The sequence below is a fragment of the Sciurus vulgaris genome, assembly GCF_902686455.1.
Source record: "Sciurus vulgaris genome assembly, chromosome: 3".
NCBI lineage: Eukaryota > Metazoa > Chordata > Mammalia > Rodentia > Sciuridae > Sciurus > Sciurus vulgaris.
In genome coordinates, this window is record NC_136463.1 from 27032631 (window position 1) to 27093578 (window position 60948).

Here is a 60948-nt window from a genome sequence, read left to right on the forward strand (position 1 = left end):
GCCGAGGTAAGCAGTTGCTGTTCCAGTGGTTTCGTGGGAAGGAAGTGAAGAGCGGAGTGATTGGCTGAAAAATGGAGGCGCATGCCAGGCTGGCTGTCCTGATGTCCTGACAAGGCTGGGGTGGGGGGGGGCAGCAAGGGGCCAGTAGCAGGAGCACTCTTGGGTCCCAGATTGGGAGGTTGGACTTGAAGGCTTCAGCGTGGGGACAGCTCCAGGTGAGGGGTTGGCTGGAGGTGGAGTGTGAAGCCACCCACACTTAGGCTTCAGGGCCTGCTGTAGGCCGATAATGGCTTCTAAGGACATCAGGTCCTTATATTCTGTATATTTTTATTTGGGAAAAAGTCTTTGAAGATGATTCAGTTAAGGATTTTAAGATGGGGAGATTATGTTGGGTTTTCCAGTCGGGCCCAAGTGCCATCATGAATGTCCCGAGGAGAGAAGCCGAGGGAGAGTCCCTGTGACCAGGGAGCAGAGAGATTTGGAGATGTCAGCCTTGAAGCCACACGCCAAGGAGTACAGCCACCAAGAGGTACAAGAAGCAGGGACGGATTCTCCCTGGGAGCCCACAGAGGGTGCACGGCCCTGCCCACACCAGGCTGGACCTCGGCAAAGCTGGAATCAGACGACTGATTTCAGAAGGTGAGAGAAGGGGGCTGGGGACGTAGCTCAGTTGGTAGAGGCCCTGGGTTCCATTCCCAGCCCCACCACCAAAAAAAAAAAAAAAAAAAAAAAAAAAAAAAAAAGAATGGCCTCTCGCACCCACAGCCCACTTGTCCTAGGGAGTGGGGTGGCTTGTGCAGAGGATAGAGAAAGAGGGCAAGATGTGATTCACTGGGGAAAGCTGAGATGGGTCACTTCTCCAAGAAGACCCCAGTGGTAACAAGGTGAATAGGCCCTGTGTCCCTGGGGTGCTTCTCCAAGCAGTGCCCCCTTTCCCTTATGGTGTTTTGTCCAGTGATAGTTGCCTGGAGGAGCGAGATGTGTTCTTTCCAGTGTCCTCAGTTCTGCCCTAGCACACTAAGAGAGGCGTTTTATAAGTCAGGCTGCAGAAGCAGTGACATCATCAGCATCAGCTTGCTTAGCTTTCCTTCCTTCCTTCCTTCCTTCCTTCCTTCCTTCCTTCCTTCCTTCCTTCCTTCCTTCCTTCCTTCCTTCCTTCCTTCCTCTCTCTCTCTCTCTCTCTCTCTCTCTCTCTCTCTCTCTCTCTCTCTCTCTCTCTCTCTTTCTTTCTTTCTTTCTTTCTTTCTTTCTGCCAGGGATTGAACTCAGGGTCATTCAACCACTGAACCACATCCCCAGCCCTGTTTTGTATTTTTATTTAGAAACTGGGTCTCACTTAGTGCCTCGCCCTTGCTGAGGCTGGCTTTGAACTGGTGATCCTCCTGCCTCAGCCTCTGGAGCTGCTGGGATTACAGGCATGTGCCACGGTGCTCAGCTATTTTGCTTTCTTAGTATGCTTGTACAACCAGCAGCCCAAGGAACCACTGTCCTACAGAATGTGCAAGAAAGTAGTTTTCTACAGATCAACCCCAATTTACCTTATCTCCCAATGTACATAAGAGATAATATGTATCCAGCTGGATAATATGTATTCAGCCAAGCAAGGACGTTAAACACCTGTAATCCCAGTGACTCGGGAGGCTGAGGCAAGAGGATCACAAGTTTGAGACCCACCTGGGCAACTTAAGTGAGACCCTGTCTCAAAGTGAAATAAAATAATAATAATAAAGGGCTGGGGATAGAGCTCAGAGGAAGAATACTCCTGGGTTCAATCCCCAGTACCTCCAGTCTCACACACACACACACTCACATACAGGGAGAGAGAGAGAGAAGAAAGAAAGAAAATCCAAAAGAATAAACAAAAGCTTTGTGGAATTAACAAGATTATATATCAAATTTGCAGGATACAAGGCTAATATACAAAATTCAATTATTTTGCTGTATAGCAGCCATAAGCAATTGGAATTTGAAATTTATTTATTATTTTTGTTTTTTGTTCTTAAAGACAGTGTCTCACTATATTGTCCGGTCTATTCAGATTGAACCCAGGGATACTTTAACACTGAGCTATATCTCCAGCCCTTTTTATTTTTTAAATTTTGAGACAGGGTCTTACTAAGTTGCTTAGGGTCTTGCTAAGTTGCTGAGGCTGGCCTGCCACTTGTGATCCTCCTGCTTCAGATTCCTGAGTTGCTGGGATTACAGTTCTGCCACCAGTTCCAGACCCTATCTGGTCTTTTTTTTTTTTTTTTTTTTTTTTTAAGATTCTTTGTTTTACACAATACCTTTATTTTTATGTGGTACTGAGAATTGAACACACTACCTCACACATGCCAGGCAAGCACTCTACCCCTGAGCTACAATCCTGGCCCCCTATCTGGGCTTGAACACATGATCCTTCAGTCTTACCGTCCAGAGTAGCTGAAAATACAGGTGTGTGCCACCATAACCAGCTTGGAATTTGAAACCTAAAACACAATACCACTTCCATTAGTACCAAAAAATTTTATGTGTATATCCAGCAAAATATGTAAAATATTTATGAGTCACACTCTGATTAAATATATTTAAAAATCTAAGTCAATGGAAAACTATTCCAAGCTCAAAGAAAGAAAGATTCATCATTACTCAGATATCAATTCTTCCCAACTTGATCTATTGATTCAGTGCAATCCCAATCAAAATCCCAGAAAGTTGTTCTGTGGATATTGGCAAACTGATTCTAAAATTGATATGTGAAGGCAAAAGACCCCAAATAACCAGCAATGGCAAACTAAGAAAATGACTGAAGCCAGACGCTGCCCCATTTCAGGGTTTGCTACAAAGCTTCAATAGTCAAGACAGAGGTGTGGTGAAAGAATAGACAAAGGTATCAAAGGAATTGAATAGGGAATCCAGAAATAGACCCACAGGGTAGTCAACCATCTTTGTAAAGGAACGGAGGCAATTTAACAGAGAAAGGACAGATTTTTGTTTTTCAACAAAGGGTGGTGGAGCAACTGAACATCACACAGAAAAAAATGAATCTGGATCCAGCGCTGACAACTGTCACAAATATCAACTCCAAGTGGATCATAGCGCTCAATACAAAATGCAAAACTATGAAAATTTAGAAGATGGCATGGGAGGGGCTGGGGATATAGCTCAGTGGGTAGAGTGCTTGCCTCGCAAACACACAGTCATGGGTTCAATCCCCAGTGCGACAAAAAGAAAAAAAAAAGGTTGGCATGGGAGAAAATTGAGACGACCTTGAGTTTGACAATAAGTTTTTAGATACAACACCCAAAGCATGGTACATAAACAGGAAAAAAAAAATAGTTGGCTTCTGTATTAGTCAGCTATTTAACTGTTGTGACTAAAGGACCTGACCAGGACAATTTTAGGGGAGGCAGAGAGACTCCACTCTCCAGATACAAAATAAATACCCCATAGCCACGCCCCCAGTGAGCCACTTCCTCCAGCCACACCCACCTGCCTCCAGTTACCACTCAATTAATCCCATCAGGGATTAATTCTCAGATTAGGTTAAGGCTATAACCCAATCATTTCTCCTCCAAACCTTCTTGCATTGTCTCACATGTGCACTTCTGGGGTACACCTACATCCAAACCATAACAACTTCATCAAAATGGAAAATCTGCTCTGTAAGATGCTGTTAAGAGAATGAAGAGACAAGTCACAGATGGGATAAAATATATGTATTCTTTTATTCTCTGAATAAATTATTTGCAAAATACACATTTGATAAAGGACTTGTATCCAAAATTGCAAAAAGTTTTTAACTCAACAATAAGAAAACAAGCAACCTAATTTTAAAAGGGACAGTGATCTTGGTGCAGTGGCTCATGCCTGTAATTCCAGCAGTTTGGGAGGCTGAGGCAGGAGGGTCGTCAGTTCGAAGCCAGCCTCAGCAACCTAGAGAGGCTCTAAGCAACTCAGTGAGACCCTGTCTCTAAATAAAATATGAAAAAAGGCCTGGGGATGTAGCTCAGTGTTTAAGTGCCCCTGGATTCAGTCCCCGGTACCAACAAAATGAAACAACAAATGCGACCCCATTGGAGCGACTAAAATCCAAAACACCAAAGATGCCAAATACTGGAGAAGGTTGTGGAACAACAGGAACAACCATTCATCCTTGCAGGGAGGCAAAACAGGACAGGCATTTTGGAAGACAATTTGGCCATTTGTTGCAAAGGTAAACATAGCCTTCCCATACTCCCTAGCAATCGACATCCTAGGTTTTTACCCAAATAGATGGAAACCTATATCCACACAAAAAACCCACATGAATATTTATAGTCACTTTATCCACAACTGCCATAGCAAGGAGCAAACAAAACATCCCCCAGGGAATGAATGGATGAACGGGGTCACATGCACCCAATGAAATGTGGTTCAGGGATAAAGGAAATGAGCCACCAAGACACGAGAAGGAACAGAAGAACCTGAGACACAGGCCAAGTGAAAGAAACCAGCGTGGAAGTTTCCACTCTGATTCCAATTATCTGACTCTCTGAAAAAGGCAAAACTAGAGAGACAAACAAAACTTAGTGGTCCCAAAGGTTCAGGGGCAAGGGTGAATAATAAATAGAACATGGAATTTTTAGGGCAATGAAATTATTCTGTATATACTGTAATGTCAGAATCCTGAAATTATGCGTTTGTCAAAATCCATTGAGTTGTACCATACAAAGAGTGAGCTTGAACCTAAGTCAGTGGCTTTTGGTTGATAATACTTTGTATCGCCTGGGGATGTCAGTTGTAACAAATGTATCTCTACTGCCACTACTGCCGGCTGCTAATAATAGGGGAAACTTGAGGGGAGAGAAGGTAGATGAAAATTCTGTTCTGTGGGTTCAGTTTATCTGTAAACCAATACTCTCCTCAAGGTAGTCTGTTCACTTAGAGTTCAAACATATGGAGCCCATGGATTCGGTGGTGGTTTCTTGACAGGACCACCATGCCTGCAAAACCATTCCCCAAACCCTCCTAGCTCCTGTCCTTTCCTGAACCTGGTTCATCAGCCACATACAGTTAATGCATGTACCACAGATATCCTGCCCATAAATTCCTTCTTCTTCTTCTTCTTTTTTTTTTTAAAGGACAGATAATGTCAAATATCTTTTTCCCCCACTTTGGTGCTGGGGTTTGAACCCAAGGATGCTCTACCACTAAGTTACACCCCCAGACTTTTAAAATTTTTTATTTTGAGAAGGTCTTGTTAAGTTTAAGTTTCCCAGGCTGGCCTTGAGCTTGTTATTCTCCTGTCTCAGCCTCCTGAGTGGCTGGGATTACACACATGCACCACCACATCGCGCTAGAGAAACCAGCTGGAGGGGGGGTACCAGGGATTGAACTCAGGGACACTCAACCCCTAAGCCACACCCCCAGCCCTATTTTGTCTTTTATTTAGAGACAGGGATGCTTAGTGCCTCACCATTGCTGAGGCTGGCTTTGAACTCGCCATCCTCCTGTCTCAGCCTCCCAAACCACTAAGATTACAGGTGTGTGCCACTGCGCCCAGCCTAGAAAAACTATTCTTTTTTTTTTTTTCTTTCTTTTTTTAAGTAGTTGGTGGACCTTTACTTTATTTTATTTATTTATTTATATGCAACCCTGAGGATTGAACCCAGGACCTCACACATGCCAGGCAAGTGCTCTACCACTGAGCCACAACCCCAGCTCAAAACACTATTCTTAATGGAGAAATTTTACATGTGTACTCTTAAGATTGAAAAAGAGCAGAACAAATCAGGCGTGGTGGTGCCTGCATGTAATCACAGCAGTTTAGGAGGCTGAGGCAGGAGGATTGCAAGTTGGAGGCCAGCCTTAGAAACTTAGTGAGGCCCTAAGCAAAACTTAGCAAGACCCTGTCTCAAAATAAAAATAAAAAGGGCTGAGAATGTGGCTCAGTGCTTAAATGCCCCTGGATTCAATCACCCAGTATGAAAGAAAGAAAGAAAGAAAGAAAGAAAGAAAGAAAGAAAGGAAGGAAGGAAGGAAGGAAGGAAGGAAGGAAGGAAGGAAGGAAGGAAGGAAGGAAGGAAGAAAAGAGCAGGCTATCCGATCTCTGCTGTCATTTAAGGAAGTATTGGAAGTCATAGACAGGCAAAACCATAAGACAAATAAAAAAGAAATAAGTACACAGTTTTGAGAGGAAAGAGATAAAACTACCATTATTCACAGAAAATATAAATATTATCCAAGAAAATCCAATAGAATGAACGAAACATTAAAATTCATCAGAGTTCAACATGATCACCACATACACAATCAATGTACAAAAGTTTAATAGTAGAACCAAGAAAAAATATAATTGAATTGCTGAAAACCAGTGGCAAAGAAAGTGTCTTAAAAAGAGCCAAAGGGGGAAAAATGACATTTTACTTATGCAGCACAACTAGCAGCTTCTTCTCAGAAATTATGAAGGTCCAAGACAACAGATCCACATTTTTGTCTGTCCGTCTGTTTTGTGACTCTGGGCTTGGAACCCAAGGCCTTGTGCATGTTAGGCAAGCGCTGTGCCATTGAGCTGCATCCCTAGCCCTAAGACACATGGTAAAAGAACTGGAAATAAAGAAAACAAAATGAGAGAACATTAAAAACTCAAAAATGAAGGTGAAATAAAGATGATACAACTAATAACCAGTAGGCTTGCACTTTGAGAGATGCTGAAAGAGTTTCCCAGGTAGAAGGAAAATGATATCAAATATCACAAATTCAAATTACTGCTGTGCCTTAAAAGCATTTTCTCTAAGAAAGAAACCTTAAACTTCTGATTACATCCAATGTGTACATCCAATCCATTTAAAAATGATGGACATTTTAGAGACCAATAGTTTATAAGATGAATTTGTAGGTATGAAGGACCCGAGTGATAAACAACTGGCCCACCAAGATAAGCCCGTGGATGCAAAGTAGATGGACATTTTTCAACAGCCATAAATGAATTTCTACAAATTTAAAAACCTGCTGTTGCTAGTAGGTTAAATCCCGATATTCCAGCCTCTGTGTTTTCGTTGAGAGAATATTTTGTTCAATATCAGAGCAGTCAGTACAACCTGGGCCTGCTAACGTCAGAATTGTGGGTCACAGTGGACTTTCCATTTGACTGCGTGGAAATGGATTTTACATTTCATTGTTACCTAAAAAGAAAAAAGGATGTCCTCAAGACTGTGGGCAGTTCAGAGATCAGAGTGGAGGACAGAAAAAGCCAAATTATCCTACCCTGGCTTGGACAGTAAGAAACACGGCATTGTTGTTTTTCCGTTAAATTTAAGGTAAGTAATATCTGTTTAATTTGTCTTATTCTCCTTTTTAAAAGACTTATGTTTGTGCCTGGGTCTGGTGGCACATGCCTGTAATCCCAGCGACCCAGGAGGCTGAGGCAGGAGGATTCAAGTTTGAGGCCAACCTCAGCAACTTAGCAAGGCCCTAAGCAACTTAGTGAGACTCTGTCTCAAAATAAAAAATAAAAAGGTCTGGGGATGTGGCTCAGTGGGTAAGTGCCCCTGGATTCAATCTGCTGTACCATGAACATCTAAAACCAAACCAAAAGAGCAGGGTTATAGTTTCCTTTTTTTTTTTCAGTGTTATATTATTAAAATGGTTGTATTAATTAGCACTAATGTATAAATAACAGCCTAATAAATTTGTGTTGTTTTTAGTCACAAAATTGTAGTAATTTGTTATAGCAGCACTAGGAAAGTAATACAGTGATCTTAGGAATTAGTGTTCATCATAATCATCATAATCACCAGAACATATAGCAGAATCTGTTTCTGAGTGAATCATGTATCCTGTGTATTTTCAAAAGACTTTTTATAGACAGTCTGAAATAAATAACCTTTATGGACCAGAAAAAATAAATAATAGAGAATAATATATAATTTTAAATGAACTCCTATTTTTGTATTAAAGTAATAAAATATATTATATATGATATTATGATGTTCTTTATTTTTTGTCTGGAATGGTAATGTCCCATTTTGACTCTCTAAAAGGTTGGTCACCCAAAGGTGAGGGTACTTACTGCCCTCTACAAGCCAGGGCCAGGCAGATCCACTTTGCAGAGCTGGCATGATGTCACCAGATTTCAGAGGTTTGTTTGCTGTCCCTGGTGCCCCTCTCCCAGCTTATGTTTGCATTACCTGGCCTTCCAAGCACTGAAAGCACCTCCCCTGACATTGTCCTGGGATTGAGCCTCATTGGGTGTGCACAGACCTGTCCCCAAACCACCTGGCATCTTCCAAGGGGGTGGCTGAGCCTGCGTCATGTGCAGCCCCTCCAACACAGGTTCAGAGAGCTGAGAGTCAGTTCCCTAAAGAGAAGGCGAGGGGCCCTTACCAGAAGAGGGAGCAGATGCTGTGCAGGCAGGAGCATCCTCCGCTGGCCATTACCCTTTGGCAGGGAGCCAAAGTGCTTTCCGCTAAATCATTTTTAGCCAAATCCCTGGAGCCAAACAAACATGCATCCATTTTATCACTTACCGTATTAGGTTGAGATGATCTATCGAGTCTCTCGCTGACTGAACAGTGAACTCTAAGGACAGGGCCCACATCTGGTCATCTGGTTCCTGCTCTGTCTTCCACACCTTGCATGCAACCAGGTACATAGTAGATGCTCAGTAATGTCCCAGGGTCCTTTCCTGCCTCTGTTCTTAGCTCTCAGTTCACATGTTCCCTGCACCAACTCTTGACGTAGAGAGGGGGCAGATCATAGCGCTGGCTCAGCCTTTTCCCCTGAGTTCAGAGCCATGTGTCCCTAATGCCTTCCAGACACTTGAACGATATTTTCAAGCCCCTGAACTCCCAACTCTGCCCAGGGGGCCTGCCTAGGCACACACAACTCCCTGCATCTGGTCCCCCTCTTTGGGTGGCTAATCTTTTTGTCTTTGGAATGATGCTTATCACCAAGAACTGCTCCATGACGCATGGCCCAGCCCCCTGCACCCCGCAGGCTCCTGTCGTCTTCCAGCTCCTGCATTCATTCAGGGGTGCACTTGCTTGTGAACCTGCTCTTGGACTCCACAGTAATGTGGCTGATTGTGGCAAGGCCTCTGTGGCTACAGGCAGTCTCTACTCACCAGCCTCCCCTGCCAAGAGGGCAGAGATGAAGGCTCTTATCTCCCTGACTCCAGCCAGCTGACCTCGGGGATCTGGCAGGTGTTCTTCAATGGCTGAGTGAGTGAACCAGAGGATCAACTGCAGCAGAGGTTGGCACACTTTATAAGGAGCCAGATGCAAACTATTTTGACTTGCAAGCCATATATTCTCTGTCACAACAAGAAAGCAGCCACAGACGACACATGATACAACTGTAGTTACAAAGGCAGCTGCCAGGTTAGATTGGCTTGTGGGCTGGAGTTTGCTGACCCCATTCCTAAGACACTCTCTTGCCCTTGCGGGCTCACAGCTGATTGCAGACTGGAATTCAGCCTCCTTCTTAGCCTGGGGATCTTCCAATCCAGCCACCTATACTCCCTGTCACCCCATATGGGTGCCACGATCAGTCCATGGACAAAGCAATAAGTTGATGGTCACTGTGAAGAGCTGCGTGGGAGCACCTTCCAGTTGAAGATCACAGTGACCCACATCATTCAGCTCTGTGTCAGCCTCAGGGTCACCTGCCTTTGGCTGGGCTCCCTCAGGCCTTTCCTCTTGAGGCTAGCCCTCCTGATTCCTGCCCTGGCTGATGCATGGGTGTCCATCAGCAGCCTTGGACCCCAGAAAGATGGGCACTCAGAAGTACTTAGTTGCTATGATGGTTAATTTTACTTGGCAGCTTGAGTGGGCCACAAGGTTCCCAGACATTTGGTCAAACACAATTTTGGGTCCTTTTGTGTTTATGGATGAGATTCTCATTTGTACCAATAGGCTGGGTAAAGCACAGTGCCCTTCCCAAAGTGGGTGGGCCTCATCCAATTAGGGAAAGGCCCAAATGGAACAAGCAGTCTGCCTTTCTGGCACGAAGGACTGATTCCTGCTGCCTGGCTGCTTTCCAACTGGGACATTAGCTTTTCCTGTCTTCAGTCTTGAACAGAAACACTGGCTTTTCCTGGGTGTCAGGCCTGCTGGCTGCTGGGATGGACCCTCACCATCAGTCCCTCAGGGTCTTCAACTTGCCAATCATCCTGCAGCACGTGGGACTTGCCAGCCTCTGTAATCCTATGAGCCAATTTCTTATAATAAATCTCTTCATATACATGTAGACATCCTATTGGTTCTGGAGATGAATACAGGTGTTTCCCCAGAACACCTGGGAAGAGCAGAGGTATAAAAAGCATAGAGATTTTGTTTGATGATAGGAAGGAGGACAGAGAAGATGACAGCCAAGGCCTGGATTTATGCTCCTGTGGTTAGACAGGTGGTTGAAATGTTTGCGTGCAAGACTGCAACCTTGGGGCCCAAGTGCACATGCCTGAACGGAGCACTGCTCTGTAACCAGGGACTGGTGGCTTGGGAAGCATTGGGAGACAGCACCCTGGGGGAGGTACAGCACTCTCCCTAGGGTGCTGTCAAGGCTCCTTGGAGTGGCTTTGTGAATGACGGACCTCAGATGGGACTGGAGCAGGGGAGGAGGAGCCATGCAGATATTCCTGCACCTGCTGCTGTCACCCAGGGTTGTAATCGCTCCTGGCTTCCCCTCTGAGGGCTCCAGAGATGTTAGCTCTGCCCCAAGTAAAAGCAAAGTTCTGGGCTGGGATGGAGTTTGGTGATAGAGCTCTTGCCTAGCAGCTGCCAGGCCCTGGTTTGATCCCCAGAACCGCAAAAGAAATAAAACAAAAAAAAAGTTGATCTGATCTAAAGAAAAAGGGAAGGACAGATGTCAGGGGTGGACCACAGCCGTCCCACCACACCGGGGATGCTTCCTTACAAGGACAGAAAGCAAAGGCGCACCTTCCTGCCTCTGTGTGCTCTGGGGTTGGCTCTGAGGCTGAAGAACAGGACAAAGTGGAAGGTGGGGGGCAGCTACGAAATCCGGGCCTGCAGGAGGAGGGGAGGGGATGGATGGCAGCCAGGTGTAGAGAGGCAGCCTCGGAAGGTCAGAGCCAAAGGTGCCTCTGATTATATAGTAGGGGAAACGGAGGCCCACAGAGGAGCAGAGACATGCCCAAAGTCACACAGGGAGGTTTCCTCTCCCTGGCCAGGGTATTTCCCCGCATCAGACACACTGGGCTCACCACCCTCTCTAGTGGTCCTTACCACCCTCCTGCTCTGTGGGGTGAGTGGCCAGCCCACAGCCTGGGCCTCTCTCAGGTGGACCCTCCTGTGCGGGTGGGGAGAGGAGCCCTCTCATTCTCTCTCTGCCTGGAGGAAGGGGAAACGGCTCAGACCCACAGGCCAGCTCTTCTAAGCAGCAAAGGTGAGGGAGGACTCTTTCTTCAGAAAAATAAAAGAATGTTGCCTGAGTGTGCTGGACAATAAACTGGTGTGGCAGGAAGCAGGAGGGGGAGCAAGGTGACCCTGGACCAGCCTTCACTACTGCAGTCCAGGGTCCTGCTCTGTGGGGAGGGGTGAGGTCTGGTGGGCCAGACTATGGCTGCAGTTAGCCTAGCCGCCACCAGGTGGCGGGCCTGCTCATTTCTAAATGACTGCTGGGAACCTGGGCGACTGGGTTGGTTGATGGATTTGCTTATTCATTCCTCATTTATTTATTCACTCATCATTCATTCATGGTTTTTATTCCCCAAGCACTTCTGACACTTCACATGTGGCCGCAGGCATTCTGCGAGCTGTGGCCCAGACCCTGTGGTGGTTCTAGGCACCTAGCGCACCCCTTCTACCTAGCAGCCTGGCAGGGTGGATGCTGGCAGGCAGGTCTCCAAGGAGCAGGCCTGCAGCCTGGCTGGCTTGACTCCCACGGCTGCTGCGTGGCATGGTGCCCCTTGCCCTTCATTCTGTAGCGGAGCCAACAGGCAGTGGGTCCTGAGCGAGGTTTGGATGGCCTCCCACCCTGGTCTTGGGTCGCCCGCAGAGTGTCTCAGGTGTAGCCACACAGCGGTCCCTGGGGCTGAGGTTTTCTCCATCTCTGTTCTTCCTTCAACCAGGCCCAACCTCAAACCACCAGTCCACTCCCCACCCCCTTCCTCCCTCCCTTCCTCTCCGTTCTCAGAGGTATCCATCCAGAGAGCAGAAGGTGGGTACTGGGAGAAGGCCTGGAGCCGAGACCGGCCAGAACCCTGGGCCTTCCCTCAAACCTCACTCCTGCCTGGCCCCTCTCCTGCTTCCCAGGCTCCTGCACCACCAGGGCGTAGGTTTCCTATTCAACAGGGGCATCCAGCTCTTGGCTATTATCACTGTCCCTACCTGAGAACAGCACCAGAGGATGGGAACCTCAGCTTGTTCACCCAGGAAACCCCAGCTCTGTGCCCAGTGCCCATCACACAGTAGGGCTCCCCGGGTGAGGGGGTGGTGCTGTGGGGGGGTTGCTGCGCAGTGGGGGAGGCCCCACGGCTCCTCAGCAAGCAGGGTGGGCTGGCGGACACTGCAGAAGGCGGTGAGCAGGCCGGGTAACTGCCCTGCGCTGGCCTGGAGGACCCCTGGATCCCTCAGCAGGGCCCCAGGAGAGCCGGCCTGCTTCCTAAGGACTCTAAACCCAGCGGGGGTGGGGTAGCACCCCAAGGTCCTCTTTGGACAGTACCCCTGAGGCTTCCCTGCCCAGCAGCCATGGTTCCCAGTCCTGGAAGAGCGCCCACCCTGCTCTGCCTGGCTTCCCTTCTGCCCTCTCCGCCTGAGCCGCTCGTCAGCCAGGTCCCTTGCCTTCTGAGTCACAGCGCAGCTCAGCTGGAAAGCATCTGGCCATGCCCACGGCCCTGGCATCGGGCCAGTCCGCCCCACACGAGGGCCCCCTCCTCAGACCTTCCATGCAGTCCCTGCATCAGGGTTATGGTCACTGAAATCCCACCACGAAAATCCGTCCTACTAAGCGCGGGTGGCACGGCACCGCCCCCACGCTCCGTGCCAGGTGGAGTGGGAGTCCCCGCTCTTATCAGCTCATCACATTCCGAGCATTCCTAGTGGGCAGCGTGGGGGAGGCCTGGCCAGCATGGAAGAGGGCCGCTTGACTATAATTGCAGTTTCTCCCCAGCCCTGGGCTCAGCATCCTCTCTGCGCCTCCTAGGGCCCCGCACATTGCACCCCAGAACTAACTCTTCACTCTTGGGGGCTTCTTTTCTTTTCTGACCTCTCCTCTGCCATCCCTGGAGTTTGTAGTAAGAAGCTGAGACCAGTCCAGGATGCTACACAGGACCTTTGTCCCTGTCTTGCCAGACAGCCAGGACCTCTGGGTTTGGTCTAGTTCTGGCTGTGAACCATCTCCTGTGTGTCTCGGGTTTAGGACTTGCCCTCTTCAGCCATGGGCTGCCCCCACTCCTGGGATCAGTGGGGTACTGGGGCTGTCCTGGTCCCTAAGGCCCTCCGGAGTATCTGGGATTATGGGCATGCACCACTCTCCCCAGTTTTACCACATTTTGATAGAGGAACATGGTGGGGGATCATTATAGAGGTGTCACCTTTTTTGAGGCAACTGTTCTGTTTTTTAATTGAGCTAGGAGCCAGCCATGGTGGCACATGGTTGTAATCCTAGCAACTTGGGAGGCTGAGGCAGGAGGATCAGGAGTTTGAGGCAGCCTTAGCAACTTAGTGAGGCCCTAAGCAAGTTAGCAAGACCCTGCCTCAAATAAAAAATAAAAAGGACTGGGGATGTGGCTCAGTGGTGAAGCATTCCAGGTTCATTCTTGGTACCAAAAATAAAATAATAAAAAAATCTAAAAAATTAAAAAAATTAAAAATCAATTGAGCTAGGAAAATTTCCCTCCCAGGGACCCTCAGTATTTTTCTGCAGTGTTCCACACTCAGGCCCTCAGACTCTTCCCTTATCAGAAAGGTGTGTTCAAACAAATAGAATTGTGAAGAGTTACTAACACACACATGCGGGTGCATACACACACACACACAGATCACACAGATCAGGCTTAAAGTAAAATATTAGACATCCTCCTACTAATATCAAGAGATACGAAAGCATCCCACTATCACCACTTCTGCCCAACACCACAGTGGAGGTCTCAGGGCAATAAGGCATGAAAAAATTATGGGAATTGTAAGCAGAGAAATAAAATTGCCAACCAGGTGTGGTGGCACATGCCTGAGATCCCAGCTACTAGGGAGGCTGAGGCAGGAGGATTGCAAGTTTGAGGCCAGTCTTGGCAACTTAGTCAGACCCTGTCTCAAAATTAAAAAATGAAAATTTAAAAAAGGAGGCTGAGAACTGAACACAGTGGCTTATGCCTACAATCCCAGCAGCTTGGGAGCCTAAGGCAGAAGGATCACAAGTTCAAGGATAACCTGCGAAACTTAGGGAGACCCTGCATCAAAATAGAAAATAAAACAGGCGTGGATATAGTTCAGTGGTAGAGCACCCCAGGTTCAATCCCCAGTACTGTGCACGCGCGCGCACACACACACACACACACACACACAAAAGGAAAAAGAAACCACACTGCCAATATGTAGATGACATAATAGTACATAGCAGAAATTCCCCCAATATACAAACTATTAGAATAAATAAGTGAATTCATCAAGGTCATTGGATACAAGATTAGCATATGGAATCATGTTTTTTGATTCATTACCAATGTACAATTAGGAGAAGAAATTAAGATGACAACATTTATACGGCATATAAATCAACTACTCAGGGGCTGGGGTTGTGGCTCAGTGGTAGAGTGCTTTTCTAGCACACGTGAGGCACTGGGTTTGATCCTTGGCACCACATAAAATAAATAAAGGTATTGTGTCCCTCTGCAGCTAAAGAAATATTTTTTTAAAAAATCAATGACTTAGAAATAAATTTAACCAAGAAAGTGCAAGGCCACTCAGTTTACAAAAAAAAAAAACTATAAAATACTGAGATATACTTAAACACAGATAGGTTAATGAAAGGAAATACAATGTTCAAGGATTGGAGGACAATATTGTAAATATGTCGATATTCTCCAAATCAAACTGTATATTTAATGCAATCCCAATCAAAATTCTTGCAGAAATTGTGTGTGTGTGTGTGTAAACTGATGTTGATTTTAAAATTTATATGGAAATGCAAAGAATAATCAAGATACTCTTCAAAAAAAAAAAAAAAAAGAGCAAAGCTGGAAGACTTTCAGTACCAGATATTAAGATAGTGTTGTATTAGGATAAGGAAAGACCTTATACTAATAGAAGGTCCCAAAATAGATTCGTGCAAATATGGTCATTTGATTTTTTGTACAAAACAGACACTTCCATACTATACTGGGAAAAGGAGGGTCTTTTCAATAAATGATGTTTGATCAATTGGATATTCATTTGGAAAAAAAATTCACACAAAAAAGAAAATTTTGGATTGACTATAGATTTCAATCTAAAACAACTAACATAGAATCCCAGTGACTGAGGAGGCTGAGGTAGGAGGATGGCAAGTTTGAGGTCAGCCTTGACAACTTAAGGAGATACTGTCTCAAAATTTAAAATGCAAAGAGTTAGGAAAGAGGCTTCTAAGTGAAGCACTCCTGAGTTCAATCCCTCATACCACTAAATTAATTAATTAAATTAAAGAGCACATGGGATATTTGGGGTAGAAAGAGTTTTCTTAAACAGGACACTTACGGTATGAACTACAAAGGGAAGATTTGATCAAGTGTTCCCCACTAAAATTAGAAGATCTGTTTATCAAAACTCACCTTTAAGAAAGTGTAAAGGCAAGCAACAGCAAAGAGTGGATGAAGATATTTGCAGCACAAAGGACCTGCATCGAGAACATGTAGAGACTTCTTACAGATCAATAGGAAAGAGACAGACAGCTCGTTAGAGAATGGGCAGGAGATCTGAGCAGGCAGAAGTAAGACTTTCTGATTTCCCTGGACTCCTACGGGGAGGTGTTCAATATCATTAATCACCAGGGAAATGCGAAAACCACAAAGAACTAAAAAGAAAAAGACCAAAAGACGGACCATACTGAATTTTGGCAGGAGGGGAAGCAAGTAGCACTCTTCTGCTGCTGGGAGAGTGTAAGTTGATACAACCACTTTGGAAAACTTCACAACAGCATCAGCTAAAACTGAAACATGTGCCATCCCTTGACCCAGCCATCCGCAGGGAGGCAAGTATCCAACAGAAAAGCATCGATTGTGCCCCCTAAACATTAATAGGAGTTCACCACAGCACCACGGTCAACAGTCCCAAACTGAAACAAACAAAAACCCCAAACTCCGATTTCTATCAGCAGTAGAATGGATACCCAAACGGTGGTATTTCTATTATGTATGATGGAATACTATATAGCAGTGCAAAGGAACAAACCGTAACTACAAGAAACAACATGAATTCAATTCACAAGTTTAATGTTGAGTGGGAAAAAATAAAGCCAGACACGAAGGACACATTTTTTAAAAAGTTCAAAAACAGGCAAAACCCATTTGTGGTGGTAGAATGAAAAGGGCAATTACCTGCTAGGAAGAAATAGATTGGAGATGGCATAGAGTGGTTGAGGGATGCTGGACATACTTTATTTCTAAACCTGGGTTCTGACCACAAGTGTGATCATTTGGTGAAATGCCATTTACTCTTGTCTGTGTGTATGGAAGTATAACAATACCTCAATAAAACTTTATCATTAAAATAAAATAAAGTGGCCCAGAGAGACTTAGGAACTTTCCCAAAGTCTCACAGCATTTAGACAGTAAGTTAAAAATTCCCAGTTCTTTTTCCTGCTTTGTTCCTCACTCTGTTAGACCCTAGGCAGTTCATCTCCTCTTCTGGGGCTCCCTCAAACCCACCACACATCCATTATCCATTTGCCGTGGTAAAAGCTGGCGGCAGAACCCCCGAGGAACAGGACTCTGCTGGGGAAATACCTTGCTGGGCTCCTGGACGTGAAAGAGGAAGCGGGTGGGGGTGGGTCTGGCCAATAGCCCTGGAGACCTCTGGCTTCATTCGACCACTTGGGAGAGTTCCCCAGGAGAGACGGGGAGCCAGGCAGAGACTGAAGACCCACCAGATGACGAGGTAAGCCACCAGAGTGGGACCAGAGCGCGGCCAGGACGGCGTCATACGCAGTGATGGGTGGAAAACCCGCCCCCTCCCCCTCCACCATGCCCGCTGCGGAACGGCGCCCCTCCCCCACTGCCGTGGGGGAAGAGTCCGGGAGGCACCCAAGGGAAGGGGGCGGCATTCCTCAGCTGGCCCCCAGGTGGGAGGCCCCGGAAGTGGAGGGTGCTGCAGAAGCTCTGGGATCCTTTTCCACAGTGAGGGGGAAGGCCCAGCCTCCCAGTAGGAGGAGTGATGGACCCTGAGGCTGGAGAAGCTGCGGGGAGGTTAGATGCGCTCTGGGCTACGTCCCCCAGGCCCCTTCCCTCACTGCTCAGGGCTGCAGAAGCTCAGCCCCTCTGGCCACCTGGAGGGCGCTGGAGGCCAAAGGCCTGGAGGAGGCCTGGAGGAGGCCATGGACATTCGCCTCACCTGCAGCCCCAGGCTTGAGGGAGAGTTCCCGCTGCCCCACCACCACCTTGGATAGAAGGACCCTGATCTCCAAACAAGCACAAGGATTAAATGCAGGTCCCATCCCCAGGGAGCATCAGCTGGCCCTGAGCAGAGAGGAGCAAATGGCCAGCTGCTTGCGGCAGTTCAGGGGCAGCTTGTGAGGAGCGGAGACTGAGGCCCCAGCGGTGCGTGTGGGAGGCGGTGCTGTACCCTCCCTGGGCCATCTGCCCCTCACAGCCTGGAGATGACCAGGACTCTGAAGCCTGATGGTGCTGGGGCCTCAGCTCTCACGAAGCCATCACCAGAACAGCTGTAGGGGGCCATGTGGGCCACCTCTGTGGCACAGATGCAGCCTCTGGGCATCTATAGCATAGATGAGGTTTGGGCACAACTCACAGGCAGGAGGGACGGAGCCAGCATCTGCAAGAGCTGGCAGGAGTGCTGGGGCTGGATTTGCTCCAGTGATTAAGAAGGCGCCAGGTCAGTGTGAGGGTGAAGGGCAGGGAGTGGGCACAGCCCAGAGAGATGGAAGCCCGGCTCGACGGGACCCTCCTCGGCCAGGCCCATCTCCGAATGTCACCTTCTCCAGCAAGCCTTCCCAGATGCTCTCATCAGAGACTGTCCCCACTCTCATTCACTCTCCCCAACCCCCCGGAACAAACCAAGCCCCTCACCCCCAGTGGGGGTGTCCCCCCACCTCATGCTGACCGGCTCTGAGCAGGGCCAGAGGGTCTCCTTGGTCTCTCCCACGGCACCCAGTGAAGGTTTGTTTTGAATTTTTTATTTCTGTTTTTGCCATGCTGGGGAATAAACCCAGGGCCTTTGCCGCGGAGCTGACCCTCTGCAGCACTTTTTAAATCAACTAGGGATGAGTCAGCTCCACCTGGAAGACTTCCTGAGGAGGGGAGGGTGGCTGAGGGCGGGGACCAGGGAGAGAGGAAGGATGCTCCAGGAGCTAGGGACAGAGAGAGGTGCTCGGGGCTGGGAAGGGTCCCCAGATGGCCTGTGACTGTCAGGTTTCCCACCCTGACTCTAGGGCAGGCCTCCTTTGCTGCCAGCCTCAGGCCTCCCAAAAGGTGAGGAGAGAATAGCCCGCAGTCCCCCGCCTGGCTGTTAGGCACTGGGACCCTCTCCATAGCCCGGGTCCCACCTTTCCTGTGTCCAGTCCCAGGCGGGGAACCCCAAGTCTGGGGGAGCAGAGACAGTGACGTAGCCCAGTTCCCATCCTTTACCGGAGCCCTTGCCCCAGGGGCCTGAGGGGTCCCTCTGGCTACTGGCCCTTCCCCACACTGGCCATGAGGTGGAACGGGCCTCCTCAGGAGGCAGATGGGGCTGCCTGCCACGTTGTCCTCTGGGGCTTTATGGGGAAAGGGGAGAGGGCGTTCGCCTGGTCAGGTGAGGCTTAGCGCCTTGAACCACACCAATGGGGAGATCCTGCTTGTTTTCTCCCTACTCCAAACCTCCCAGGACACAGGTGGGGCCTGAGAGGGACAGAGAAGGCTGAGGGTCTGGGCCTCCACATGCCAGGAGAACCCGTGACCACTTCTGACTTCGTTCCCCTCCTCCCACCAAGCCTCTTTTGGGTGGGTGGCAGCTGGATTCCTGTCCCAGCCTGTCTTGCAGATAGGAGAAATGCCAAGAGAGAGGAATGGAGAGCTAGAGAGCATGGGGTCATGGAGGCAGGTGAGGGTGTCAGGGAAGGCTCCAGAAGGGAACCCTGGGCAGGGCCCTGGGAGTAGGCCAGGTACCCAGGTCACCTGGCCTAGAGAAGAGGGCAGCACAGGACTGCTCCTCTACAAGGCCTAGATCCAGCCCCTTTACTTGATGGGGGCCGCCCCAGACTCCATACCTGCAGAGGCTCTGGGTGTGTCTCAGAGCACGTGTGATGTGACCCAGTGCCCTGGGAGGTGGCTGCTGTCAGGGCTGACATGCCCTGAGTAGCACCCCCACTTTCTAGCTCCGTGGTGATTTTTTCCTGTCGGCTCTGCCTCCTGCCCAGGATGTAAGGCAGGCAGCAGCTTGCCTGACCCAGCCTGGGCCTGGGGGAGCCCCCTCTTGTGGTTGGATCTTCTGAGCTAGGAGCTGAGCGAGAAGGCTCCTACCCCATCCTGGGAGCCAGGGAGGACCCATCCCTGCCCCCAGCTCCTCCACCTCTCCTGAGAGCAGGCCCTGAGCCTTGGGATGCAGCCAGACTCCTGGGCTGGGGGAGGGATGATAGCTACTGTTCCCTGCCTCCCCACCCCCAGGCAGGGCGAGCCGAGCCAGGCTCCTGCCTCTTGCCTTCCCCTCCCTGTGTCCAGGGCCTGCTTGAGTGAGACAAGAGTAATGGACTCAGCGCAGGGCCTGACCCGAGGGCCTTGGCTGAGGGCCCAGCACTAGGAACGTTGTCCGTAAATATTTGGGGAGTGAATAATGCCCGCCCCTCCCCACACGGCCAACTCTGCTGCAGGCCCAGAAGCCCTCCTATGGGAGGAAGCCATGGCCTCCATTCCTCTGCCTCTGACCGTGAGAGCATCAAGGATCCATGGTCCAGACCGCTGGGCCCAGTTCTGGCCACAGACAGGAGCACACTGTCTTTGTCATCCAGGAGCAGTTCCATTTCAGCCATCCCCCTGCCTCTAGGCTGGCTAGCATCTCCTCCAGCCTGCAGATGCTGAGCTTTCTCTCTCGCATACAGAATCCCTTGCTGTGGAGGTTCTTTCTGAAGTCTAGCTTCTGCCACACCAGGACCCCCTTATGTGGTTCTGGAATGGAAAGGAAACCGATCTGCCCTTTGGATCTTCAACTGTGGTCCGCACCTGCTCTATTGCGCCCCCTCCTGGAGAGCTGTTCCCTGCGGCAGTCCACTGGAAGGCTCCACCATGGTTGGAGCCTTTTAAGCTCTTTGGGGGTTCCCTTACCTGCCCCAGCAAGAGTTTGCAGCAGGACACAGCCCTCAAACTAAGCTTTCCTGACCTTTCCCCTTTCCTCTAGCCTCAGATCAGGACAAGGATGTCTTTTGAAAGGAGTCTCACCATACCGAGCACCTGAGAATTTGAGGTAAGCACCGGCCACCTGCCGCACAGAGGGGCTTGGGGAGGGTGCAGAGGCCGGGCAGAGGAGCAGGAAAGCTGGCCTCTGTGTGCTTTCCCAACATTGTCCTGTGTACAATTCCGTCTCTTGGGAGCCAGGGACTGAGCCCAGGGGCACTCGACCACCGAGTCACATGCCCAACCCTGAGGGCCTCGCTAAGTTGCTGAGGCTGGCTTTAAACTCGAAGTCCTCCTGCCTCAGCCTCCTGAGCCACTGAGATTGCAGACATGTGCTGCCACGCCCAACTTCCAACCTAGTTTCATGAGACTCCCTTGCCCTACTTCCTTGTTGTATAATAGCAAGATCATGAAACCCTCCAAAGTTCAGCTTTCTCACCTAGTGAAATGGGGATAATAGCTGGGCACAGTGGCACACACAGTAGACCCCGCCCTGAAAAGGCTGGCATTTGTTTGAACCAGGAGTTTGAGACCAGCCTGGGCAACATAGTGAAATTCCCCCCCAAAAATAAGTAAATAAAATGGGAATAATAATAGGACCCCCACATAGGATTTTTTAAAAGTATCAGATGAGATATGCATACAAAGCACTAGGCACAGGATAGAGCATACAGTAAGTGCTTAGTAAATACTAACCATGATGACTAACCCTTTGCAGGGGTACTGGGGATTGAACCCAGGGGCACTCTACCCCTGAGCTACATCCCCAGCCTTTTATATTTTTTTTATTTTGAGACAGGGTCTCACTAAGATGCTAAGGCTGGCCTTGAGCTTGTGATCCTCCTGCCTCAGCCTCCCAAGTCACTGAGATTACAGAAATGTGACACTGCTCCCAGCCTGACAAGAATTTTAAGATGCCAAGTCCCCTTTCCCAAGTTCCTGCAGCCCTCTGCTCTGGATCAGTTCAGGAAGCTGTGCCTGGGCCTGGACCAGACCCTGTGCTCCAGCTCACCTGGGCCTGGTGGGGTCAACTGCTCCCACCCACTGTTGTCCCCATTCTTGGGGTTCTCCTGGGCCTCAGATCCAGTGCCTCCCTCCCGTGCCCACCAGCCTTGCCAAGCGGGGGTGCCCATCCCACTTCCAGGAAGAGGGACATAAACATGGACCAGGGCCTGACATCCTGTCGGGAAGCCACTGGCAGTCAGGGACTGCAGTCAGTGTGGGGGTGGGGGTCTAGGGAATTCTGGAGCTTGAGTCGGGGGGCGCAGGGTGGGGAGAAGCTCCCTTCCTGGGCTGGGGGAGAGCAATCCTCTGGGTCCCTGAGGGGCAGGGCAGGCCCCCCAGGGCTGCGTGCGGCTCCACACCCCTGCCTGCACTCCTGGTAGGTACCATGTGGCCTCCCTCTGTGGTTGAATTTGTGTTTCTCTGGTGGTTAATGAGGCCGAGCATCTCTCATTATGCTTACTGGCACTTTGCACAACTCCTCTGGAGAAATGTCTATTCAGATTCTTTTTAACCACCTCACTGGCACCAAACCATGAGGCTGTCCCCTCGGCTTCCAGTCCCCAACAGCCTGGCCTAGGTGCAGATCTAGCTAGGCCTCCATCCCTCCCCATTCAACCTTCAATGACTCCCCATTGCTTGCAGCCAAACTTGCAAAATTCTGTTTTGTGAAAATATTTTCTGAGAGTTTCCTTTGAAGATGATTCCACTGTTAAACTGTGATCAAAGTTTGGGGAAATTCTGCATATTCTAACCCACTTCAGGAGTTTACAATGTGCAAGGCAATTCGTGTGTACAAGGCTCAGAGAAGACCCCAAACCATCCGTCCCCCTTTTATTGGCACTGGGGATCTAACCCAGGGGCGCTTTCCCACCGAGCCACATTCCCCAGCCCTTTTTATTTTTTATTTTGACACTTAGTTGCTAAGGACTCACTAAGTGCCTGAGGCTGGCCTTGAACTTGCGATCCTCCTGTCTCAGCCTCCCAAGTCACTGAGATTACAGGTGTGTGCCACCCGTGCCCAGCAACAATTCCCTCTTTAACCCAGCACTTCCCAAATTAATGTAATGACAAATTCACATGCACACCGTTGTATTTTCTTTTTATAGTTTTATTGAGATATAATTCACATGTCATACGACTCATTTAAAATGTAACTCTCCATTTAACCATTGGAAGACCTGCCAGAATATTTTTTGAAGCGATGACACCATTTTTACCCTCCCAGCATCGGAGCTGGAGGCCCAGGCTTTCCCGCACATTCAATCGCACTGGCTTCCTGACTTCTTGGTTCTCAGTGCTCAGGAGTGTGAGATGGTAGCTCGGTGTAGTTGTGACTAGTGTTTCCCTGATGGCTAATGAGTTGAGTGTCTTCCCACGGTGCTCCTGGGCCATTTCTCGATCTCCTTTGGAGGAACGTCTATTCAGATCCTTTGCTCATTTTTGAAGTTAGAATTCTTTATATAGTCTCAATGCAAATCCCTTTTCAGATATGTGCATATTTTATTCCATTCTTGGGGTTGTCTTTTAACTTTTTTTTTTTTTTAAGTACTGGGAATTGAACCCATGGGCCTTAACCACTGAGCACATCTCCAGCCCCTTTTTATAATTTATTTAGACACAGGATCTTGCTGAATGCTTAGGACCTCGCTAAATTGCTGAAGATGACCTTGAACTCATGATCCTCCTGTCTCAGCCTCCCAAGCAGCTGGGATTACAGGTATGCGCCTCGGGCAACCAGCTCTTTTTACTTTCTTGATGGTAACCTTCGATGCACATGTGTTTAAAATTTCAATGGTGTTCAGTTCATCTACTTTTCTTGTTGTTGTTGATTGTCCTTTGGTGTTATAGCTAAGAATTTAATACCAAATCCAAGATCACCAAGATTTACTCCTATGTTCTCTTCTAAGAGTTGTATAGGGTTACCTCTTCTATTTATTTCTTTGATTCATTTTGAGTTAATTTTGGGGTATGGTAAGGGTTCAGCTCCATTCTTATGCATGTGGCTATTCAGTCCTCTCCTCTCTCCTTTGGTGTTTACAAAACTCAAGGGACTCTGCCCCAGGAAACACCAGCTGGGAAATGACAACCTACAAGCTCAGGGGCCATCTGACCCACAAGTCTCTGCTGTTTATAAAGCCCTGCTTTCCTGTCCACTCTGCTTACCACCTCAACTCTGTTCACCACCTCGTCTGTATGGAAGTATATTTACTGAGCTCTGCCATGTATTTTGCTGAAATAACTAATTAGCCCGTGTAAAAGAATTAATAGAAATGCATTGTCAGAGCTGGAAGGTGCCATTCCAGGACAGTTCGTTGATTTGATGGAGGGAAGACCTCAGAGGCGCCTAGGCCACATCAGGACCCAGGTCTCTTCACCTCCTGCCGGGTCATTTCCCCATCCTGCTGGCTGTGCAGGGCCCTGGTCTGAGCTCTTCTTAGGCAAACAGGACAAGACCCCAGGGACCCTGCCCTGTCTCTCTCCTCCTAGGACACGGGGAGAGGGTGGACCTGCAGGTGTTCCTCTCTGACTTCACGACCCTCAAGGCCCTGCCCCCATTCAGGACCATCCCCCGGTTCTAGTCCAGCTTTCTCGGTCTCCTTGGAGGGAGCACCGGGAATAGAAGGTGGCAGGCAGCCAGGGGCACAGGGCGGGCCGGGAGGAAGGGCCCCTGGTCCGGGTCATTTCCTGGCACCCTTGTTTGCCGCGTGCCCCTGACTTCTGGTGGCTGTTTCCGCCCGGCCCCGCCCACAGCCTCCCAGGCGGAGTGGGCAGCTGGCCTGGGCCTGGAGTCCTTTCCTGGTCAGGCGGAGTAAGATGAGAATCCGGCTCGCCGCGCCACGCGTGCCTTAGGCACCCCATTAACCCGGTGGGGCCTTGGGTCTCCTTAATGAAGGATAACATGGCTGACCTCTAAGGGTTTGTCATGAGGAAATATACATAAAAAACCTAGCACAAGGTTTTCCAGGAGGCCTACTTTCCCTTGCGTTGTTGGGGTCTCCATCCGAACCCTTGGAGAGCTTTCTGGGCTCTTCTGTGACGCGGACACCTCTCCCCCTCAGCTAGAGCTGATGTTCCCACTAACTGCCCAGAGCCCCCCACCCCCCATCACCTCACTAGCTCTTGAGTGTCTTTTTCCTTGACATAAAACACTCACGTCCCACAGCAATGGCACCTGAAGGGGACATTGTGAGTGTTTCCACGGTTGAGAGGAGGCAGTTCTTGACCTTCACTCCAGCAGAGAAGTGCGGTAGGGCTACTGGCAGGATGGAGGGAATGAGGGTATGAACTTGCTTTCCTGAAGGTCAAGGATCTGGAGGACCAGGACACTGCTGCTCCCCTCCACCACCATTGCCACCATCATGCCAGTAAAAGATAACCTTTATTGAGTTATTACTATGTGCCAGACACCTTGCACGGTTCTGTGTACTCTCTACAGTGATTCTATGGTGAGGGTACAATTAACTCCGTGTTCCACGGAGGGGAGGGGAGGGGAAGTCAAGTGCCAAGAGCTTAAGCAACTTGAGACAAGCTAATAGGTGACCAAATGTGACACATACTCTATCAGGGTGAGAGTGGAATGAAAAGCATGCTGTGAGCCCCAGGGAAGGTGGTGAGGGAAGAGGAACTGCCAACAGGCAAAAGGAAGCCAGAGCCTGTGGGCAGAGGGAGCAGGTGAGCCAGGGAAGCAGGGAGCCGGCGTCTGGGGCAGGGAGTCCACCTTGCAGCTGGGGCTGGTGGGGAGCACGGAGAGAGAGGAGGACCTGGCTGCAGGTAGACCGGCGGCTGGCTGAGGACCTTGGGCTGCGGCTGAAGAGCTGGGCTTAGCGATGGTCTGTACGGCATCTGGGTTGGGTTTTGAATGGGGTCTGATCTGAGGGACTTGAGGATCCCTTGGAACCAGGTGACGATTGTCTTTAAGGAAAGGAAGGGAAGGCGCTGGGCACTGGGCCGGTGCCAGGTGCTTCCCATGCCTGACCTCACTCCGTCCTCTCTGCAGTCCTGAGAGCCAGGCAGGTTGTCAGCTCTTTGCCAATAAAGGAACTGAGTGAGGCTCAGAGGTGAGAGTCCCTTGGGGTGAGGGGACCCTGCCTGTTTGCACACGGGTAGCAAGGGTGGGTGTGCGTCACTATGAGCCAGAGAGGACCGGGCTGTCATGGAATGAAGTGGGGACCCTTGGGGCTGCAGCCAGAGCCACCAAGAAAGCTGGAACCATAAGAGGGCTAGAAGGAAGGAAGGGCCGCCCTGGGGGCAGGGAGTGGAGCCCAGGTGCAAGGTGGCCAGAGGCCCCGTAGGAAGTGGGACCCCGAGGGCTGTCTTGGGTGAGCTTCCTGTGGCCCAGCCAAATACCTGGAGCCAGGCCGCATGCCCAGTCAGCACCGACAGGAAAAGGCTCTAGGAGTTTCTCTCTGCTGGTGGGTTTGGGGTGGGCTGCCGTAAGGTCCCTTGTGGCCTCTGGTCTCCTGGTCTGCATTCCTGTCCTGGAACCTGGAAAGATTGCTGGCCAGTCCTGCATCTCTATCCCGGAGGCCTAGGAGCCCCGCTGACTCACTAGCCAACCTCACTGCCGCTCCTCACCCTGTGTCCCCATCATCCCACCAGCTCCCGCCCTGGCTCCTCTTCCTCCAAATGTATTTCAAGCCCATCCACATCTCTACCTCCCCTCCCCTTGCCTGCAGGAGGACCTTCTCATCTCTGGGCCTCCAGATGGTCTTTACTAGAGGAAGCTCTGAACTCCACCACGGCTGTCAGCTTCTTCCCTTGGGCGACGCCGCCAGCTTCCTTCAGGTCCAGCCCAGCAGGCTGAAGCCCAGTTCCTGGACCCTGCACCATGTCCCCCTGAGCACGGCCCGACTTAGAGGCAACTCTGCTTGTAACTTCTGCGCCACTCCCCTGCCCCTGGACTTCACCCCCGTCCTTCTCCATCGCATCTGCCTCCGCACCCCCATGCGCCCTTCTTCTGTGGAGGTGGACTGTGTCCCACTGCTTCTGAGCCACACGTAAGGGTGGCTGCTCAGAGCCATTCTGCCATTTGGAGGATCAGCCTTGATGTCCTTTCAGCCGTGTATAACCGCTGCACTCAGGGTGTCCCTGAGGTCCAGGACAGGGTGGGGAAGGGGACTCCCAGAAGGAAAGGGCCAAAGCCCTGGGGAATTGTTTTACAGGACATTGAAACCTCCTTTGCCGTTGTCTTCATGCTGCTAACAGTTACCAGAGAGGGTGTACGTGTGCTGTCTGGAACCCTGCCCAGCCTCCTCCCCAACAGGCTTCTCTGAGTCTTCCTGGGTTTTAGCCCTTCTCCTATTCTACCTCCCTGCCCTCCCCCACCTTCACAGCTGCCTGACTCATCAGTACTCCAGGGCCTAATCTTTGGCGATGCTGTCACATCCTGCCTCCCGCCCCTCGTGGAGCCGAGGGCTACCCTGCCAGGTAGGGCCCCCTGCATTTTAAAAATTTACTTATTTATTGTGATATTGGAGATAAAACCCAGGGCCTTGTGCATGCTAGGCAGGTGTCCTACCACTGGTCTACATCCCCCATCCAACCCCTGCTGCCCTTTTTTTGAGATGGGGTCTTGCTAAGTTGCCCAGGCTGGCCTCAAGTTTGCCATCCTCCTGCCTCAGCCTCCCAAGTGGCCTGGGTTTCCAGGTGTGGACCACCTTGCTGGCCACTCCCTGGATTTAATTTTATTTATTTATTTATTTATTTATTTATTTATTTATTTATTTATTTATTTATTTATTTATTTTTGTGGTGCTGGGGATCGAACCCAGGGCCTTGTGCATGCAAGGCAAGCACTCTACCAACTGAGCTATCTCCCCAGCCCCTCCCTGGATTTTAATAGGAACCTTCACGAGGCCAGGCCTTTGCCCACCCCAGCATCCCCGGGTGGCCTTGTGATGAGGATTCCTATAATCCTGGAAGGAAAAGAGAGAGCCATCATTAGGAGAAGCCAAATCAGACTCCATGGAGTGCCAGGCCTTGCACACCAGTTTGGGCTCCTGAGGCCAGGGCTGGTGCCTCCACCCTCAGTCTGCCCCACCAGGGCGAGCTCCTTAGCTCTGCTTAAACTTGCAAGCAGGTTTTACGCCAGCAGCAGTTGGCTCCACTGCCCTTCTGGGGTCACAGGCTGGGATCAGGGACAAGGGCCTGGAGGAGGCTTCTACCTGTATTACTCAGGGCCTCTGTCCACAGCAGGCAGGGAGGAGGAAGTGAGTCAGTGGGCACAGCGATTCATGCCTCAGAATTCTGACTTTCCTTTTCAACCCACTGAGCCAAGACATTCGTCCCAACAGGATCCCGGCTGGGGGAGGGGCCAGGAACCAGGGGATATTAAAGAGACAGAGCTGGCCTCTTGCTCACCTCCACTGGGTTCCTTATTTTCGGGCCATAATGACTGTGTGTCTGAATTCAGCTGGACATATAGGGGTTGAAGACCTGCTGAAGGTCAGAGTCTGTCCTGGGGTGGATGCAGGTGTCAGTCATCACACTGAGTGTGACAGTTACTACCTAGCGAGCAAGGGATGGACTTCTGGGCCCCAGTTCTGGTGCCTCAACAAACCTGTGAGTTTGGTGTCTTCAAGTTCAATTTATAGAGGAGGCTAAGGGAAGTGAAGGGACTTGTTGAAGGCCACCGTCACCCCAGTCTGTGATCCTACTACAAACCCACACGGGCTGTCAGTGCAAGACCTGGAAGATTCAAGTGACGTGTGTGTGTGTGTGTGTGTGTGTGTGTGTGTGTGTGTGTACATGCTTGTGTGCGTGGGTGTGAGGAAGAGTGGAAACTCATGAGAGATTTCCAATTAAAATTGAACATTTTCCAAGAGGACAAGTGAGTCAAGGACATTTCAAGCAGAGTAACCCACATGTGCAGAGGTCGGTGGCAGGGACGGGCCCAGGGTGGTGTGTTCATGGAATCCCGTCCGGGGTGGACAAGGCACTGAGACCCAGGCTGGCATGGGAGGAGCAGGTTGTGGGGCGAGGGAGACCTGAGGGAATTTTCTGGACACGTGGAGTCTGGGTACCTGGGCAGCCAGCGGGAGGTGGCTGGTGAGGGTCCGAGGTCAAGGCTGGAGCCCAGAGGAGCTGGGTGGGTGTCATCAGCACGTAAGAGAATGGTAACAGGCAGGAGTCACTGAAAGGAGACCACAAGCAGAACTAGTGGACTGAGGGGTCCTATGAGGGAACAGTGCTGGGAGGAGGACCAGGGGACAGCGGGGAGGAATTTCACTAAAACACAGAACTGTGCCACCCTAGAGAGGTTGGAACAAAAGACCAAGAACAACCAGAGTTTGCCCATCAGAGGAGACAGATGCCCAGTTTCTGTGAGCTGTCAGGGATACAGCCAGGTTGGGGAAGTGGAAAGGGCCCTGATAACCCAAGGTCAGCATCTCTGCTCCAGGAGAGGTCATACAGGTGATGCAGAGTGGCTGTGTCTTCTGAGCTGTGGCTTCCTAGAAGAATAGCAGGTGGCTGATATGATTGGGGGTAGGTGGACAGTGGGATGCCTGGTGGTGGGAACAGCAGAAGACCAGAAGGCTGGGGCAAGAGGTTGCGCGATTCCATTGGGAACTGCAAGGGGCACCTGTGTGTGGCATGGGAAACAGGAAGAGGAAGTAGTGGGTGAATGACAGATGAAAAGGTGAACTTGGTCATCTCAAGGAGGGCACAGTGTCCTGAGGGAAGGGAGGAGCCATTGGTGGTGTCCAGGAGGAAAGTGACGAGGACAGACCTATGGGAACTGGCTCCAGCTGCTGTGCAGATGTAGGGAGAGCAGGAGGCAGGGTGGGGCAACCGGAAGCACTGCAGTGATCCCGAGAGAAGGGACAGGAAATGGTGGCAAGATACCAAGAAGGCAAATTACGTGATTGTCCAAGTTGGGTGGAGAGACGGGGAAGTCCAGGCTTCCAATTGAAATGCGCCCCCGGGAGCAGAGCAGGTTGGAGGACACATGTGGGTCACTTTGGGGTGCCCTGAGTCATAGCACCTGAGGAAATTCCCATCAGGAACTTGGGTTTAGTGACTACACCCCCAGGGGTGGACACTGATTTGAGGGTTGTTACCGCAGGATAACTTTTATCAAAATATCAGAAAGACATGATGGAGAAAGGATTTCCTGCTTTTTTAAGTCTTTCTTTCTACCTGGGCAAATAGCTACCTTCCATCCACTGTACGGCAAATACATGTCCATGTCCATCACATCCACATCTCAAAGAAGGCAACAAAACTCAGCTATTGATAAGCAAGCTATGGTGACACTGGTCTCCAGCGGGGCGGTTCTTGGGGTGCCCTGACCAGGACTTTGTACCATGTGCAAGCTGGATGCCACTGTCACTTATTCACCTAGCCCTTCTCTAGGGTCTTACTGACCTCCTACCCAGTGAACAAATCAGAGCCACTGGTAGAAGGGTAAATATCGACAGGTGCACTTCTTACACCTTGTCCCTGAGGAGCCCACTGTGGGGGAAAGGACCTGACCTTGGAGTCAGGTAGCCCTGGGGGTAGTACCAACCACATCAGGGGAAGTGCTCCTACCATCTGTGTACCTTGGGCATCTCAGTACTTTCAACTCTAAACTGGGAGACATCTACCTCAGAGGGTTCTTAGAAGGTGACATACCTAAAGGGCTGGGCCACAGTAGGTGCTCAATAAATATTAGCTCCCTTCCCACATTCAGATATACATAAAATATCCAGAGACACGTAGCCACGTAGGTGAACAACTGTGAACACCTAGGAGCCATGTGAACAGACCCGTGTCCGATCAACATTCACGTAGGACCTCTCAGCCTGGGTGGAAAGGAGGGAGGGGTGGGAGATGAAGCCCCACCTGACCACTTTTACCCTGAGTACAGAACACAGCCAGTAAGAAGGCTTCTTTCTTCCAGAGGGCTAGGCCCCACAACAGGGACTTGGAAGAGAACCTCACTCATTTTTGATACCCCTGGGGCAGGGGTGTAAGAGGGGGACTCAGTTCTGCACTGGTACATCTCTACTGGTCATCAGTGAAGGACGGAGGCTGAGGGATTCTGAGTCAGAGACTGGTCTGGATTAGGCCCACATCTGGGTCACTGAGGGAGGAAATCTGATAAACCCATTTATGCTTGGCCACTCCCCCGCCTCCCTCCCCAGTAATTTGCATTTTCAGTTCAAGTCAGAGATAGAGACCTGAGTCTTAGTTGGATAGCAGAGATTCAGTCCACTTAGTTAAACAAACACAAGAAGCCTCAGGACACACTGGACACTGATTGCGGAATGATGAGGGATATTTTTCTTTTTTCTTTTTCTAGCCCTTTCGTTTCAGTTGGGAAACAGAGGCCCAGAGCAGGAAGGGAACTTGCCCAAAGTAAGGCGGCAGGAGAGAGCCTGCGCTCAACCCAGTGACTCTCTCCAGCGGCGGCCTGGGCCTCGGGCTCACAGACTGGGGCAAACACAGCAAGCACTCAATGAACAGGAGCCACCCTTAAAGAATATTGATGTCGTCACTGTTCTGGCTGGGAACCTTCATCCCCAACCAGGCCCCACACTCTTGCTTTAGTTCTAAGCATCGCCACAGCTGGTTGACTCTCTTCCTCTTGTCAAAACACTCCTTCTCCATGCCTGACCCTCCAGCAGAACCTAAAGCTTGGCTTGCACATTGCTGTGGTCACCTACTGGACAGATGGACCCCATCCATGGTTTCATTTGGATGTCAAGATGAAAGGACGCCATGCACACACTGAGAGGGTTTGAAAAAGTTTATTATTTACATACTTGTGGTCTCAGTAGAGCAGGGCCAGCCTCTCAAGCGGGTCCCACATGGCTTGAGTCAGGAGAGGAGGTCAGCCCTAGTTTTCATTGTGGTCACGGCGAGTGTTGAGGCAGGAAGGGGCTTGCGAGTCTCCTCCCTTGCCAGAGGAGGCTGCAGCAGGTTTTCTTACCAGCTCATCAGGTGTGGGACACTAGGAGAAGTGGGAAGGCTGAGGCTTAAAAGCCACCAGCAACTATCATTGTGCCTGTGTTTCTCAGTTCACGTTACTAGGTGGGTCCCTTCTATCTAGGGTAAAGTTGACAGATAGAGATGACATGGTCAAGTCAACTGGGGGATGAAATGAGGCCATGGAGGGTAAAGGATTTCCACCCTGTGGCATGAACTTGGGATTCCTTTTCCTCTCTCTCTCCAGCCCAGACGCTTCCAGTCTCTGCATCTCCCCCTCACACCAAGTCCATCTCCCCCAGATCTGTCTGACACTCCCCCACATTCCTTAACCAGGCCCTCTCCCTAGCAGTTGCCCCAGCTCTGCTCCCACATTCCCTTCGGACACTCCCCAGAAGTGGAAAAGCCATCCCTCATCCCTTTCCTGCTCCCAGTCCCCAGATCGGACATGCTGCTCATTCCTGTTTGGGATGGCCAACGAGATAAGGCCTGGTCCGGAGCCATCTGTCATCACAGGACTCCAAGCTGTTTTGGGCAGGACCCCTGCCCACACTGAATGTTCACCTGAACCCCTGCCCTCCTGACCCTGGCCATCTCCCCTTCTTTAGGAACAAGGTGGAGGGGCTCAGAGGCCAGTAGAAGAGCAAAGGTAATGCTCAGCTTTCGTCAGCTTCTTGTTCCTTGACCCTGGATGTCTCAAGACTGACAACCAGAGACGAGACGCTGGGTCACTGCTTAGGAACAAATGCTATCCTAAGGGCAGACAGGGACAAGTGTCCTCTCCCCAAACACCACAGAGAAGACTGTTATCGCAGCTGCTTTTGTTTAGGCATGTCTGCCTGACTGAACAACATCTGCCTGGAGTTGGTCTCTTAAAGATACAGCTGTGTTCAGTGGCTGCCTCTCATAAATCTCATGAGGCTGTACATCCAGGTCCTGAGGTTTATTTAGTTCCCTCCTAAGGCAAATGATGAAGATAATCTTGATCTCAGGAGGAAGAAATGATTTGTAAACTGTAAAGTCAGGCAGGGGCCTCTTCCCAGGCTCTGATTCTAATCTAGTATTACTCATTTTTTATTCTGTTCCTTAAAGAGTGCCAAATTATACAAGCTTCAGGTCCCACCAAACCTGGATCTGTCCTTAGGATTGTACAACTGTTAATTATTAGCATAAGTGGCTCAGAAGGACTTCAGATCAGATATAACACTGGAATCAGATACAACAGAAAAATCCTAGCTGTGTGGCCTTCATCAGATTGTTTAACCTCCCCGAGTCTCCATTTTCCTGTCTTAAAACATAGTTAACATCTCAGTGATGTGAGGATTTAATGATATTAATTAAGAACCTAGTATAGTTCTCAATGCATATGTGCTTAATACATGGTATTGTTCTTCTTACTGTAAGAGAATACAGGGGGGAAAAAGCTAGGAAAAATGAGTCTCTGTGCTACAATAAGGGAAACCTGAGTTAGACTCAAAGTACATTGTGACCTTCTGAAATTCCCTTTCAGTTTGATTCTTCTGTTTATTATGAGATCTTTGGCCCGGTCCTCCTACCTCCATCTGGCACCACCTACTACACACCTGTGGGGGTTGGTGTCCCCGCCCAGTCTCCAAACATTCAGTTCGAGCTTGGGTGAGAGGAGGGAAGGACCATGGGGATTCTGTTGGGTTTGGCCCTGAAGACAGGAGTGGCTGAGAAATGGGTTCACTCTGGACCTCTAACTCCCTGGCCACGCAGTGCGCTCTAAGGAGGAACTCGTTTCCCTATCGACAGTCTTATACCAGAAGGCTTAGCCCGGGAGAAAATGCTGTCATTTTACTAATCACAATTAGCGATGCTTGGTTATTACCACTGCAGAATATCTGTCTGACTTTGCTGACGAACCATCCTCAGCTTGGATCGCTTGGATCATGATGGGTGGGAGTGGGTGAGCAGGAGAAATAAATCCCAAAGGACATCGAAGGTGCTGGGTGCGAGGAAGAACGCCCAGAGACCGTCAGTCATCTCCTAGGGACTCAAGGCGCTGCGGAGGCGAGTTCAGCATTCCAACCAGCTGCGCGCAGACGTCGATTCCCAGATATGCCAACGCCTCATCTGTCCAGCCCGGACAGCCGAGGTGGCCGCGCCTGGAACGGCCTTTCCAGCAGCAGAAACAGCTTCGGCAAAGCGGCCAGACAAATCCCACCCCTGGCCCCGCCCGTTCAGTCCTCAATGCTCTGGAGGCGACGCTTCCCGGGAGAAGTGAGGGGCGGGGAGGGGAAATTCAAGCCTTCAGGGGCTCCCGACAGGTGTCTGGGGTAGAGGGCGGAGCCCGGGTAGGAAGGATGAGGAGGGAGGGGCGGTGCTGCCCCTTTAAGAGGCGGTGGCGGGGCCGGGACCTTTTCTCTTTCCCCGGAAGGAAAGCGCAGCCCGGACTGGGCGCGCAAGGTGGGGAGGTGCGGGGCTGGGCGTGAGGAGGCGGGGCGCGCGCCGCGGGGGACCCCTCCCTCGCGTCCTCCTTGTGGTCCACCGGTCTGCTTTCCCAGATCCGCCGCCTGGCCGGGATTGAAGGCGATAGCTCGGCCAAGGGGGCGCGGCCGGGACAAGCTCCGGGACCGGGTGCTCTGGGTGAGGGGACGTTGACCCGGCTGCGGGACAGGCGTGAGAATAGATCCCCGGACCTTGAAAGGCGATCCGAGGGCGCAGACCCTGGGCAGATGAGAAGCTGGGCCGGCTAAGGGCAAGACACTGATCCGCTCCGGGCGCAACGGTGCGGCGGGCTCGAGTGTCCTCTGGCGGCGCCCGGAGCAGGTGAACAGGTCTCCACTCCAGGCACCGCGCCCTCCAGCGCTCTGGTCCCCGCCCCGGCTCGCGCTTTCAGTCATGGGCCCCGGCCCCAGCCGCGCGCCCCGCGCCCCGCGCCGGATGCTCTGCGCGCTCGCTTTGATGGTGGCGGCCGGCGGCCGCGTCGCCTCCGCCTTCAACCTGGACACCCGATTCCTGGTGGTGAAGGAGGCCCAGAACCCGGGGAGCCTATTCGGCTACTCGGTCGCCCTCCACCGGCAGACAGAGCGGCAGCAGCGATACCTGTAAGTCTGGCGGGGGTGGGGTAGGAGAGGGTATGTGCGGGGGTGCGGATCCGGAGCTGGCTTCCAGACCCGCTGCTGCTGACCACTGTGAGCCAGGATCAAGGGGGCGGGTACCCCGGCAGCCCTCAGACTGCCGGGCTTGGCGGAAAGTGAAGGATTGAGGAGCAGAAATCATTGGCAAGTGCTGACTGTGCCAGAACCTGTCTAGACGCCACCTCTCCACCCTTTGGTCCTCTCCCGCGAGCGGAAATGGGGTCTCTGTTCCTTAAGCCCCTTGTAAACCGGGTACGTAGCATTAGTCTTTTCGGGACTGGAAGCCGGGGAAAACTATAAGACAAACACCTAGCGGACCCTTCTTCCCCTCTATCTGGAAAGAACCTGCGAGCAAATGCATTTAAGCCCAACTTACAACTCGCATTTAGTCTGTGGCCACACCAACCACGCCCTCTGCGGAGCTAGTCTGGACTGCCTTCTTAAGTGTTGGGCGTTGCAGTGAGGGGATCTGGGAGTCTGGGCGTAGCGAGCCGTCCAGAGGCTCCCTCTGACCTGTAGAGGAAGGGGCAGTAGAAGACAGAGGAGGTGCTGTCCCACCTCAGGCATGGTCTCTGGCACCCACCCTTAAGCGGTAGGGCTCTCGCACCAGACCTCTTCCCTGCATTCCACAGATTCATGTTGAATCAGCAGCCCTGAGTGTTTGTTTTGGTTTGAAGAGGGAAATGGTGTTTTTCTTTTTCTTCTACTCTCCTCAAAATCTGAAGAGCTAGGGCAGTGGAGGGAGGGGAGATTTCATCCAGCTGCCTGCCTTTTCCCATCCTGCACACTCCTGCCCAGATGGACATGCCGGGTTTCACAGGCTTCTCCATGGGCTCAGTGTGCTGAGGTTGGCAACTGGGGAAAGAGGGTGTCTGGAGGAGGTGATGTTGCCCAGGGAAGGGCAGTGGTTGGAACAAAGCAGGGGGCCCCTTCCACCTAGGTGACCTGCTAGGCATCTGTCCCCATCTGGTCTCTGACTTGGCTAAACTAGAAGACATGGTCAGGCTAAAAATGAGTTGAAAACTCTCCAGCTGTAACTGGGGCCTGAAGAAACTTGAAGAAGTTTGGAGTGTTCAAAGTCCAAACTCTGCTTCAGCTATGGCCTCTGCCCTGCTGGCCCAGCCCCTGTCCAGCCTACTTACCTGGACTTAGCCTCTCCTCCATCTGGCTTTCTTCTACAGAGGGTAGGGCCACCACACCCTTCCCACCTGGGGCCCAGCAGCTTCAGTCTGGCTTTGGTCAATCCTCCATCTTTTGAAAACCCTGAGTGACCGCCAGTGAAAGTTTCTGTAGAAATGATTTTTCTGCCCTAACCCAGAAAATGATTTTCAGGCGTTTTGATGCTAAATCTGTGTGACTTAAAGTAACACAGTGAAAGAGAAGATTGGACTGGGAAGAAAGAATAAAAAATGATTCGGCAGCCCCTCCCCCTCTACTATGTGACCTTGAGCAAGTATTTCCCTTCCAATGGCCAATTTTTCCTTCAAAAGGGGTTGGACCTGGATCTATATGTTCCTTCCCACCTCTTTGGCCTATAAGAGGCTGCTTGGCATTGTGGAGGGAAAAGAGACTCAGAAGTTCTATTGCCAGAGTCTTGTCTTGGATCTGTCACTAATGCCTGAGACTTAGTTTCCTCACCATTCAGGGAAAGGGGAATGACATGCCTTTTTCACAGGGTTTTAGTGTGACTTTATGAGATAGTGTGTGTAAAATGCTCTGTGTGTGCCCAATTCTCCAAGGAGCCCCCCAAGTCTCTCAGACTAAAGTCAGGATGTAGGTGCACCCCCTTTGCCCATGGGCTCCACCCAAGATGGCCCAGCAAAGGGGTTCTGCTTTTTCTCCTAGGCTGCTGGAAGGGTTTCAAAGTTGTTGAAACTTTGAGTGGCAGGTGGTTCTAGATATTTCTGAGTCTCCCAACTGGGTATCCTCAGTCTCACTCAGAGGTAGTTCTGTATCTTGGTTCATCTCATCTTATAGAATGCAGCCCCCTGACCCTTTGGAGGAGTCAGCTGGCCCAGCTGGGCTTAGCTGCAGCCAGCTGTGTAGACAGATGTGAACAGCTGTCTGAGCACACAGCTCAAGGGAGCTAGTAAGTCAAGCTGCAAGATCCTATTCTGTTAGCCTCAAAGTTCTTTTGGAAGAACCAAAGTGTTAATGGTTCTGAACCGGCCTTTCGTTTGGGGTTCACAAAAAGTCTCCAGGAGATGCAGGGACCCCTAAAAGTATATGCAAATCATGTGTATTTGCACATCATCCTCGGGACAGGAGGAGCGAAGAGCACTGCTTTTTTGTTCTTGAAGAAAGCTTTGCTCCAGAAATGGCTAAAAGCCCAAGGTGGACACTCCTTGCTATTTCGTCACCTTCATCTCTGCGCTGGGGTTCCCCACCCACAACCCAGGCCCCAAGCTCCCAGTCTCTGTGAGGAAGGAATGAGCACTTTGGGCTTCTTAGCAAGATGCATGGGGAACCCTTGGAGGGAGAAGTACTGTTCCTCTGGGAGGTGGTTACTGACCCCTCCGGCTCCTGCTCTGGTGTCACTTCGTGGAAATTTGGGTGTCCTGGTCTGGCCTGACCTCATAAACTGTAGGGGATCCCTCTGGGTCCCCTCTCCCTTCCTCCTTTGCTTGGAAATAAGGATGTCTGGGAGGCCTCAGGTGGGAGTGGCTGCAGCTCCTGGAAATGAGGTCACGCTTGGGGAAGGGGGAGCTGGGCGGCCTGCTATGCTCTCCTAACACACATTCCCTGGGCAGGCGGCCTGTGGCCTCACCTGCTGGTGCCAGCGGAAACAGTGTGGCAGCTGCAGGCAGAAAGGCTTTTCCTCTGGCTCTCTCCAATGACCAGTCTAGGCCAAGGGGCTTCAAAGTGGGCAGGAGGTAGGGGAAGGCTGATCTTACAGAAAAAGAAGCAGCAAAAGGGACTTGAGCTAAACAAAGGAGGAAGAAGATGTCTATTGCAGCAAGAGGGATTGAGGTTAGACAACTTGAAAAATGTCCTTCGGGGTCAAATATGGAAAAAGCCTGAAGAAATGGAAAAATAGTTTTTTTTCATGCTTCTTCCTTCTACCTGAGGCTCCCCCATGGCCTCCTTCTCCCATCCTCATTTTCTCTTCCCTCCAGCTTGTTGCTCTGGTTCTTGGGCTGAGTCACCAGCGGAGAGGGGGCTGGCTGTGTGGGCAGCCAAAGGAGGATGGTGAGGGCTGCAGTTTCAACCGCCATAGGAGCAGCCTCTGGGGAGGTGGCTAATTTGGGCATCAGGGCTGGCACAGAGCTGGCATCCGAGCCTCTAGAACTGCCCCCCCTTCACTCCAGGGCTTGAGGCCAGAGCATATCCCTTCCCCCTCCTGCTTCCTGGCTGGCATGAGAAGGAACCCAGGGACTAAGGACCCTAGGCATGAGGCATGGGGGCTGGGGGCCTGAGGGCTCGAGCCCCCGGCCTCCTCTGAAATGGGATCCACCCACACTTCCCAAGATGAAGGAGTCTGGAAGGTTGAGTCATATGGACTGTTTCTTTGAGCATCACCCTACCCCAGTGCCCCCAGGGGCCTCTTTTTTGGAGTGAGCCAACTTGGTGCTCTGAACTCTCCTGGGCCCCATTCCCCAGCTTTCTCCAGTGCTGCCACTTTGTGCTGCTCCATTAGCTTCGCGCTGCCCTGGAGTAGCGCTGGGGCAGGGTGAGGAAGACCTCTCTGGGCACTCAGAGCTCAGGGGGCTCCCCAGAGGCCAGGAGGTGCCTTCTGACTGGAACAGAAGAAAGGGTGAGGAGGCTGCTGTTTGAGAGCCCTTGAGCAATAATTGCATTAACCCCCCCCCCCCCACTCCCAGCCCAGCTTGACTCTGGGAGAGAGGAGGTCCATCTCCTGTTTGCCTAGAGCTCCATCCGGACCACCTTTCCTTCAGCCTCTGCCTTCTGACTGGTTGGGAGATGGGTTAAATAGTGATCTGAGAGGGGTCAGTTTTGGCCCTGTCTGATCTGGACCAGCCCCAACAGCAGGTAGCTAGCAGAAGTGTTCATTTGCATAACAATTTGTATCTCATTTGCATATTACTAAGGTCCCTCTACCCTCTGGATTCTCCAGCCCTCACCACAAGCACCTGGCTGTGACTGGGGAAGCAGGAACCTGGCCCTCTGCAGACCTGCCTTCCCCTATCCCATGCACGCAGGCCTCTGGCTGCAGACCCATTGGATCCTGGGCTGGGAGCCAGAGGGCCTAAAAGGGCCTCAGAGCGGGCCAAGTAGAAGCTAAAAATACTCTAGGGGGTGGGGGGGATCCTGTGGAATCTTGTGGGGGGGACCTAGGATGTGGGGTTGGGATTAGGGCATTGGTCCTTCCCCCTTCCATCTGTGGGCACAAGACTGGCTCTGGGCAAGGGGTGGGAGGATATAGGTGGTATGGGGATTTGTTTAATCCACTTGCCATTTATGCCCAGCTCTGTCTGCTCAGGCAGCTAGAAGGGGTCCCTCAGCCCCTCTTGGCTGAGGCAAGGGAGCTGGGAGGCATAGAGACCCCACTCCTTGGGCACCTCCTGCTCAGCAACTTGGACAGAGCAGGAGCAGCAAGAGGCGATATTGCCATTACGTTGCATGTTCTGGAAGGCAACCTGGGTTCCTTAGGGTCCTCTTCACCGTGGAAGCCTGCACCCCTTCAAGGTCATCATAGATGACCTCCTCCTCCAGCCAACTCTGCGTTCATTCCCTAGAATGACTCTAGCCACCAGTGCCCACTCCCGTTGGTGACTGCCTGGTGTCCTCAGGCCGCAGAAGCCCTACTCATGTCCTGTCCCCTGCTCCCTCTAAACAACTGCAGTACTCTGTTCTTTTCCCTCTGCTCCAGGTTCTCTAACCTGGAAAGACAGAAACTCCTGGATCCCTGAAGGGAGTCTGGGGTCATGCTAGAGCCAGTCCTGGTGCCACAAGAAATCAGAGCAACAGTGACCACATCAGACATGGCTTTGTAGTCAGAAAGCTTTTTGCAGAGTGAACACGTTTGATCCTCCAAGAAACCTGAAGGACAGCTGCTGTCCCTATTTTACAGATGAGATAATCCAGGCTCAGGGAGAGGAAGTTACCCTCTGAGGCAGAATAGACCCTGAAACCAGATCCCCAGCTCCCAGACCATGATGTTCCTTTCCCAAGGGCCCTGGCTTCCTTCTCTCATCTGTCAGGAGCACTGGGGGCGGATGTCCATGGGTGGTCAAGCGGTGGACTCGCTGATCCACCCTCCCCATCCCAGGGAGCCACTGTGGCTCCTCAGCCTCATAATGCTACTTTGCTTGGGGAAGCCCAACCCTCGCTCCCAGGAACACTTCCCCAGGGTGAGGTCTGAGTTGCAGATGTGAGGTGCAGGCAGAGGCCACGCCCCTTCCCGGCACCCCAGGCAGTGCATTCCTGAATCCCATTGGGAGGAGACAGTCCAGGCCCCAGCATGCCTGGCCCTGCCCTACCCACTCCCTGCCTGCTTCATGCATCGGCCCTTGGCAGGGGCCACACTTGCCTAGCACTTCCAGATTCTGATGGGAGCCCTGGAGCCCAAGTTCTGAGCTGGGGCCTCAAGGTGATAGTGTTGCCGGGGCCAATTGAAGGAGCACCTGCCCTCCAGGAAACTGGCACCAAAACGATCAAGGAGGGTGTCCTGGCAGAACATTGGGAGGCTGCAGGAAGGCGACCGGGAAGGAGGCATGGAAGAACTGGGTTCTCTAGCGGGGGTGCTCTGGATTTGATGGAGAAGGTCAGAGGTGGGCCGAGGAATTTGCCTCTTTCACAAATGTCTCAAGGATTTCTGGTGGTGATGGCCCAATGACTGTCCTCATAGAGGGAATTTCAGGGCTAATTCCTCTGTTCCAGTCACCCCTCTGGTGTGGGATGGATTTCCAGGGCTCTGAACACTCTTGTAGGAACTCATCATCAGTGTCATGTCCCCAAAGATGGTCCTGGGGGCAAGGCAAATAGTCCTTGCCCACTCACTGGAACTGGGTTGCTGGACCACATTGTTCAAAGTGTCAGGTCCCCAGTCCCACCCTGTACTCTGTGCCTGTCTCAAGGTGAGGGTGGGGGGAATGTTGGACATCACCCGGGTCTCTTAGGGGCCCAGGTGTCCTAGATCTAAGTCCTATGGCTTCAAGAGGAGGAGCGCCCCTCCCCCATCTCCTCACAAGTTCTTTCCTCTGGCTCCCTGGGAACTGGAACCCAGTGCTAGGATTGCTTCCTTCTACCTTCATCTCAGAGGCCAAAGCATTCCTTTGAAAACCCAGATCTGACATGTCATCCTATTGGGTTGTCCTCCGTGGCTCCTCCGAGGCCCTTCTCACCCTCTCTTCTTGTCCCTCCCCGGATGTTCCTGGGCTCCAGCTATATGGAGGGCCCGAGCTCTGAATCACCCTGCTCGCTCATGTTTCCTGGCCCTGGCACATGCCGTACCTTTGCCTAAAGTGCCTTTGCTCCCTTCTTCATCCAGTGACCCCTGGTCATTGTCCTTAGACACCCTCTTCTGCAGGCCTCCCTTCCCTCTCCTGTGGTACTTCCTATCTGTTGCTGCCTGCTTTCCCTTACTCTGGGAGGCAGGGGCTGGGGTCCATTCCTTTCCCACCCCAGAGCCTGGCCCAGAGCTGATACTCAGTAAATGGGGTTGAATAGCAAGTTGGCTGGGGGAGATTGGGAGTCTGAGCTTGGAACCCCCTGCCTCCCTGCCCCCAGGCTCCTGGCTGGTGCCCCTAGGGACCTCGCTGTGCCTGATGGCCACACCAACCGGACCGGTGCTGTGTACCTGTGCCCCCTCTCTGCCCACAAGAACGACTGTGAGCGGATGGACATCACCGAGAAAAGTGAGGAGCAGGCAGTGGGGAGCAGGACCTGGTGGGGAGGCACAGAGGTGACAAGGCTGGCTTACATGGTTTCTAGTGACTTCTAGTGACTAGTAGAGGAGCGAGCCTAGAGCAGATGGGTCAGGTGGGCTTGGTAGAGGTCAGAGTCATGAAGGGCTAGAGAGGGGAGTAGCCGGGGTCGCCCTACTGGGGTCTAAGAGGGCTGCTGCCCTCTGGAGGCTCTGGGCACTGGAATATGGGCTCAGGTGCCCTGGTTTATGATCCCTCCCATGCCTTCAGGTGACCCTGACCATCACATTATTGAGGACATGTGGCTTGGGGTGACTGTGGCCAGCCAGGGCCCTGCGGGCAGAGTCCTGGTAAGTGGGCACTCAGTATTGGCCCTGTACCCCCACCCCCAGCTCTCCTTCCTCCTCCAGGGGTCGGAGAGGCCAGCAGAGGGTGTGTGCATGTGCTGGGGCCTTTGCAAATGTCCATTCCATCCATTCCGGCAGCGGCTGCCTCTCTATCCTTGCTCTTCTGCACTCCAGGGGAGGGGCGGTGTGTCTGGCTCTCTGCCGAGGCTGTGCATAGCCTGGGTCCTGTCTGAATCACCCTCTCCCTCCCCGCACCCACCCGGGGTGTTCCCCGTTCGTGGGAACTTGCAGGAGCAAAGGGCAGAGAGGGCCCCAGGCTGCTGGGCGCTGGCCTGCCTCCTTCCTGGGAGGCGGGCTGCCGGAAGAGGCACAGCCCCGCTGACCCCAGCTTACCCAGCTGTGCTTTGGGGGCTACTCCCTGCTCTCAGTTGTCACCTCCTACACACATCCTTTAGTGCTGGTCCCTGGGATCTCAATATCCGAGGCTCAAATAGACATTTTTTTTTATCATTTTAAAATTAATGTACTGTACAGTCAATGAAATGTACAGATTTGAAGTTTCTAAGAGGGTTTTGTTTGTTTGTTTTGAATTTTTTGTTTTGTTTTGTTTTGTTTTATAGTACTGGGGATGGAGCCCAGGTCCTTGCATAGGCTGGGCAAGTGCTCTACTGCTGAGCTACACCCCCAGCCCGGGTTTCTGCGAGTGCCTAGGAATATGTCCGTGCCTGTGTAATCAGCACACGTGGAAGATGAAGCATATCCGCATCACCCCAGAAAGTTCTCCTGTGGCCCTTTATAGTCAACTTCCACCCCGTTAGTTAGCCCTCACTGCTGTGATTTCTGGCACACTGTTCCCAGGTCCAGGTTTGCATCAGGTCACTGAGACACTTTTTTGTGACCCCTGTTGCTAACGGTTATAAGTCTAGGAGACCATTTAAAGCCAGTCTGGAGCCTGGGTCCTTAGCAATTAGCTACTCACCCATCCATTCATTCATTCAACAAATATTTGGTGAGTACCTACTGTGTACCAAGCACTGTACTAGTCCTAGAAATTTAGGACTGGCTCATGTGACAGGCTAGTGGCTCTCAGAGCTGGAAGGGGACAGGAAAAGCAAGTAATGGGGCCAGTTTCTGAACTGTGCCTTGCCCCTGGCTATTTTAAAACACCCCTTTTTTTCTTCTTTCTCTTTCCTTTTGCAGTGCTAGGGATTGAACCCAGGGCCTTGAGCATGCTAAACACTTGCTCGACCACTGAACTACTCCCCCAGCCCTAAAACACCCTATTCTGTTCCACTGATTTGCCCAATAAGTCTATTCTAAGAAGCTGCAGGGTGCCTAAAACTGTGCCCAGATTCTTGCCTTCTTGAGCTCAGACTGTGGAGCCAGACAGCCTGGGTTTGAATATTCTCTGCCTCTGTCTAGGTGTGGGATCTTAGACAAGGTCCTAAGCTCTCTCTGCCTTTTTTTCTTTATCTGAAAAGGGGAAAATAATTGTTCCCACACTACGGGATTGTTAATGGCTTAAAAAAGTAAATATGAGAAGAGCTTAGAATTAGGTCTGGCATACAGTAAGTGCTTAGTAAGTGTTAGTGGCTGCTATTATTATTGTGAGTATTACTATTATTATTCCCATTTAATAATGGTCCTTGTATCAAGCAGAGAGGGTCATCTGGGGACAGAGAGAAGCGAATCCCCTAATCTCTCTGTAAATGGCCCATTTTGGACTTAAAAGCTTAAGCCCCACGTTCCCTCATCCTTTCCCCTCACTCTCTGAGCTACTCTCAAGTCCATAAAAACTTTCCAAAAATTGCTCCTGACCTTCAGAAAAGATTTCTGAGTGCTGGAAAAGAAATGTGAGTTTAAGTATCACCATGGAAAGGAAAAGAAGCCAGGGGTCCTCCTTCAGTCCCACAAAATCAGAGGTGCCTGGGAGAGGAGACAGCTTTTCCCTGCTCTTGGCTAAGGCTACGTGTGTTGGGGGGTGCTCCCCAGGTCTGTGCCCACCGCTACACCCAGGTGCTGTGGTCAGGGTCGGAGGACCAGCGGCGAATGGTGGGCAAGTGCTACGTGCGGGGCAACGACCTGGAGCTGGATGCCAGCGATGACTGGCAGACCTACCACAACGAGATGTGCAACAGCAACACCGACTACCTGGAGACGGGCATGTGCCAGCTGGGCACCAGTGGCGGCTTCACCCAGAACACCGTGTACTTTGGCGCCCCCGGTGCCTACAATTGGAAAGGTGGGGACCCTGGGGAAAGGGAGGAGCAGAGACCACCCGCCCCCAATTAGCCACTGGGACAGCCCGCCCCAGACTGTCCACACCAGGGGGCGGAAGAGATGGGACCCTGTGCCCACAGCAGCAGCTACCATGAAAGCACTTACCATGTGCCAGGGACTATCTTAATTATACTCTTACAAGGCAATTATTATTATACCCATTTTATAGGCTAAAAAAAATGGAGCCTTAGAGAATTAAAATAAATAGCCCAAGATCAATAATAAGTTATGAAACCTGAATTGTAATGTGTGTCCATCTGACTGCAACTTAGCCACTAAAAACTTATTTGTTTATTTATTTTTATTTTTGTGGTACAGGGGAGTGAACCCAGGGGCTCTGCCTCAGAGCTACGTACCCCAACCCTTTATATTTTTTTATTTTTGAGACAGGGTCTTGCTAAGACAAACTGGCCTCAAACTTGGCAACCCTCCTGCCTCAGCTTTCTGAATAGCTGGATCATAGGTGCGCACCACCGCACACAGATTAAAAACTTATTTTAGAAAATAAAACATGCTCCTAGAACAACCACTAAAAAAGTACAGTAGGATTTGGTAAAATAAAAAGTGTCCCTCCTCTCCCATCCATCTCCTTCAACCCATTTCTTGATGCTAATAGTATCTTATGGATCCTTACCTTGGAGTATGTAGGTAACTTTTAGAAAGCAAAAAACTGCAAACAGAATTGTACTAGACATGCTCTCCTGCTACTTTCTCTTTTGACTTATCCAAAGCCAGGGGTATTTCTTCATGTCAGATGCATGAAGGGTCTCCATTTTGGGGGCTGCAGGGTATCTCCATGCGGATAACTATCTCACCACATACTGTCCTGCAGTGTCTGATGACTCATGTGTCCTCATCTCTTTGCCTGTCTCTGTCACACAGGTTGCAACAATAGCAATCGCTCTCCCCTTACTGAATCCTGTGGTCTAGGCGTAGCCCACAGCTCTGGGCTCATGGAAGACTGAGATTCTGCCCCCTCCCCTGGCCCTGCCTCCCTCCCCCTGGTCCTTTAGAATCTTGGCAGGGTCACAGGTGCTCTACCTGAGAACAGGTAGGAAGCCCCAATTTGGAGGTGGTCCCACAAGATACTGTCACGGAGCCTGCCCAAGGCATCTGGAGAGTGGGGAAGTGTCAGCTAGTGTCCATACCCAGGAGCCTGCAGGCAGAGTCTAGCCATGCTCCTACAGTTAGCTCTCATGGGACTATGAGAAAGTCATTTCCCTCCCAGAGCCTCACTTTTCTCATCTGCAAAATGGGAGTCATTCCACCTCACAGAATTGCTAAAGAGAACGTGTTTTATAAATGGCAAAGTGCTCAAAATTAAAAGTGCTATTATCATGGGGGTGTTGGACGTCGTGACTGATACCCCACCCTTTCCCCAAATTCTTGTGAAGGAAACAGCTACATGATTCAGCGGAAGGACTGGGATTTATCTGAGTATAGTTACAAGGACCCAGAGGACCAAGGAAACCTCTACATTGGTGAGTCCAGTTCTGGTGGCCCATTGGGTAATAAAGAAGAAGGCGACCCAGACCCCCACGCACTGCCCCTCTTCCTTCAGTGCCTGCTGAGGAGTGATGCTAGGGTGCAGGTGTGACTAGTGGCATTTAGTTCAACTAACACACATTTATTAAGCACCATCTATATGCCAGCCCCTGTTCCAAGTTCCCATATGCAAAGTCACCATCCTCACCAAGCTCAATCCAGTATGTAGGAGGAGTGGGGCTGGAATGGGGCATGGACACTGGGGGTCAGGGGTCCACTTTCTTGTCCAACTTGGAGTAGAAGATAATGGGGTTCAGGCAACTAGGGGGATGGACCCAGAGTAGAAGGGGACACAGTTTGCTGGGGCCTTATTGAACACCTTCCCCTCATCCCAGGGTACACAGTGCAGGTAGGCAGCGCCATCCTGCACCCCACGGATATCACTGTTGTGACGGGTGCCCCACGGCACCGACATATGGGTGCCGTCTTCTTGCTGAGCCAGGAGATGGGCGGAGACCTGCGGAGGAGGCAGGTGCTGGAAGGCACGCAGGTGGGCGCTTATTTTGGCAGCGCCATCGCCCTGGCGGACCTGAACAACGATGGGTGAGAGTCTAGGGACATCCTCAGGGGCCAGGGTGAGAGGTGTGGGAAGGCGGGCTTGCCAGGCCAGGTCAGGGAAGTGGGAACTTTGTGATTGTGCATCTGTTCGCTGTTTGGGGTGGTTTTGCAATCAGAGTGTATGGGAGGCTCCATTCTGCGTGTCATACGCAGGACACCTGCACTTTCTTGTCTTTGCCTGTCATTTGTATGGCTCCAGTGGATATGGGCTGTTTGGGTGTGATCTTTGCTTGTGTGGCTTCTCCATGACATGTGTTTTCTATTTAGTGGGTTGTGTTGGCCTCTCTGTGTCCTTCCCACGCCCTGGGACCTGAGGTGCCATTGGCACAGCGACGTATCCTGGCACAATCATGGAAGTTACGCATCATTTGGGGGACCAACCTCACCTTCTTGTCTCCCCTGCCCTTTCTCACCTGTGCAGGTGGCAGGACCTCATGGTGGGTGCTCCATACTACTTTGAGCGGAAAGAAGAAGTTGGGGGTGCAGTCTATGTCTTCATGAACCAGGCAGGCACCTCCTTCCCTGCCCACCCCTCCCTCCTCCTTCATGGCCCCAGTCGCTCCGCCTTCGGCTTCTCCGTGGCCAGCATTGGTGACATCAACCAGGATGGATTCCAGGGTATGAGCCAGCACCCCTCCCCAAGCACCCCCTCTGACTGAGCGCCAGCTGCATGCCAGGCTTGACAGGGCCTGTGGAGGAGATGGGATGGGACTCAGGCCCAGTTTGCCCAGAGCCATACTAGAGAGAGGATGTGCAAAGGGTGTGGCAGGTGATCCCAGCAGGCCCCCGGAGGGGGTGACAGTGCTTGAGCTGAGCAGGATAGGTTGGGGTACACAATGGGAAGGAACAGAAGGGGTGCACTCTGAGAGCAGCAACTTGTTTGATGTGCCATATCTAGCGGATGCAGAGACAGGCTGGAGAGGAAGTGTGGGGTTTGGGGTGGATGCTTTGAAAGCCAAGCAGAGGAACTGGTGCTTTCTACTAGGTAATGGGGTTTCAGGGGGTACAGGGGACAACCAGAGAAAGTTTTGGAGAGGGATGCAATATGATAGCTTGGTACCTTGAAAGATGATTCTGGAGGGGGTTGTGGGACAGAAGCAGGGGTAGCAAGACTAGGGGAGGTGAGATCAGGAATGTCATGTGTCAGGTGAGGGATGATAAGGACAGGACAAGGTGAGAGCCCTAAATAAAGGAGTATGACCTGTGCTCTGTAGAACTTGGGGTGTCATGGAGAGGGTTAGATTAGGGTGTGAGCCTAGTTGCCATGGTAGCACCTGGCTTATCCAGAAGTCACTTCTCTGACAACCTCGGTTTCTGAGGACATAGCTGAAAACTAAAATGAACCAAAGGCAGAGACAGCCCGGAAGAGGCAAAATGGGTGCCAGAAACTTCAGGCAGTAAAGCCCAAGCACTTCCTATAGAAGGGTCGTTTAGTTTCTGCTCATGACTGATACAGTTTGCTAACAAGCTTGGCTTTCTGATCATCCAGACCTTATCAGATCAAATGCAGCAAATGAGAATGAGTTCAGTGAGGTTTAAGAAGATCATAAAATGTTTTGGGTTTATTTGTGGAAATAACGAATTTTAAGTCTTGACACTTGAAGTAAAGTCCATTATTGTGTTTTGATAAAAATCCCAGCCCCTGGTGTTAGGCATGGGCTCATACACCATCTTCTCCCCTCATTCACTGGGCCTCTGGGTTTTCTGAGTCTGTTTCCTCATCCATAAAATGGAGACAACAGTAGCTACCCCAGAGCATGCTCACAAGGGTTCTACAAGCAACCCCAGATGGGAACACCTCCTTTTCAGACCTTGCTGGTAAATGGCATTAGAAGAAGAGCCAGGATAGCTAGAGAGGAGATTGGTGGGGACATGGAAAGGGGAAGTTACTGGGCAGGGCTCAGCAATCTGGGATGTGGCTTTGCCTGTGGCATTGACTTGCTGTGTGACTGTGGGGAAGTCTCTTCCCCTCTTTTAAATCTACCTTCCCACCTGCAAAAGGAGGCACCTGGGCTGCAGATGGTCAGCTTCAACCCTGAGCTGCAGAGCTCTGCACCGTCCTTACTGCTGTCGGCACTGTCTGGCAGGGTGAGGTCAATGCCAGGCTGGGCTCTGGGGCCTGGAGTACCTGGTGACCCTGTCCTGCCTCTCCTCCCAGACATTGCTGTGGGAGCCCCTTTCGAAGGCCTTGGCAAAGTGTACATCTACCACAGCAGCTCCAGGGGGCTCCTCAGACAGCCCCAGCAGGTACGAAAAGGTGGGGACACCTCTGCTGCCCCTGCCAGCTGAAGCAGACCTTCCGTCCTTTCCCTCACCCACCCCTTCCAGATTTCCCCAGGGCCTCACTCCCTGGAACTTATCTCCATCACTTTCCCCAGGTAATCCATGGAGAGAAGCTGGGACTTCCTGGCTTGTCCACCTTTGGCTACTCTCTGAGTGGGCAAATGGACGTGGATGAGAATTTCTACCCGGACCTTCTAGTAGGGAGTCTGTCAGACCACATCGTACTGCTGCGGTGAGCCAGGGGGATGGTAGACAGGGGCCTTTCTCCCCTCACCCCTGTCTGTATGGAGTCCCATTTTTGTCCATCTTCAGCACTAGGTCCACAGAAGGCTGAGCCCCAGCCCTAGCCAGGGGCAGGCAGAAGGCACTGAAATCTTCCTGGTTCTGTTGTCCCTACAGAGCCCGGCCAGTCATCAACATCCTCCACAGGACCTTGGTTGCCAGGCCAGCTGTACTGGACCCTACCCTGTGCACAGCCACCTCTTGGTGAGCCCACCTACTCCTCATGTATGTGCAGGCCAAAGGGTCCCAGCCCCCAAGCCCCTCCCCTGGCCACTCTTGACATTCCACTTTGGAGATCTGATACTGGAATTAGCATTTCCACTCCCTACCCAGCCTTATTAAAAAGCAAAATTTCTTGCAGGAGATCATGAGTGAATTGGGAGCAGTAGAGCATAGTGGTGAGGAGTAGGAAGGCTGGACTGTGGGTTCAAACCCCAACTGTGCATTGTGGGGGAGGGGCAGGTTCTGAGGAGTGAGGACTCTGACGAAGAGGGAAGATTAAGACACTTAGGTGGATGGATGCGGAGAAGAAGGAAGAGTCACCCTGGGCAAAGGATTCATTTCTGGGTCTTAGATTCCTCACCTGAAAAAGAGTTAATAAACAATTCACAGGGTTCTATTGATAATTAAATAAGACAATGTGCAAAAAAAAAAAAAAATCCTTAGAACAGCAACTCTGTATACCTTAAGTGCTCAAAACTGTTACTTGCTAAGAAAGTGGTGATAATGGGGCAGTGCCCCTCAGGTCTCCGTGGCTCTCTGTGCAAAGAGGGGCGGGAACCCGGGGGTGGGTGGAGAGAGGAGGCCTGGATTGGAGATCCAGAGACCTGGGCTCAAGACTGGGCCGGGCCATAATTAATGACTTGGGACAGGTCTTGCTCTCTGGGCCTGTTTTCCCACTGGTGATTTCTCACCTTGTTTTCTTTGGCTTTAGTGGGAGTGGGGTGGAATGGGCCAGGACACCACAGACCAGTTCTGCTCCTGCCTTTCCCCAGAAGGGCCCTGAGTTCCCCTTTGCCTAGGATAGGAATGAGAGCCAGGGCCTGGCTATCTGTGCCCCACAGTGACGGCTCCCTTCGTGTCCCTCCTCCCAACAGTGTGCAGGTGGAGCTGTGCTTTGCTTACAACCAGAGTGCTGGGAACCCCAACTACAGGCGGAACATCAGTGAGTGCCAGGCGCAGGGCGAGGGGCAGCATGCTCACCTGGCTGCTTACTGACCGCCTGTGTACCTCTAGCTCTGGCCTATACCCTGGAGGCTGACCGGGACCGCCGCCCACCTCGGCTCCGCTTTGCCAGCAGCCAGTCCGCTGTCTTCCATGGTTTCTTCTCCATGCCTGAGATGCGCTGCCAGACCCTGGATCTGCTCCTGATGGTGAGGGAGGAGCACAGTGCAGGGTGGGGATCCAGGATTCCCAGAGAAGGAAACTCATGTTCCCCCAGGTCAAGGGTGAGGGGCAGGGGTCTCTCCAGAGACACTTTGGGGTAGTCAGCCTGGAATGCCATAGGTGAATGGATTGTAGATGAGGCTACAGTGCATAGCACCCAACACATGGTAGGAGGTAGAGAGAGCCCTGGGGTGGGGGTGGGGACCAGGGCCTTATCATCTCTAAGAAAAGTCAGGGGTTTGAGGGAGATCTTAGCTCACCTCTGGGAAAAAAAGGAGTCCATGATTGAGGGGCAAGTTCAACACCCTCCTAGGGAGATCAAAGCGGAAAGGAAAAATCGGACCCAGGGACGTGATGGATGAGTGGAGGCTCAACCCCCACTTGCAGTGATCTTGGAAGGGGGAGTGACATCTCATCTCTTGGAAGCAGGCAAAATCATAGAAAGTCTGAATCTGATGAATCTGATGGTTGGACTAAGGGGTTCAAGCCTAACTTAGGGGGTCTTCAGGTTGGAGAGTCCCAGCTCCTCCTTCAGGCTCGGGTGATGTGAGAAGAGGGTGACTTGGGAGAGGGCAGTGTAGGCTCAGCTTGTCTTCTGTCCCCAGGACAATGTCCGTGACAAACTCCGCCCCATTGTCATCTCCATGAACTACTCTTTACCCTTGAAGATGCCCGAGCGCCCCCGCCTGGGACCGCGGTCTCTGGACGCCTACCCGGTCCTCAACCAGGCGCAGACTCAGGAGAACCATACTGAGGTGACTGGGGCTGGGGCCAGAGCCGGGAGGGCTGTGGGGTGAGTGAGCTTTATGGGGTGCAGACCCTCACGCCTCCAGTTGCCCCCAGGTCCAGTTCCAGAAGGAGTGTGGATCTGACAATAAGTGCGACAGCAACTTGCAGATGCAAGCGGCCTTCGTGACTGAGCAACTGCAGAGGCTGAGCAGGTGGGTGCTTGGCAGCACTGACTGGCCAAGGGCCAAAAGGGCCTCATTGGCTAACAGGGTTTGGGGCGGGGCCTCATTGGTCAGGGGTGGAGCCTGAAAGGAGGGACTTTAATGGGCCAGGTGCAAAGTCTTCTAGGTGAGACTGTGGGGCGGGGCCTGGCTGACCAGAGAAGGAACTTTCCTCTCCTAGAGTCCTGAGGGTCAGGACCTAGTGAATATGGGGAGTATCCCGGGGGTTGGGCTTTGGGCTTAGTTCAGGGCTGCTCCCCTCAGACTCCAGTACAGCAGAGATGTCCGGAAACTGCTCCTGAGCATCAATGTGACCAACACCCCAAGCTGGGAGAGGGATGGGGAAGACGCCCATGAAGCACTGCTCACCCTGGAGGTGCCTCCTGCCCTGCTGCTGTCCTCAGTGCGCCCGGTGAGTGTCTGCCGCCAGGCCCAGAGCCCAAGTAGGGATCCCAGTGTTCATGTAGTTTGCGTGCTTTATCCTTTATCGTGTCCCCACCTCCTCTGGGATTGGCCTCCTCAATTGCCTGCAGTGTCTGCTGCTTGGGAGCCTCTAAGTCTTCTGACCCTGCCCTCTAGGGCAGGGAAGATGAGCCCAACCTTGACCTTATTTTTCCTCTGTCTTCAGTCCGGGGCCTGCCAAGCTAATGAGACCATCCTGTGTGAACTGGGGAACCCCTTCAAACGGAACCAGCGGGTGAGCACAGGTCACATCTTCCCACTCCTTATGGGGCCCAGGTGGTTGCTCTTTCTCACCTGCTTGCACCTGTCCTTCTTGTCTGCCTGTCTTGTGGGCTTCCTTAAAGCACAGAACCAGGAGGCCCTGGTGGGTAAGTGAGGGGAGAGTGAGGGGGACAAGGCCCAGAGACTAAGAAAATGGGCCACTAGGGAGCTAGGCACAAAGCTAGAGCAGGTGGAAGTGAGGAAACCAGTTTTACTGAGTCTTAGGGTGTGCCTGTCCCTGAGCTCAATGCTGTTCCTTTTACGTGATATTAATTCTCATAACTTTCTCTAAGGATGTACTTGCCATTTTAGAGAAGAGGAAGCTCAACCTTATAGGATTTTAGTAATTTGCTCAAAGTCATGCAAAAGTATGGCTCTCTCAAGGAAGAAGAGCTGGAGAGAGGTGGAGACCAGGATCTAGGACAGGAGGAAGAGGAGGCCTGAGAACCTTCTTTCTAGCTTATTGTTTGGTTCTCCTCTTCCCTCCTGGGCCCCAAATACCCCTTTCTTCTCTGTCCCTTGTAGATGGAGCTGCTCATTGCCTTCGAGGTCATAGGGGTGACCCTGCAAACAAGGGACCTTCAGGTGCAGCTGCAGCTGTCCACGTGAGTGGCCAGGTGAAGGCAGCTGGGTCAGGGCTGAGGTCGTATCGGGGGCTTCTTTTCAACCCCTGCATTCCCTTCCCAGATCGAGTCACCAGGATGACCTGCAGCCCATGACCCTGACTCTGTTGGTGGACTATACGCTCCAGGCCTCACTCAGCATGTGGGTACAACTCTGCTCCCCGTGCCTCTCTGTCCCCAAGCTCCTCTGACACTTCTCTTGGCCTGCTAACCTCAGGTCTCCACTACCCCTGGGATATCCTGTCCCTTAACCAAAAGTCACTGTCATTATTGTTATTATATCCTCCTGTAGAGCAGGTCAAAGGGAGGCACGAGCCACCCTGGGGCTAAGATATGGGTCCCTACCGTTTCTTTTTTTTTTTTTTTTGTGGTGCTGGGGATTGAACCCAGGGCCTTGTGCTTGTAAGGCAAGCACTCTACCAACTGAGCTATCTCCGCAGCCCCCTACCATTTCTTGAAAGCTCATTGTGCCAAAGATTTTACATATGTCATCTCATCGTCTTCTCACAACTGCCCCATGTGTTGTAGCAACTATTATTAACTCCACTGTAGAGATGAGGATACAGAGGTTCAGAGAGGAAGGATAATTTGCTTGAAGTCACACAGCTGGTAGGCACATAGCAGAGCTAGGGTTTAAACCAGGTCTGTCTGAGGTGAGAGGAGCTGTAGTTAACCATCTCTGGTGTGCACCCCCTCTGCCAGGACCCCAGCCTCCTGTTCCCCATGATTCAAGTATCTTTTCTTGCCCTAGGGTGAATCACCGGCTACAAAGCTTCTTTGGTGGGACTGTGATGGGGGAGTCTGGCATGAAAACGGTGGAGGATGTGGGAAGCCCTCTCAAATATGAATTCCAGGTAAGGGAGTTCTGGTTGAGGACTCCTAGGAAAGTTGATGGGGCATTCATTCTGGGTCTGGGGTGTGAGGGTGGGAGGGTTGGGGTTGATGAGATGGAGTGGTTTGCCAGAAGACTGTAACCAGGACACCTCTTGTACCCACAGGTGAGCCCAGTCGGCGAGGGATTGGTGGCCCTGGGGACCCTGGTCCTGGGTCTGGAGTGGCCCTATGAAGTCACCAATGGCAAGTGGCTGCTGTACCCCACGGAGATCACCGTCCACAGCAATGGGTCCTGGCCCTGCTGGCCACCCGGAGATCTTGTCAATCCTCTCAACCTCACTCTGTCTGTAAGTTCGTGATCAGGACTGTTTCATTTGCAACTCATTTGCATCAAACCTCATTTGCATCTGAAGGGCAGAAAAGCCAGTGTCTTCCCCTACCATCCCCATGCCCCTTTGGGAGCCTGACTCTCCCCGTGCCATGCCCCACCTCTCCCATCCCTGCTCCCACTTTTTCCTCTGACTTCCCTGCAAATCTCTTATCTCTTCAGGACCCTGGGGACAGGCCACCATCTCCACAGCGCCGGCGGCGAGAGCTGGACCCAGGGGGAGGCCAGGGCCCGCCACCTGTCACTCTGGCTGCTGCCAAAAAAGCCAAGTCTGAGACTGTACTGGTGAGTAGCCAGGACAGGGATGGGGAGGATCGTGCCAACCTCGTAACGGGGTGTCACATGAAGCCAGGGAGGTAGAGACTCACTCACTGGAGACCTTTGTCTGCCAAGGTGATCTGGTTCCTGCCTTGGGAGCCCCCAGACAGAGCGGGAGAACCATTTCCTGCCCTCAGAGGGTGTCCCATTCGGATGGGGAGCATCCCATACTGTGAACCGAAGGAGGAGATGCGGGCTCTATTCCAAGGGGTCCCTACCTATTGGGGACCACACAGCTGCTCATGGCTTTGGACATTAGGGCTGGGGTGTGGGGAGCAGCAGGAGGAAATATGAGGCAAGGCATCCTCCATAGGAAGGGAGACAGGGACAGGCCTGGGAGCCAGCTGGGGCCCAGCTGGGTGGACAGGTAGGAGGTAGTGTCCTGAGGCCCAGAGCTGAGGGGAAGGAAGGCAGGCTCAGGCCAGGAGGGGCAGGGAAGGGGGTCCTGGGGTTGGCCCTCATTTATATGAGTATTTACATTACCCTGGTTCCTGGCATTTTGTGAGCTTGGCCCAAAGGACGTGTCTTTCAGGTCTGTGTGTGGGGTCGGGGAGTGCGTGTGAGTGAAGGATGAAGTCAGCTCCCTCAGCCCCCGGGGAGGGAGGACGTCTAGAGGGTGGAAGGTAAGGAGAAAGCACGAAGACTCCAGGAACCCAGACCATCTCACGTTCCTTGTTCTCTGCCCACCTCAGACCTGTGCCACTGGCCGTGCCCGCTGCGTGTGGCTGGAGTGCCCCATTCCTGATGCCCCCGTTGTCACCAATGTCACGGTGAAGGCTCGGGTATGGAACAGCACCTTCATCGAGGTCAGTGCCTGGGCCTGCAGTTCTTCGATATCACCCACCCAGGTGGGGAGAGCAGCAGGGACAGGGTGAAGCCAGGGTCACAGGGACCCTGTGTGCATGTGTGTGTGATAGCAGTGACAGCGCAGCAGCATCCCTGTCGCTGTGGGCCTCGCCAGGGTGGCAGCTGCATATCTGTATACGGATGTGCGATGTTTGCCTCCAGCCAAAATGACCTTCTCCATCTTTCTGTCATCAGGTCCTGTGTCCTTTCCTTTTCCCCCTCCGGGCCTTTGCCATGCGCTCCTTCCCCCTGAAATGCCCTTTCCCCTCTGACATCTGTGTGTCCACTCCTGTTCAGCCTTCAGAGTCTCCTTCAGAGGCTTCACCTTTTCGCCATCGGTGAGGTCTTTTCTGACTGTAACAGCTGAAGTGACCTCTCTCCCTCAGGACACCCACAGAACTGAGAAGCAGCCCACGCCACCTGTCGTGCTCTGGCTTGTAGATACTCACATGGCCGCCTTCTCTGGCCACCTACACCAAACCTTTTTCTGTGACTTGATTACAAATGTTTTCGGCTTTCTGGACCATATGGCTCCTGCTGCATCGATTCAGCTCCGCCATAGTAGTACAAAAGCGGCCACAAGTAGGTGTGGCCATGTGCCCGAAACACTTCATTTATAAAAGCAGGTGCTGGGCCAGATTTAGCCCAGAGGCTTGACCAAGACTGTGACCTTCGTCGTCTATGCTGTCCCCAGCATCTAGCTCAGGACCTGATGCATGGATGATGTGCATTTGTGTCCGGACGAGAGGCGTGACTGATGGACCCTTGGGGGTGCTGCTTACAGAAGCTGCCTGGTGGGAGGGTGAGAGATTAGAGGTGTTTGGGGACAAGCAAGGAGGCTCAGAAAGGCTTCAGTTCTGCTTTTCCCCCCCCCCCCCCCGCCCCCTGCCCATCTCCTTCCAGGATTACAGAGACTTTGACCGAGTCAGGGTAGATGGCTGGGCTACTCTGTTCCTGAGAACCAGCGTTCCCACCATCAACATGGAGAACAAGACCACGTGGGTGAGTGGGCACGTTGATGAAGACAGCAGACCCTGGCCTGGAGCAGGGGGCGTAGGACGTCATTAAGAGCATGTGGACGCTCTTTAGCTATGTGGTTCTTAAGCTTGGCAGCATGTGAGGTTCGTCTGCAGGGTTGGTGGTGTCTGGATCATTCCCCAGAGTAATGGAATCTCATGGTGGGGAAGGCACCACGCTGTAGTGTGATGCATACCAATAATCCCAGCGGCTCTGGAGGCTGAGGCAGGACAATCGCAAGTTCAAGAACAGCCTAAGCAACTTAGTGAGACCCTGTCTTAAAATAAGAACTGAAGATGTAGCTCAGGGGTAAAGCAGCCCTGGGTTCAAGTCCCAGCACCAAAAAAAAAAAAAAAAAAAGTACGTATAGGTGATTCTGATGTGTAGCCATAAACAAAAATATATAGTTTTTTTTTTTTAATGTAGGAATTAAACATGTCAGAATAAAATACAGAAGATAACCTTTAATTATGGTAAAAGCAAGTTATTTTATTAAACCCAAAAGTCACAAAAGAAAAATTGGACAAATTATAAGAGAATATAAATTTACATATAGCAAAAGAGATGGTAAAAAAAACTAAAAAGGGCAGATGATACACTGCTTTTAAAAAAGTTTATAGCATATATGATAAAGTATTAATATATATTTTAATATTTAAAGATATAAGTAGGCAGTATACTTGAGGTGAAATACAAATGTTTCTCCTTTTTTTTTTTTTTTTTTTTTTCTTTTTGGTGTTGGGGATTGAACTCAGGGGTGCTTAACTACTGAATAACATCCCCAGTTCTTTTTGTTTTTTATTTTGAGACAGGGTCTTGCTAAGTTGCTTAGGACCTCACTAAGTTGCTGAGGCTGGCCTCGAACTTGTGATCCTTCTGCCTTAGCCTCCCGAGTCTCTGAGATTACAGACATGCACCACCATGCCCAGCTCAAATGTTTAATTTACTCATAAGAAGTTTTTCATAGGAAAAAAAAAAGTTTTTTTCCTATCAGATCGGAAAATACTAAAAAGAGTAATGCTGTTGGGTGCTGATAGGTGGAGGGAAATTCTTTTGACTGGAGTATAAATTGGTGGATTCTTTTTGGAGATGATTTTGTCAATATCCATTAAAATTTAAAGCATTCATTTCTTTTGATCCAGTGCATGATAATGTATCTTAAGGAGCTAATGGGACAAGTATCAAAGATAAATGTATGGGGATATTTTGGAGCACTGTGAATGAGGGCAGAAAATTGGAAATGACCCACACATCCTTCACTGGGAGGTTGGGTCAATAAAGTGTGGTACATTCCCTACAGTGACTGTGTGGTCCTATGAAGAGATCAGGTTAGTTTTTATCAATAGACAGGGAAAGATAATTAGAGAAAAAAAGAAGCTGGTCACAGAGGTGTGTAATATGACCCCATCAATGTGAATCACATGCATTAAAAAAAAAAAAATGAAGAGATTCACCAAAGATTATGGAGATGTTTGTTTCTAGAGAGTAAAATTACTGGGAGCCTTTGATTTTCTTTGTATCATTTATATTTTTTAAAATAAAAATCAAACAGCTTTAAAAGTCAAAATCATGTATAATCAGGGAAAGTCATATTTATTTCTATTTTGAACAGCTCTAATCCAAAATCTAAAATGCTGCAAAATCTGGACCTTTTTGAGTATCATGCTCAACTGGTAAAATCTCTGCAGATAGTCCAAAATCCAAAAAAATCCCAAATCTAAAACACTTTTGATCCCAAATACTTTGGATAAGGGATATTCAGTCTGTACATCCATAAACACAGCACTCCATTATAGGGGAAGAAAGTGAATACTACATGCTATGCATTGTTTGTGGGTTTTTTTGGTAAATGTTTGTGGAGGGCTTGCTGAATAGCAGGTATTGCTCTCAATAGTTTATTCATATTAAACATGTTTAATCCTTCCCAGCAATCTGTGAGGGAGGTATTATAATTTCCATTTTACAGATGAGCAACAGAGAGGTTAAGTAGCTTTCCCAAGGTCATGAATAGCTCAGCTGGACTCAAACCTAGGTAGTTTGGCTCCAGAACCTACGCTTTTGGGCAATTCGCTAAACTATGAGTTAGGCATTATGATCTCCTTGTCAGAGAGCATGAAATAGTGATTCAGATAGGTGGAATTACTTGTCCAAGGTCACATGGTTCATCAGGAATAGAGCTGGTACTCACGTCTGGATTTGTGGGTCATAATCTCAGATTCCAGGCTGCCTTCCAGATTCGGGGCTGTTCCTCCAGAGCCAGGTCTGTGAAGACTGTTGGACCCGCCGGTGTCAGGGAGGCTGGCAAGGGCTTTTTCCAGTTCCTGGCTGCCCCCTACTGGCAGCAAGTCAAACAGCAGAGCTAGGATAAAAAAGGGTGAGTCTGGGGCCTAAGTGGGTTGACCCGGGACTGAGTCCTTTCTCTGCCCTCTCCAGTTCTCTGTGGACATTGACTCTGACCTGGTGGAGGAGCTGCCCGCTGAGATCGAGCTGTGGCTGGTGCTTGTGGCTGTGGGTGCCGGTCTGCTACTCTTGGGGCTGATCATCCTCTTGTTGTGGAAGGTTAGGACCACCAGCCTACCCTGGGTTCTCCCACTCTGGGACCTCCTGCCAGCCCGCGCTCACCAGCCTCCCTGCATCCCATGTCTCCCCATCCCAGTCCTCATTTCCATCTCAGCCCCACCCTCCCCCACGGCCGCCCCACCTTCTCCCAGCTCTAGCCTCACCCCCTGCCTGGGTTCATGGGGGAACAGCAAGCTGGAAAGGGGAACCCAGGAGCTCTGGCCTCTGGCCAGACCACCAGGCTGGGATCAGGACCGGCATCCAGGCGCCCCCGCCCTAAGCCCCAGCCCCTGAGTGCTGCTGACCAGGACCCCCAGCGTCCCCTGATGGCCCCTCCCCACCTCCTCCCCTCCAGTGCGGCTTCTTCAAGCGAGCCCGCACTCGCGCCCTGTATGAAGCTAAGAGGCAGAAGGCGGAGATGAAGAGCCAGCCGTCAGAGACGGAGAGGCTGACCGACGACTACTGAGGGGGGCAGCCCCCACCCAGGCCCACCCGGGTAACGCGGCCTCTGGGCCCTCCTCCCTGAGTGCCCCAGCTGGCCGGGGCCTCTGACTCTGTCCTGTCTGTTCCTCTTTGCTTAGGGGCCCACTCTGACCTCATCAGTCCCCACTGCCACCTCAAGAGAGTAGGCTACTCTGTGTGACTTCCCCTCTGTCCCCCAGTCTGGCTCTCAGGGACACTGAGACCCCAAGAAGGAACCCCACTTTGCAGTTTTGAGATTGCAGAAGGGTCAGAGGCAAGGCTAGGCACGTGTTTGTAGATCACAAGGCATGTCCAGATGGTTCTACGCCCTGGGAAGGAGGGGTCCAGTAGATGCCTGCCTTCTGGGAACCCGCATTTTTCCTACTGAGCATTATCCCACCTCCTCATGATAAGCAACTGACCCCCTCAGCGCTGGTCAGGGGAGAGACCATCCCACCCTCCGACAGCGGTCTCTGCAGCTTCCCTCCGGCCTCCATCAGCTTCCTCCTCTCCTCTCTACCTTCCTCAGCTCCTCTTTCCTCTGGGCCTGGGGTGGGGAAGCTCATCCTCCCTGTCCATCTCAGTGCAGGGAGACGGGGCATGTTTGAGTCAGGGTCCTGGTTTTGAGGACTGGGGACCTGGAGGGAGGCTAGCGCATCTCACTTTCACTTGAAGTCTGGAAGCTGACCCACTTTCTCTTCTCCCCTAACTCCAGTGTGACTTCTTTAAGCGGACCCGCTACTACCGGATCATGCCCAAGTACCACGCGGTGCGCATCCGGGAGGAGGAGCGCTATCCACCTCCAGGGAGCACTCTGCCCACCAAGAAGCACTGGGTGACCAGCTGGCAGACTCGGGACCGATACTACTGACATCCTTCCTGACCCTACTCCTTCCTCCTCCAGTGTCCCTTTCTTCCTATTTATCATAAATTATGCCTCTGACAGTCCACAGGGGCTATTGCCTTTGGCTGGCACCGGCAGGTCAAGGCACGTGCTGTCTGGCTCCAGGCATGTTCCAGCAGGACCTTGCAATGCTGAGCACACTGCAGCCTGGGGCCTGCGGCTTGTGCCCTTGGCTCATGCACCATGGATGGTACATGGATGTGCCACATCCCAGCCTCTGCCTATGCCAGAACCAAGCCAAGGGACCCCAATGTGGTGACGCCTCCCCCTTTCACACTGGATCCATCTTGAGCCATAGTCACTGAACTGACTTTGCTGTTGAGAGTAACTACTGACAGGAAGTAGCCAGTGGGCCCAGCCACAGAGCTGGGGTCCCATTAAAGGCTGTCCAGGGGCATTTGCAGGACCAGCATGCTGTGATCCAGGGGCAAACGAACTAGAAAGAAGGTCCCAGGATGGCTTGCTTTCATGGATCTCTGTGAAGCATCTCTCCATGGAACTAGCGGGGGAGACAACCCAAAGGAACAGAGATGGTTGGCAGGACATCCTGGTCCCGCTGCTCTGGAACTGCCCTGGAGCATGTGGAAGTCTAGAGAGCAAGAGACCAGTCCTGGGCCAAACACGTTGGCAGGATGCAGAGGAGATACCAATCCTGATCCACTACTACCACCCCAGCCTCAGAAAGGCCTGGAAAGACCACAGAGGGAGCGACGCTTGAATGTAGGGCAGGGAGGGAGCCTGTCCCTGATCCCATCCCAGGCCAGGCCCCACTCTGGTGCCCCATACCGTGAACTGGGGGCCTGGAGGTGGAGTTCTTGACTGTCCTCAGCTTCCAGAGCCAACCTGGTTCTGCCCCCTCCCCAGTGGGCTACATAGGAAGCCAAGGCTGGTTCCCGGGACCTCCCCTGGCCCCTGCCCACCCCCTCCACGGTACTGTAGCAGGGGAGCTCCCGCCCCGCCTTGTGCCTTCTTTGTACACAGGCTTCTCACTGCAACCAATAAACAGCTCCCGGTTTGTACATGCTGCCTCCATCCTCCCCAGTTCAGCCCAAACAAATGATGACATCACCCAGCTGGCCCCAGGTGGACAAAGCCAGGTGCCGGGGTCTTGGAGGTTTGAAGCTAAAGAGCTGTGAAGGAGACACGGGCTGCCCCTGTCTAAGGCTGGTCATAGACACACAAATCAGATCTAGAGGACAGGATGAGGGAAGAGCCCGGAGCAGACCTGGCAGAACACAGAGCAACCTATTAGAGGACAGTGTGCTGGCCTGGGAAGGCAGGGAGGGCTGCTGGGGTGTGAAGAG

The 60948-nt window shown here is 51.6% G+C and overlaps 1 protein-coding gene across 2 annotated transcripts; it reads left to right on the forward strand.

The window, feature by feature from the left end:
- Positions 1 to 33867: 33867 nt before the first annotated feature.
- On the forward strand, positions 33868 to 60663 carry ITGA3 (integrin subunit alpha 3). Of its 2 annotated transcripts, XM_079132379.1 has the most exons (26): positions 33868 to 34479; positions 41203 to 41330; positions 41610 to 41689; positions 43679 to 43928; positions 45361 to 45447; positions 45847 to 46054; positions 46491 to 46687; positions 48228 to 48316; positions 48448 to 48584; positions 48752 to 48838; positions 49732 to 49799; positions 49871 to 50007; positions 50626 to 50775; positions 50864 to 50961; positions 51235 to 51382; positions 51599 to 51667; positions 52219 to 52298; positions 52381 to 52458; positions 53068 to 53170; positions 53315 to 53497; positions 53701 to 53823; positions 54549 to 54662; positions 55606 to 55704; positions 58153 to 58278; positions 58634 to 58774; positions 59456 to 59597. In XM_079132379.1, the coding sequence occupies exons 1-25, from the start codon at positions 34274 to 34276 to the stop codon at positions 58742 to 58744; spliced, it is 3156 nt and encodes a 1051-aa protein (XP_078988505.1). In that variant the 5' UTR covers positions 33868 to 34273; the 3' UTR covers positions 58745 to 58774; positions 59456 to 59597. The 2 variants fall into 2 exon arrangements, with proteins under 2 accessions (XP_078988505.1, XP_078988504.1); XM_079132378.1 differs by lacking the exon at positions 58634 to 58774 and having other exon boundaries at positions 59456 to 60663.
- The last annotated feature ends 285 nt before the right edge of the window (positions 60664 to 60948 follow it).

Bases quoted from the DNA above. Each gene is read 5' to 3' on its own strand.
- ITGA3 (XM_079132378.1), top strand. From the start codon at position 34,274: ATGGGCCCCGGCCCCAGCCGCGCGCCCCGCGCCCCGCGCCGGATGCTC. The intron at 45,448-45,846 runs GTGAGTCCAGTT...CCCTCATCCCAG, and splicing joins CCAAGGAAACCTCTACATTG to GGTACACAGTGCAGGTAGGC. The intron at 58,279-59,455 runs GTTAGGACCACC...CCCTAACTCCAG, and splicing joins TCATCCTCTTGTTGTGGAAG to TGTGACTTCTTTAAGCGGAC.